General features: G+C 39.5%; 5 protein-coding genes and 2 long non-coding RNA genes across 8 annotated transcripts; 3 read left to right on the forward strand and 4 right to left on the reverse strand.

The window, feature by feature from the left end:
• Positions 1–2,562: 2,562 nt before the first annotated feature.
• On the reverse strand, positions 2,563–4,013 carry LOC121794046. The gene is made up of 2 exons (XR_006049221.1): positions 3,826–4,013; positions 2,563–3,204 (listed from the first exon to the last, which is right to left on the reverse strand). It is a non-coding gene; the product is annotated as an uncharacterized LOC121794046 (long non-coding RNA).
• Positions 4,014–35,062: 31,049 nt separating this feature from the next.
• On the reverse strand, positions 35,063–38,229 carry LOC121796906 (uncharacterized protein K02A2.6-like). Its single transcript, XM_042195673.1, has 5 exons — positions 36,867–38,229; positions 36,554–36,756; positions 36,330–36,436; positions 35,971–36,220; positions 35,063–35,425 (listed from the first exon to the last, which is right to left on the reverse strand). Exons 1-5 carry the CDS (start codon positions 38,227–38,229, stop codon positions 35,063–35,065), a joined length of 2,286 nt encoding a protein of 761 aa, XP_042051607.1.
• Positions 38,230–46,953: 8,724 nt separating this feature from the next.
• On the reverse strand, positions 46,954–52,246 carry LOC121795770. Of its 2 annotated transcripts, none has more exons than XR_006049634.1 (2): positions 51,776–52,246; positions 46,954–50,028 (listed from the first exon to the last, which is right to left on the reverse strand). It is a non-coding gene; the product is annotated as an uncharacterized LOC121795770 (long non-coding RNA). The 2 variants fall into 2 exon arrangements; XR_006049633.1 differs by having other exon boundaries at positions 46,954–51,596.
• Positions 52,247–57,103: 4,857 nt separating this feature from the next.
• Positions 57,104–57,886, forward strand: LOC121796907. The gene has a single exon (XM_042195674.1). It carries the CDS (start codon positions 57,104–57,106, stop codon positions 57,884–57,886), a length of 783 nt encoding a protein of 260 aa, XP_042051608.1.
• LOC121796419 lies at positions 57,636–58,667 on the forward strand. The gene is made up of 2 exons (XM_042195285.1): positions 57,636–57,921; positions 57,999–58,667. The coding sequence occupies exons 1-2, from the start codon at positions 57,898–57,900 to the stop codon at positions 58,536–58,538; spliced, it is 564 nt and encodes a 187-aa protein (XP_042051219.1). The 5' UTR covers positions 57,636–57,897; the 3' UTR covers positions 58,539–58,667.
• Positions 58,668–60,165: 1,498 nt separating this feature from the next.
• Positions 60,166–62,433, forward strand: LOC121793562. Its single transcript, XM_042191591.1, has 4 exons — positions 60,166–60,641; positions 60,779–60,876; positions 62,014–62,082; positions 62,156–62,433. The coding sequence occupies exons 1-3, from the start codon at positions 60,386–60,388 to the stop codon at positions 62,065–62,067; spliced, it is 408 nt and encodes a 135-aa protein (XP_042047525.1). The 5' UTR covers positions 60,166–60,385; the 3' UTR covers positions 62,068–62,082; positions 62,156–62,433.
• A 581-nt stretch (positions 62,434–63,014) lies between these two features.
• LOC121793448 (transmembrane protein 230-like) lies at positions 63,015–65,008 on the reverse strand. The gene is made up of 2 exons (XM_042191453.1): positions 64,566–65,008; positions 63,015–63,404 (listed from the first exon to the last, which is right to left on the reverse strand). The coding sequence occupies exons 1-2, from the start codon at positions 64,753–64,755 to the stop codon at positions 63,283–63,285; spliced, it is 312 nt and encodes a 103-aa protein (XP_042047387.1). The 5' UTR covers positions 64,756–65,008; the 3' UTR covers positions 63,015–63,282.
• Positions 65,009–71,346: the final 6,338 nt, after the last annotated feature.

Genomic DNA, 71,346 nt, shown 5'->3' on the forward strand with positions numbered 1-71,346 from the left:
CTAGGAAAGGGCTTATTGATACATGCACTTCCCAAGAAGCATATGTCTTCCGCAACGCTGTCTCTTAACCGTCTCATCTCTTAACTATTCATGTGTCCCACTGTACTTTTTACTTATTCATCTCTTAACTAAGAGACAACACCTGCAACCCTCCATCTCTTAACCATCTCTTAATCATCTCATCCTTTAACTATTCATTCAATTTCATTTTTTATTTTTATTTCCAACAAATTCAATTAATAAAAACACACTTCATTAAATAAAATAAAATTACAACTTAAAATTCTAAAAAAATTAAAAACCTCATTAATAAAATCCTAAAAAAATAAAAAATACATAATTTAAATAAAAAATACATATTTTTATAGTGGATTAATTTGTGGAAATGATTTGATATTTATAGAACTGATTGAAGGCTTAAAAAAATAAAAAAATTAAAAATTTGCAAAAAATGCCTATAAACGGCTAGTATATTTTTTGGGATTTGTTTTTAAATTTTTCCTGAATTTTAAAAAAAACAAAAAAAAATTCGGATAAAAACCATGCCCACTCGCGGGCCGTCGAGTGGGCGTCACGGACGAACCGGAGCTAGCCACGTCACCAACGCGCGTGGCGAGACGTTTCGCGAGCTGTACCTCCGGGACAGGCGTCTCTCCGAGACGGAATAGAGACGAAAGGCTGCAACGCCGTCTCTTATCCGTCTCGTCTCTCCGGGACGAGATAAGAGACGGCTAAGGGATGCGTTGCGGATGGCCTTATGGATTTCATGCCATCTGTGAAAGTTAGGGGAAAGTTAGGTTTGGTTTTGAGGTCATCCATGTAATGCAAATCATTGCCACTAAGAGTTAGAGTAGATCTCGTGACACGATTCAAATTTTATATACTAGCAAATATCTTCCACTGTACTTTAAAAAAAAAACCCTTTCGTTAAAAAAATAAAAGCATGAAACCAATGTGATTGTTGTGGTGGTTTAACACCTTGTTCTAAGCAATAATCTCTGCCCATGCTCACGTGAATGAAGCAAATCATTGGGTTAGTCCCCTAAACTTAATGCACTGACCGTTGGAAAAAGAGGGATTAATCCTTATTGACAAGAGGGGTACATTGAGAAAAATAAGAGTCGTGAGATGACCTTGACATCTAAAAATCTATTTTATGACATGAAGTGCCCAGTATTTCTTTCATGACTTCTTAGATATATAGACCGATTTTAAACTTGAGTTTGGTAATAATACAAGAATATCTAATTTTTTGGTTGTCAGAAATGACTTGGGGACATCCTATAAATTGGAAAATAGCAGTGGCATCTTATGTATACAGGATCCTTCACATTAGTGTTTGGGTCGAAATCTGAAGTTTTTGGGTTAAATTGAAACTAGCCCAAGTTTGGTTTAAATGCAATTGGGCATATATTTGTTATCCCACTATTTGGGTTTCATAATCACTCGCTCCACTACAATGGACACGAGCTATGTCGAACAGATTAAACAAAATTTTACTAGTATTATTAATCAGACTTGGGACTTAATTAACTAGGGATGGACAGTTTAGTTTGACCCCAAATCAAACTAAACCATAAAATACGATCTATTATTACTAAAACTGAACCAAATGAAAATATATTAGTAATATGGTTTGTGTGATTGGTTAACATGCTTCATAATTATAATAATATAATCTTATAGCTAACGTCATTAAAATAACAAAAAATATGATACCGTTCAAGAATCAACCAAATTCTTCTTTTTTGAAATAATAGTAGTAGAACTAAACAATTCAATACATGAATGCACTGAGTTATAATATCTCTGTACTACTACTACTACTATAATATTTAGTAAAAGTATTTCCAATGGGAGAGATAAATGAAGAGCTAAAGTTATATAATTATCATATTTATTTTTATTTTATGAAAAATTATTCTTCAAAGATCAATGACGGATCCAGAAATTTATATTCGTGGGGTCGAATCGAACGAACAATAAATATATTATTTAAATAATTCTTTTTAGTAAAAATATTAAAATTTAAATAGCACTACCCATAAAAATATGTGCACTTTCCACTTTTGTCTGTCCCATAAAAACATGTGCATTCTATTTTTGGAAAGTTACCTCAATTCATTACCCATATACATCAACTTATTTACAACTTATACCAACATTAAACACTACTATAATGTGGATCGCACTATCCATTAACACTACTTTAACTACCATTCTCACTATCTCTCTTACTTTACTAATTTTATCTTAATTCTGGTGCCATATCGATTGCTTATATTTTTATGGGACGGAGGGAGTATTGTGTAGAAAAGTTGACTTCAATTAGTATAAATATTCTAAAAATGACTTGAAATTATTTCATTAGAAATTATTGTTGATAATTTGGATAAATTTTATAAAATTTCTAATAGTATAGATATATTCAAATATCAATCTTTTTATGATGTATTATAGCACTTAATAATCTAGTCGATAAGATAAACAACGTGTGAGATCAATAATCAAAAGGAAAAGTAATTAAATTAGAGCAAAAAAATAGTGACTAAGAGAACAAAATAAGGAATGCTAAGTATAATAGAGTAATTATTGATTAGTCTACAAAGTGAAAAAAAGCAAATAATAATAGTCTCAATATAGAAAACTGACTAACAGATCATAATATTAATGTTGAAACTTGAAACTTGTTTTGTTCAACTTCAGTTATTATGAAGACTTAAATTAATGATGAAATCTATAATCGTGGGGAGCTTGTTTGGAAAATTTAGAGAAGTGCCACTTGGCCCATATTTGGGCGGAAAATATCATGAAATTTTGCCAGTATATTAGCTTAATTTTTATTATCTTATTGTAAAAGTCAGTTTGGTTAATGCGGATCTTATTTGTGATTAGTTTTGTATGCACTTATAATTCTCTATAAGGTTGCAGCCTATTTCTGTTATATTTGCATAGGCTTTATAAAAAAATCACTATTCTATTACAATATACTATATTTATTCCATTCTTCAAAAGCTGTCTGATTCACTCTTCAGTTTCCAATGCAAATGTTTTCACATATTAAATGCATATTTAAAACCTTTCATGATTATCAACTTAAAAATATCTATAAAATTCATGTTTTTAAGGAAAATTAAATATAATAATGTAGTTTTGTAATAATAATATTTGTGATCCATTATTTACATCCTTTGCAATGTGTCCCTGAAAAAGAATCGGTATATAGTCAAGATGTGAGAACATAATATTCAGATGCAGAAAATGACAGAAAGAAAATGACAGAGAGTGGGCACCATACTAACCTTAAAATTCCTTTCTCTAAAGAAAATGGAGAAAACAGACAGTAATTAATTGAAATCTAGCTACTTTAAATTTAAAAGAATTTCAAGTTTAGAAATGTGAAAAAATAATTGTATAATTTTTTTTCTGTACAGAGAATTGCAGAATGTGTGAATCATTATAAATTTGATATGCTAACCAGCAAAGATCAACATCTTTAAAGCAATTCTAATTGTTTGTAATATACATTATGCTTACTTTGCTGGAATAGGTTATATAAAATAAATACGTATGTGATCTAAATGATAGCAGGTGTAGTAATTAATGTGCACCCATACTTAAAATTTGAAACCTTTGATAAAATGGCTAATTTTTAAAAGTATCAGATAATTAAAGAAAATTTTGAAAAATATAGATATATATTAGAGCATTGGTAGCAAGTTTTTGAGAACTATCGTTTGAAAAATCAAGAAATAGATGATAGGAATCTTAGTAGGTATATTAATAAATCTGCACTCAATAGAGCAAATACAGAGTATTTTGTACCTTGATTTATTTATGTGTTCATATGTTGTTATGTTGTTGATATAGTAGAGTAGGTTGCAGGGAAGCCACGCCTACTATCACCCTGGTGGTTTTTGAGTAATGATTGTAGAGTGAGGAGTTAGAGACGGCTTCTTCTTCTTCTCTCTTCTTTAACTGCAGTCTGCAGACTAGAGAGTGAGAGAGGCGGCTGTTATAAGTTAGGGTTTAGATTTGTTTTTAAACTTATTTAGTTTCATATAAATAACACAAGAATAAGTTAATAAATGCATAAATTTAATGGGCCTTAACTTAAGCTATATTGATGAAAACTTTTAAATTTTAGTGGGCCGATTTTTGGACATGCTAATTTTTTTTTTAATATTTTTGTAAAATTATTATTAACTTATATATTTGTGCATATATATGATATATACGATTTAGAACCATTTATTATATTAATGTTTATATTAGTTTGTAAATATTTGTATTAATAACTAATAGTCTAATTGTATGAGTACTTTCAGTGTTCTTTTTATTATCTTATTTAATTTTCTAATATTTATTTCTGATTATTATGTGAAAGGTCTCTCATGATGATGTTTTTATGGGGAACTTGCATGGTTTCTAAACAACATGCTGAAGAAAGCGTGCTCTATAAATGCCCCTCTCCTAACACCCCCATAATCAGTTACTTCATTTCCCTCTCAACCGAAATTAGAGCACAATATTACCAGAAAAATAGTTCAGTTTCTCAACCCTTTCTTTCATCTTCCCTAATTGATATTCATATTCTCCATGATCTTTATCTTCCTATACCATATTTATCTATTCTTTTCTGAATGTTCCCTATCTTTTCTTAATCATTTCATTCCTCTTATATCATGTTATGAAGATGAACACTCTGTGCACAATTAACGAAGTGTTCTTACCTTGAATTTGTCATTCCTTCCATTAGTTTTATTCTTGAAACCTTGAATGGCTCCTGTAGTTGAGGTTTTGTACTTTTTGTCCCTGGATTTAAAATTTAGAATGAAAAATCATTAGTTTTTTGTATATCTGCATTTGTGTTATTCTTGATACCTTGCACTGCTCATGCGTTTGTTTTTTTTTCTCCCTGCATTTAAAATTTAGAATGATGATTCATTAGTTTTCTGTATTTCATGCATTTGAGCTTATGTAGAATGTATATATTGACCTCTAATTCTAGTTTTCCATGCAATATGTGTTCCTTGGCTTCCATTCTTCTTGAAATTTTTTAAGATGATTACTACTGAAAGACTTTTTTCCTCAGAAGTACTCAGAGTTCACATGAAAATTAAAACATGTATAGCTGCGCAACTTGATCAAGTCAGACAATAGATGGTTCAAGTCGGCTAACAACTACTGGTCGCTGGGTATGCGAACGGAGAGACTCAGGGCTTTCAAAACCTTAACCCACAATACTATAGACTAGTAAAGGGAAGTAAGAGTCGAATCCCATAAAGACGGAGGCGAGTTGAGTTGTGTTTGAGACATTTGGGAGGTTTGGCTGTGGCAACGCTTTTCAGTGGGTTAAGTTTAAACTAAGGAATAGGAACTGCTCAACTGACTAAACTAAACTGATCAAGCTAGACTAGACGACTCATAACTAGGGAACATGTGACTTGATCAACTAGACTAAGAACGGAAGGGTAAAAGTAACTTGGGACCACTGACACAAAATAGATGCACTACTAAAATCTATAAACAACAAAAGGTAACATAGACTGCAATTCTAACAAACTACTACCTTCTTCTTCGCTAAGCAGCTAAATAAAAACAACGAAAGCATATCTAAACAGAGCAAGAAACATAAAAACGGAAATCAAACAAATTAAACACAAATCCATATGAAATCGACGTAAATAAAGCAGATCTAAAACTTCTACTCTAATCTCATGCAAGTTGACGAACTAAAATGTAAATCTACCTATGGGAAAATCATAAACAAGGCGAAACTAAAACCAACGAAAACAATTAAAGCAAAGAACATCAGATCCAAAACAACTTGCATTAAAAACTCCATTTCATAAAAAATCTTCGATAAACGTAACTAAAACAGAATTCCAAACAAGGATTTAAAGAGCGATCAACAACAGAAATATAACTAGAGTAGCAACTAGGAGAAAGACATTAAAAGCAACTAAGCTATGGAAAAGATGAACTAAAAACAGAATGGAAATTGTTTTGACCCCTCGGGGTGTAAGAAAAACACAAACTACGTAGACTTCTAGGCAGATCCAGGTCCTCCCTTCCTTGGAGAGGATGAAGAGATGAAAGTAGAGGTGGAACCGGCGACTCCGACTGCTGCTAACTTCTTACTCCATGCTAAAATGTGAAAATGAAGTGACTGAAGGTGATGATGGTGTCGAGCTCTCTTCTTGTGTGCTCTCTCCATATTTATAGGATGGCATTGGCCCCAAATCCCTAGGGTAAGCCCATCATGTCTTGACAATTTTGCCCTTGAGATGACATCTTTTCTTCTCTCTCATATGACTCATCACCTCATGTGGTGAACTCTACTTGATCAACTTTTCGGCTAGGCAGGCTTCATTGCTTGTACGCAACTGATCAACTTATCTTCATTTCTGGCCAATTTTTCACTTATTTTCCGAGTTGATCAAGTTGTTCCTAAACTTGCCGCCTCTACCCTTTATAGCTCCTGCACACTCAGATTCATCACTTTTCGCACATTGTCAACAATGTTAGTGTAATAAACCCCTATAAAACCATGCCTGTAACGAGCCCTATCAAACTGCTCACACTTAAACCATGCTTGTCCTTAAGTATGAAAGAACAACAAGAAAAGGGCAAGTTACATGCATGGGTACCTGACCGACTCCTAAAACTAAAGAGACTCAACAGATATTCATATAACTGGCTCGAAAACGACTCTTAAGCAAATATTTACATCTCCAAGTTTGAAACTGACTCAACTTCTGGAAATATTCCCCAAAAGCTTAAGGTCATTCCAAATATTTTGCAGTCTCAAATTCTTCCATCCCCTTTTGTTCAGTCTGATCAGTCTATCAGTTCGTTAAGATAGTCCCTACTCTAGCCAACCATTAGATTCACTCGGTCACTCATTTCTCACCAGAGATGTTAGGACCATTCACTCATTATTTTGTCATACCACTGATGCTTGAGTTCCATAGGCACAAACTAGCTTCTTAAGGTCTTTTATTAGGGTTGTAATGTGGCCAGGGGTTATGATGTAAAAAGGTAAAGGTCCTATGGGTCATAAGTTCATAAAAACTTGAAGAAAACAACGAAAGACATGTGAACTCGGGAACAAAATTAGAGCAGCCTCCCTATTACAATTTTAAACTTCCCAAAGTTGGACACATCCATTGGCCATTTTGGCCTTATTCATCTAACCTCTCTATTGCAGGATCAAGTTACATCATTTTCTGCCCCGCCTAAACTATTTTTATTTTTATTTTTTATTTTTAATTTATTTTTTTTTCAGGGTCAGGTGACACTTTCTCCTGCCCTTTATTCGACTATTTCCCTTTTTTTCTGGGTCAGGTTATAAGTGCATGCCCTTTTCTTTTTCTCTCTTTCTTTCTCTTCTTTTTTTTCTACCATCTTGGCTGTAACTATTTCTTCCTATCCTTTCTAGCCCCAATTGGTTAGATGCTCCATTCTATCCCCTTACTCACATGTCATTCAGGTTTATGGTATCAAAAGAAGGGAGCAATCGAAAGTAGGCTCAATTTTGGGTTACTAGGGGGTGCCCTTACAATGAGGCGAGTTCTTCTGGTTCAAAAGAAAGAGGTCCAACTGGTTATTTCCTATTGCCTTTAGTCCTTACTAGCCTATGTCATTTCCCTCTTAGCATCAAGTGGCAACCACTCTATTTTTATATTTCAGTAGAAAGTGTTCTACTTTGGCTTCTAACTCACTTTTAGAGGGCTTCACAGTTGTCTAAAATCTGGACATTTCCATCGTTCTCACTTCATCTAGACTGACTTCAACTTACTTTTAGAAAGAGGGGTCTCATACTTCAACATGCATTTTTCTTCTTCATTCACTCTCACTAAGGGTTTTATGCCTTCTATTTTTGCTAGCTCATTCATGTTTTCCTAGCATACTTTGGACAACCACATAGACAGATTCGACATGCTTCGTTCAAATGACTCACTATCCTACCAACTGTCCTATCAACTGATCAAGTTATGATTCAACATGCTTTGCTTAGTTGACTCAGATGATTTAACAGGTACAATAGGCAAACATAGATAAGTCAAGTCATGCTTATGTCCAATTACTCCACACTACTCTCCCCTCTCACTTTATTTTAGCTTGCCCTCAAGCTAGCATGATAAAGTGAAAAAGAGTAGTAAGTGTTGCAACAAAAGACACTCTAAAAACATAGAAACCCTATTATCAAATAAAAACTTCCACACTTAGTCCGAGCATCGGGCTAAGTGGGAGAAATCAACACACTGGACATAGAAAACATACAAACAAGAAACAAACTTCTCACACTTAAACTGGGCACCAGGCTAAGTGTGAAGAAGACAAGACAGACACATATATATAAAAATTAAAAACAAAAACTAAAATTACTTGGTCAATGGGGGGGGGGTTTCATCTTCTCGGCTGATCCCTTCTGGAGTCAGCTGTTTTGGGGTGGGAATCATCACGTCCAGCCGGACTTCTGCTGCTTGCTCCTTAGGCTGGGTGCAGGGGAGCCCTTTGCCTCTGCGGGATTAACTCTCTGGCCATTAGGGACACCATCTCTCGCACCGCGTAGACCGACGTCCTAACATTCTCATTGTGTTTCATTTGAATCTCCGTCTGGGATGTTAGCAACTGTGCCTGGGCCTCGGAGCTCAAGGCTATCCTCTCAGTATTCAGAGCTATTCGCTCCATATGCCCTTCCATTCTTGCTCTCCAGTCATCCAGGTGTCCCACGAACTCCACCAGTCTAGCATGTCCAGGAGACACCGCAGGTGTAGCGGATGTAGAAGGCACATCAACTTCGGCCTGTGTTTGCAGAGCGGATGTGGCAGCTTCGGTTCGTGCTTTGTTCTCTTTCTCATTCTCAGCCACAACCAACTCCACTTGTTTCCTCTTAGTTTTCTTTTTGACAGCCCCCACCGGCTGTGAACCTGGCCTAGTCACCTCATAGAAATGAAGTATGCCACCCTTCTGTACCAAGATGCCTACATTCGTAAGGAATTGTACACAAAACAACTCTGGTTTAGGACAGTAGGCAATCCTGGGTATCCTTTCTACCACAGTCGTATCCACGCAATTCTTGAAGATGGCCCATAGCAAATGATAGCCATTCAGATTGTGGGCAACACGGCTGGAGATCGACTGACAAGTCCTAGCTATCCAGTATCCCAAATGTACCTTCCTCTTCTTCATCATACACCACATAAAGTATAGTTCGGCTTCTGTGATGGAGGCGGCAGTGTTGGCGTGACCTAGCAGATTTGTGACGGAGGATGGGATTTTGGATGCAGTCAGCTCTGGACGTTGTTAGTTGGTAAGCTTCAGTACCCCTCGGAACCATTTCTTCCCACGCGGCTTGCTCGTTGAATTCTGGGATATCATTTGGAGCACCAATGTCTCTCTCTAACCATTCAATTTCTTGGTCCACAGTGTACAAGCCATTTCTAGCCTCTGCTCGGACGTACTCCTCGCCCCATCGTTCCTTCGCTTAGATCGGCGCTCCATTCTCAACGCCTCTTCTTCCTCAATCATCTGTCTTCCTTCTTGTATCAGATGAGGCCTGTCGTGGCTTCTTTTTCACTGGGGCAGCGACAGCTGTCCTTTTTCTTTTCCGCTCTCTCATGTCCCTTTCATTGTCCTCCACCTCAGCAGGTGGGTCTGGCTGCCCAGAGCTAGGTTGTGCGTCTATAAATGTGAGGATAATATCGCCTTCTTCCTCAGGTTCTTCATCAATTAGGAGCCTCCTTCTGCGACGCGGAGGTCCTACAACACTCCTTGCTGGACTGTCTACATCCCCCCTGCTCTCTGCCCAGGGATTCCCCTTGGTTGTTCCTCTGTAGACCTCCTCCCATAGGTCTGTTCTCTAGCTAGCCTCCGCTGATAAGTAAGGACGGCAGCAGCTCTTGCTCCAGCAGTCTCATCTATGGGAGGTGCCTCCTCAGTCTCTTCTCTTTCATCTGTCACGATCACTACTTATCTATTCTCCGGTGCAGTTGTGTTTGTTACAATGCCCTTAACAAGGCTTGTTCCCACCCTCTCAGTAGGGTGCTCCTCTTCTCTTTTTTTCCGGTGTTTCATCAGTAGCTTTCTCTACTATCTCAGTAGAGTTCCATCCCGTAGTTCTATTCTCTTCCACATCCATATCAGCAGCCTCAGAATTCCTTGCCGTTAAGTTTGCTGCGACTTCTTCAGGCGTGAGTAAGGGTTGCTCGGCTTCCTCAATACGTTCATTCACTGTTGCCGTTTCCAGGGGAGTTGACTCTGCCTGAATCTCCTCTGGTATTTCAGCTATCGAGATTGGCGCCACCTCCACGCCTATTTGTCTAACAATCTCCAGAACCTCATCTTGTTGGTCGGTGGGCTCCTCTGTGATTTCTTTGTAAGGGGCAACTTTTGTTCAACCTCTTCTCCCTGCTCCACTGTCTCAACCATTCTCATCCTCTCCCCTTTTTCATACTCGTCTAAATCCTTTGTGCCCTCACTGCAAGTTTCTGGGATTTTTACATCGCTGGTCGGTGGTGGGGTAGGTATGGCTCCCATTTGAGCTCACAACAGTGTAGCATCGACATCGGGTTTCAGCGTCTGGAGAAAATTCTTTAATGACTCCAGGGAAACTATGACTGTGGTTTGATTGCTGCTTTCAGTGACTTGAAGTGCCCTGTTGGTCGGAATCGTTCCCGACCCTTCAACTCCTTGCTGCAGCGGCTTCGATCTCCTGACAGAATGGGTGCAGAGGTGTTTGATGAGGCTCGTTTCATGCATGTGTTATGTGATTAAACTACATCAAATTCTGTAACTAACATCCAGTTTTGAGCCAGGTGTGTGAAAATCCGCCATATTCAGAGAATGAGTTGATCAACTGGGCGGGCGAATGGATTAGGAGAATGAGTCAAATTTGCTGCGCAAATGGATCAAGTCGAGTCAAATGACATGCATCGGGAGCACCCAGTGAGAAGACTGATGTGTCGCACCAAAAAGTTCCTCAAGGGCAAAGGGTAAAGCAGACTTTCAAAGAAAAATGTCCTAGGGATCAAGACCTCACGCCTTCCTATAAATGGACATAGAGAAGGAGGAAAGAGGCAGCTTCCAACGGTGACGCTCATTAGTTTCAACTCTCTTCTAGAGCTGGAATTGGGAGCTCTCAACACTTCATCTTCATGTTTTCCATCACACACACACTTGGTCCTATTTTAGTTCAGTTTAGTGGTAGTTTGGTGTTGGTTTTCTGTACTTTTATCTTTCGGTTCTATTATTCCGCTTTGAGAAGAAGCGATGAAACAATTTCTTGCTTTCGTTGTTTGTTTTCAGTTTACTTTTGATGTTTTCAACTCTTTGTTGTTTTGATTAAGTAGATTTGAAGTTATGATTTCGGTTCAACTGAAATGTTCTGTTTCCATGCATGAATTTTCTGATCTGTTTTGATTTTCGTTTGATGTCGTATGTCTTGGCTCAAAATGTTTTGTTTCATGTTCTGATTTAGTTAGATCTGAGTTTTCTGTTCATGTTTCTGTCTCATTGTGAAGGAAATCTTGAATAGGATGTTTAGATCTAGTAGTTTATGTTTTATTTCTGCATGATCATGGTTTAATTTCTAGTTTACATAGATGTAGTTTAGATTTTAGGAGTAGATTTAAGTTTACAAGTTGTTACGATGTTTCGTCTTTCATAACTTTTCAGATTTGTTTTCTTTCTGCTATGTTTTTCATGTTGATTCGGTGAAGAAGATGAAGTTGTTAAAAAGTTTTTACTTTATCGTACACTTTGCAGGGGTCTGATAGTCCCCCGTTTATGCTGTTTGTCCATTTATGGAAAGTTAGTTGAGTTGATCAAGTAGTTTTAGTTTCGTCTAGTAAGTTGATCAATTTAATTAGTTTAGTTTCTCAAGTCAAGTAGTTTAACTTAACCCACCCCCTAGAAAGCGTGGCCGCAGTCATTCCCATTCTGTGTCCAACAACAAATGTCAAACACATCATCTCTATGGGATCGATCCTTACTTCCCTATACTAGTTAATAGTATTATGGGTGAAGGTTTTGAAAACACACTTTTTAGATCTTCGGTTCATCTCACTCAAGTCGAATCTAAGTCGAGTTGATCATCCTGAGTTTCTAGTGGATCCACTCACCAACATTTTGCAGGTAGAAGGCACGCATAGACCAGCTGGATCAATTTGATGTTTTAACTTGAGCAAGCCACAACAATAAATTAAGAGAATGATGAACAATGACTAAAAAGAAGTGGAGCTTTCACATGGCGCCGTTACCGGGGATGATGGAGTTTATCCTACATTTGTTGTGAGACACCTTGGGTGTAAATATTGTTGATATTTTCTTTGTTTCTTTGTTTTGATTTCAGTTAAGAGACAGCTCAGGGCAACAACAGAAAGAATCAATGTCCTTATCTATGTGGATCAAGCTTTTTCCCTGCTGGTGTGAACCAAGGGAGTTACTGGAACAAGAGAACACATAGATGGACAGAGCGTCTTAGGTTTTATTTAAGAATTTTAGTTTGAACTTTGTAAATAAACTTTTTGTTGTTTTTTGTTTTCCCCAGTTCTAAGGCACCAAGTTTAGGAAGCAAACAAAAGAAGAAGGAGTGGAGCCACAAACTGCTCAAGACGAATCACTTCCCACTCCACCAATCGACTCGGATGCCAACTGTGAAGAAAGTGAGGACATCACCTTTGTGAGTCCGCTTGAATCAATAACCACCCCAAACAAGGAGGAAATCCAGGAGGAAACCACCATGGTTTGCCAGGAAAGTGATCTGGAGATAGGTTCACTCTATGCCCACTCGGTGAATGAGCCGGCATCTGCCATCTCTATCACTTAGGGGCAGGAAGCGGTGTATGTGAACCCAGAAATACTTGCCATCTTACCTATCTTCTCGGGAACTAGTGCTGAGAGCCCGATTAATTCCTTCGTGAGTTCGACAAAATTTGCAGAGTGCAGAAAAGACCAAAGGGATCGAGTGAGGAGGATTTCAAGCTAAGAACTATTCCCCTCTATTTGAAAGGCGAAGTAGATGCTTGGTCTAGAGGATTTGAACCCAACATCATCAAGACATGGTCAGATTTCAAGAGGGAGTTCTAAACCAATTCATCCCAGCAGCATAAACAAATGCACTTCGAAGGGAAATCAGAGAGGCAACCTAAGAACCTGGTGAGAGCTTGAGCAAATATTGGCACAAGTACAGAGGTCTTCTGGATGCATGCCCGAATCACAATCTGATGGAAGTAGATGTCTACTCAAAATTCTACGATGGAATGGACGCAAAGAGCAAGGACCTAGTGAACTCATCAAGCAGAGGAAGTTTCTACAAACTCTGGTTGAGTAAGGCCAAGATTGTCATGGAAAGACTTCTAAATGCAAAGAGAGAGTATGATGATACGTCAGTGACCCCATTGCAAGATAAAGTGAAGAGTACTCCAACAGAGGACAAGGACAATCTGCTGAAGAGCCGAGTCGACAAGCTAGAGGAAACACTCCAGTCAGTGATTGAGTCAAGCCAACCTCAAGTCCTTCAAATCCAAACCCACTTCCAGACTGATCAAGTGAGTCTTCGCAATAATACATGGGAGATATGGAGTTCAAATACGAGTTGGAACCCTAGAGGTCAAGCAGAGGTATACCAACAGGAATACCCACACTGTGGAGAATGGAGCTGGGCAGATGAGTACTCACATTTCCCATACCATACAGAGCCCTATCCTATCTCCATCCAAACACCCTCTTGGCAAACGGGATATCCACACTACCAATCTTACCCTGAATTTCAAACCCATGAGTTCAGCCCACCGACATACCCACCTGACTACTTGAAGTGGCAGAATTGTGTTGTGCTATTGATATATCACAAACCCGTAGGTCCAGAGGATTCGCTAGATCAAAGGGTCTAGGAGATCGTGGAACCTTCAGAATTCGGTCGTTGGACAGACACTTTCCTGCTTCAAAACCTCAACCCACTACACTATTGGCTAGTATAGAGAAGCAAATGATCGATCCCATGAGGACGGATGAGTTAGCATGCATTTGGAGGGTTTTGGGAGGGGTTGGCTATTGCCACGCAACAAGTGGGTCGAGAATTTTAAACTACTGGACTTAGGAAATGAAAGCTAACTACTCTATCTACTGGGTCCAAGAAACGAACACGTACGACACATGCATGACTCAGAATGTAAAATTAACTTGCGAAACAAAATCAAACAAACTGGAGACTAAACTGACTTTCCTAAGGTGGCCAAACAAACTAGCACAGAATGTAGGGTCCAAATTTCACTAAGTAGCCAGGTGCTGAAAAGCTATAGAAAAGTAGAAGGACAAGGCAGAGAGAACAGACAGATTGCAGATTTGATCCTAACTACTAACAAACTTCATCTTCTTCAGGAATCCAATGGAAAACAGAATAAAACAGAGTAATAAACATCATGAAAACAGAGCATGTTCCAGATCTGAAATTAAACAAGGAATTAAAGGCTAAACTCAACAGATCTAAACTACTGGACCTAGTGGATATAAGAACGAACAGTAAACAACCATAATCATGCAGAATTTAAACAGCAAACTCCAGATCCACTACGATTCACAAAATTCCAACGTCTCCACAATCAGATCTCCAACCTCCAACATTAATCCAACAGATCCCAACTACAAACATCCAACAAACAACAAAAACAAGGTACAAAAACAACAAACAAACATCAACTCATCAAGATCCAGCAAAAACCAACAGAAACTTCCATAATATTAACAACTAAGTTCAAATCTTTTAGATCCAAGTCAGAAAAACAACTATCAAGCTCAAAACCCGCAAATACTTAAGAACGAGAAGTAATCTAAAGCAGGAAATGAAATATTGTTTCTTCGCCCACGTAGGACGGTGTTACACAACAGCAAAATGAACTAGAACCACCATGGTAGCCGGAAGTCACCCCATATCCAAGTGCGTAGTAAACTGAAGTATATTTTTGAAGTGAATGTGTGTAAATGGATGAGAGATGGATGATGGTCGAAGAGAAAAGATCCCCCCATTCTTCAATGTTGAGGTCATTATATAGGTGAGGCTCTGATCCCTAGGGCATCCTCTATGTGAATTGATGCTTGTACCCCTGAGTAGGATCTTTTAAAGCCTGCTCTTGCTCCATTCTGCTTCTGTCGCCATCTTTTTTATTCTCCTAGGTCCGAGCGACGACTACATGGTTTTCCACTTCAAAATCAACTCTTTTGCATCTTCCAGGTCAATCAGCACAAACTCCTGGGTCCGGCAGATTTCTTACACACCTGAACTTAGAAACATACATTAGATTCCAAAAAGACGGAATTTTAACCCAAAACCAATGCATGAAACGAGTCTTATCAAACTGCTCACACATAAACCATACTTGTCCTCAAGTATAAAAGATAAGAAAAAGAAATAAGGCAAGTTTCAATGCATAGTTCCCCTTTTAACCAACTATAGAGAAAAACAAACAAGACTAGACTAAGACTCAAACACATACGGACACAAAAAGTACTACTCTTAGACCCAAAAAAATACAAAGAAAAACACATCGACACATAAGTGCTTAAACTTGTTTTATTTTCTAGCATCTGTCCCCACAAGTTTAAGGTTAATCCAAGCATCTACAGCCTCAGATTCCTCCCCCTCCATTCTTCTATTTGGTCAGGTTGTCAGTTCGTCAAGATAGCCTTAGTTCTTACCATCTGTTGGATTCACTCGATCATTCATTCCTCACCAGGGATGTTAGGATCAGTCTCTCATCATTTTGCCATACCACTGATGCCTTGAGATCAGCTGTCAAAGAATAGTTCCTTAAGCTCTTTCATTAGGTTGTAATGGGGCTAGGGGATTACAGTGTATATAGGTGAGAGTCCTAGGGGTCCTAAGTTCAAGAAGTATAAATGAAAACACACTGCGGACATGTGAACTTAGGGACAAAATTAGGAAACAACCTCCCTATGTACAATTCAAACTTCCCAAAATTTGGAGATGTTCCCTGGCTAATTAGCCTTATTCACTACTCTTTTCTACCGGGTCAGATAAAACTTTTTTTCTGGCCTTTGTTTTTCTATATTTTTTTCTAATTTTTCTATATACACATATGTATTTTTTTTCTTGGGTCAGGTTACAACTTTTCCTACCCATTTTCTTTTCTGATTTTATTCTTTTTCCTATGTCAGGTGACAACTTTTCCTATCCTTTTTCTTTTCTGAATTTTTCTTTTTCTCCCCTGTTCTATCATCTTATTTCCTACCCCAAATGGTGAGCTGCTCCATCCCTGTCCCCTTGTTCACATGACATAAAGGCTAATGGTTCCAAAAAAAAAGGGAAAAATTCAGTGTAGGCCCAAAGTGTTCACTAAGGGGTGCCTTTCCAATGAGGCAAGTTCAGCAGGTTCAAAAGAATTGAGCTCAAATGGCTATCCCTATTGCCTTTAGTCCTCACTACCTGTGTCATTTTTCTCTTAGCATCAATGGTAGCCACTCTGTTTTTTTTTCAGTGTTTAGTAGAAAGTGTTCTACTCTGGGCTTCTAACTCACTTTTAGAGGGCTTCGCAGTTGGCTTAAATTAAGACTTTTTATATCGTTCTCACTTCGTCCAAACTGACTTCAATTTATTAAAGAAGAGGGTTTCAAAAATTGACATCTATTTTCTCTTCAATCACTCTCACTAAGGGGCTCTTGCTTTTTTTATTTCACCAGTTATGCATAAACATAGAACCTAAAAAAAATTCTACTGACTCCTAGACCTAGTAGACACATGCATGCTCAGACACTTATCACACTAACCCCCCCTCCTTCATTTCAGCTTTCCCTCAAGTGAATTCGATGAAGTGGAAAAGGGTGTTTAGTGTTGAACAAACACAACGACAAAAACAACACAAACTTCTCACATTCAGACCAGGCACTGAGCTAAGTGGGAGAAGACATAGAACAACAGAAACCAACATGACATGGGCAGAATGGAAATCCAAATGAGAACATCCTTGAAAAATAGAGCGTATATCTAAAACACATATACTAACAAAACACATACTAGACACACAAACTTCTCACACTTAGGCCCAGTAATGGCCTAAGTGGGAGACGGCACAGAAATATAAACAGACATAACATATATACGACTTAACTAAAAATAAAAGCTAAAACTGAAACTTAAAATTACTTGGTGTATAAGGGGGGGGGGGGTTCAATTCTGACTCTGGTCCCCAGGGGGACCAGACTTCCTGGCTACCATCTTTGTTTTCTTTGGTGGTGGTGGGGCTAGTTCATCATCCTTTCTGGCCTTCTGTCATGCTGGCCTCGGGATGTCCTTCTTCACTGGTATACTAGTTGTGGTGGTGTCCTTCCTCTTCTTGGCTGGAGTAGTTGTCGGGGAGCTGGATACTGGCTTAACTGGGGAAGCCCCTAGGGCTGGCCATTAGGGCTCTGCAGGCGCTTTAGGAATCATGCGCTGCTGTGTAGGGAGGATCTGCTACTCGACCACAACGACCATTCTCATCATCACGTCGACGGCCTGTGTCATCTTTTCTGTGTGCACCTCCATCAGTCCCTTCTGAGCCACTGCATTCTCGCCTAGCTTCAACATCATTTCCTCCATCCTGGTTTTTGACCCATTATCGGCCACCTTCGCTGTCACGTCGTCCTCTTCTCTCTCGGTCTTCATTGTCACTCCCTCCTAATTCCCGACCTCATAGAATCGGACTATGCCATCCTTAATTATGGTGAGTCCCTTGTTGAAAAGAAACGGGAGATCAAAACTCCCTGGGGCATCGCACAGGGGCAGGTGGGTGACTAAATTGGCTATCTTCATGGCCATGTTTCTCTTTATGAAGGCTACTAGGAGGTTGCAAGTGTAGAGATGGCGATCTGAGTGGGTCCTGACCAGGTGGCATGCTTGGGCCATCCATTAACCTAGATGCACTTTCACGCCCTTAAGCATGCACCACATAAAGTATAGCTCTGGAGTGGTGAGTGTTGCGCTTACTTGACCCAGCAGATTGTATCTGATGTATACTTGTGCCAGGCGGAGGACGTGGTCAGTGATATGTACTCCTTTAGAGAAACTTGTCTTGAATTTTCCCCCTTTCTTGTGGGCAATCATCCTCCAGGCCTCCTCAGCTACGAAGCCCTTTGTTTTCTTGGGTGGGCCAATCTCTCTTTCGTTCCAGGCCCCTTCCTCATCCTTTTCGGGCGTAAATAGCCCCATCCACAGGGACCACTCTCCGATACTCATCACCATCTCCTCGTTGAATAGTCGTAAAGTAATTGAGTCTGCGTCGAGATCTGTGGTGGATTTGAATTTGAAGGACGTGAAGAATTCCTTTGCCAGAGCCACCGGTACCTCTTCCATGCAGTGGTACAGAACTACTCGAACCCACTCTTTCCTGACTTAGCCACTTTCCCATTCGACACTCTTCCCTCCCATGCCATGCTCTGTTTACTATCCTCTAAGTGGACCATCGCATCCAACAGTCTTCTAGTCACAAGGACCTCCATTTTTTCGAACACACCCTCTTCCTCCTGGGGGTTCTCTGTCTTCTCTTTAGATTCCTTTTGTGCTTCTTCCTCTTCAGTCGGCGAGGCAAACAGTACTAGGATTGTCTCTGGAGTGGCCTCGTTGACCACCACAGTCTTGGAGACCTGGCGAGGTTTCTTCTTATGGGGCTTAGCTTCTTGCTTCCCCTTACGCTTCATTTCTCCTCGCACCTCTTCTCCAGGGCATCTAGAGAGACATCCTTTGCAGCGTCCGGAGTTTCCTGGGCCCAAGGGATATCGTCCCATGTTTCCTCAGAGTTGCTCATCCTCAGTTCCCTTTGCGGTTTGGTCGGTGCTGCATCTTCTAAATTCTTAGCCCGACGTGACTGTCTCCTAATCGTTCTCTCGTCTATCGGGGTTTCCTTGTCGTCCGACATTATATCGTCTATCACGACAATCTCAGCCTCAATTCCTCTCTGCATCTCGATCTCTGGTTTCCTCCTCGACAACCGGTGTTGTTTCTTTCTTCTCATCAACCTTTTCAGCCTCCACATCGCTCTTAACAGTTCCCTCATCTTCCTCACCTACCATACTCTCAACATGCTCCTCGTCCTCAACTGTCCTACTCACTTCTCCATCCTCTTGTATCTCGTTATCCTTATCTCCTTTTTCCGCTTGCTTTTCTACCCCCTCGCCCTCAGATTCAACTTCCTCGTCTCTCTCTGCATCACTGCCCTCATCACCCTCCTCGGTCAGTTTCACTTCCTCCTCATCCCCTGCCCCAGTACTTTGTTTATCTCCTCCAGCCTCACCCATTTCCTCATCTTCTTTGATTTTATCCTCCCCCTCTTTGGTGTTCTCTTCTTCTTCCACATGGGGTTCGGTAGGGTATTGGGTTTCGATATGAGGGGTTGGTACTGTGGGGGTTATTTCTTGGGCTAGGGTTTCAGTTGGAATTTGGGGATTTTCTCTGAGTGTGCATAGGGCCTAAGATGTGGGTGTCTCAATCAAAGTTTGGGGTCTGGGTGGAATCTCGAGTGGGGTTAGGGTGGAGATAGCTTCCTCCTCCTGACATACCGCCGCCATTCGAGCGAAAAGATCACTCGCCCTCACTCCACGGCTGAATTTTTGGAGAAATTCCTTCATAATCTGCTCTGGGTCGGGCCGTCGGTCGTCGTGGTGGCGGTAGGAGCGACCGTAGCGGTGAGCGCGCTCGAACTAGTTTCTGGCAGTGGAGGGGCTGCGGTCGGTGCTAGCATCGAAGTTGGAGCGGTTGCAGACACCGTGGTTTGGGCAGTCGCGGGCTCAGCTATTTCTGGTGGTGGTACAGATGGTGGTTTCTGGGTGGTAGGGTTTGAAGATGACACCTTCTTTGATGTTTCTCCGGCCGTTCCTTTCGGTGGTTGTGCATTCTTCCGGCGGGATTTGCGGGTTGTGGGTTGTTTCTCCATTTGGTGAGCATTGGTTTACGACGAGGTTATCGGACCTGCAAAGAGAAACTACTTTTTTGCAGAGAGAAATTGGGTGAGTTGTGAGAGAATAATTTGGAAGTTAATGAGTTTAGGGGAAGTTATTTTAGGAAAAGAAAAAAAAGAAAATAAGGAAAGAAAAGAAAATAAAAACAGGGGGAAGCTGAACGGTCTCGTCCTAACGCAAGCAACCGTACGCGTCCCCCAGTTTTGAAATTCAAATTTTAAAAATTTGTAAAACTCCCCATTTTTTCATTTGTTCCTCCCACCTTTTCTTTCACACGATTCCTTAGAAATTTTCCCCCATTCTCCCGGGTCATGTACTATCAACACGAAAATTTTAACTAAAGACGAAACACCGAACAACCTGGTCCAGGGGATATGAATCCAAAAATCTTTTCAATTTGAAATTACTTTCCTAGGTGTGTTTGGTATTACAAAAATATTTTTGGGTAAAAATAATTTTTTTCTTTGTTTGGTTTTTCTTTTTATCAAGATTCAAGAAACATATTCACATTATTTACAAATTGTGCTTAAGTATTCTTGCGAATATCCTGGTTCAGTCCACAGATATTTTTTTTGAAACTCATTCCTATCTACCTGACCCAAGAATCCTCGAAGAATACCTAAACTACTTGTCCTAGTTAGGCGATAGTAGGGAGCATGCGCATCAGAATTTCTTCCACCACACACAACTTTGAACTATCCCTAAACACCTTAACTCTGTGACCATTAACAAGGAAAGGGGTAGAGTTAGAAGCGTTTCCCTGAATTTCTACAACTCCGTTTGCTCTGAGGCCAACGATCGTGTAAGGTCCGATCCACTTAGACTTTAGCTTTCCGGGCATCAGCTTTAACCGTGATTGGAACAGGAGCACTTTCTGACCAACCTGCAACTCCTTGACCCGGAGGTTTTTGTCGTGCCACAACTTGGTTTTTTCTTTGTACCACATCGTAGCATCGTATGAGTCAAGCCTCAATTCCTCCAGCTCTTGCAGTTGGAGCTTCATCTCCTCCTCACATGCTTGGGCTTTCATATTCACCTCTCTGACTGCCCAGTACGCCCTATGTTCTACACCAACCGGGAGATGGCACATCTTGCCAAACACGAGCCTGTAAGGCGACATTCTAATCGGAGTTTTGAACGCAGTCCGGTAGGCCCAGAGTGCATCATCCAACCGTCTGCTCCAATCTTTCCTTGACGGGTTGACTGTTTTTTCTAGAATTCCTTTGATCTCTTAGTTGGAAATTTCTGTCTGCCCGTTGCTTTGTGGGTGGTACGGAGTAGAAAGTCGGTGGTGTACTCCGTATTTTTTCATAAGGGCCTCCACGGCTCGATTACAGAAATACGTTCCCTAGTCTGAAATGACTGTCTTTGACACTCCATATCGGCTGAAAATATTAGCCTTAAGGAACTTTGTGACCTCCTTTGCTTCAGATGTTGCAGTCGCCTTCGCATCTATCCACTTGGATACATAATCTACTGCCACCAGTATGTAAGAATTTCCATAGGAAAATGGGAATGGACCCATGAAGTCCATCCCCCAGACATTGAACACTTCACATACGATTACTAGGACCTGGGGCATCTTATCACGAGTAGAGATTCTCCTGTTTGCTGGCAGCGGCCACAATTCTAGAAGAACTCATAAGCGTTCTTGTTCAACGACGGCCAGTAAAATCCGCTATCTAAAATCTTCCGAGCAGTTTTTCTTGGGCCAAAATGGCCACACATGCCAATGTATGACAATGGTCCAGCACGTCCCTCTGTTCCCATTCCGGAATACATGTTCTAATCACCTGGTGTGAACCCATCCTCCAAAGGTATGGATCATCCCAAAAATAGTACTTGGCCTCACTCCTAATTTTCATCCTCTGGGCCCGAGAAATATCTGGTGTACTGGGCAGCTCTCCTGTGACTAAGTAGTTTGCCAGGTCTGCAAACCATGGCTCTGCATTCAGCTGATACTTCTTGTTGTCCGAATCTCCCGGACCGGTTACTGCCAACACCTTATCCCATCTAATAGGTCAAGAGGATTCCCCCATGCAATATAGATGCTCCTCTGGGAATGCATCCGGTATAGCCTCCTCTGTTTCTCTTTGAAAAATCCTGCTTAGATGATCGGCTACCTTATTCTCGGTCCCCTTCTTGTCCTTCACTTCCCAGTCAAATTCTTGTAGTAACAACACCCATCGGATTAGTCTTGGCTTAGACTCCTTCTTCGCCAACAGGTACTTAATCGCTGCGTGATCAGTGAACACTATCACCTTCGACCCAAGTAAATATGGTCGGAACTTTTCAAAGGAATACACAACGGCTAACATTTCTTTCACCGTAGTGTCGTAATTCTTCTGGGCCTGGTTAAGAGTCTTCGAGGCGTAGAAAATTACATAGCTCTTTTCATCAATTCTTTGACCTAGCACTGCTCCGACTCAGTAGTCGCTGGCATCACACATCACCTGGAAGGGGTGATTCCAGTCTCGAGCTCTGATTATAGAGGCTGATACAAGCTTGTCCTTCAAAAGTTGGAAGGCCCCTTGACATGCCTCGTTGAAGATGAAGTCCACATCATCTACAGGAGGCGGGTAAGTGGCTGTGCAATTTTTGCAAAGTCCTTGATTAACTTTCGGTAGAATCCCACGTGGCCCAAGAATCCCCTCACTTCCTTCTGATTGGTAGGATAAGGAAGCCTTGAAATCACGTCTACCTTTGCCTTCTCTAGCTGAATTCCTCTTTCCGAGATGACGTGGCCCAGGACAATTCCCTCTGGCACCATAAACTGTTCTCTGTAGTACTAGATCCAAGTTAGCTAGGCAGGTTTCGAAGGAACTCCCATAAACTGTAAAATCATCCATAAAAATTTTGATGCACTCTTCTAGAAGGTCCGAGAAGATGCTCATCATGCACCTTTGAAAGGTGCCTGGTGCATTACACAGGCCAAATGGCATCCTTCTGTATGCATACGTCACAAAGGGACACGTAAAAGTCGTCTTCTTCTGGTCTTCCGGATCTACGTATATCTGGAAATACCCACTGTACCCGTCTAAAAGCAGAACAATTGCTTGCCTGCTAGTCTCTCAAGCATCTGGTCGATAAAAGGCAACGAAAAGTGATCTTTTCGTGTAGCCTCGTTCAACTTTCGGTAGTCGATACACATCCTCTAGCCCGTCACCAGTCTTGTGGGCATAAGCTTATTCTTTTCATTCTTCACCACTTGTATCTCCGACTTCTTCGGTACCATGTGGACTGGGTTTCAAACTTCCTTCAAGACTTCCTCCCTCATGTTCAGGTTCAGTTTCCTTTTTGAATCCTGGTAGGCCTTTGTTCCTTCCTCCAAGCGAATATGATGCATACAGAGGTCGGGACTGATTCCCACTAGGTCTGAGAGAGTCCACCCTAAGCCTTTCTTGTTTCTTCTGATCACATCCAGTAACTCATTTTCCTGTTCCTAGGTCAAGTTGCTGTTGACGATTACATGGAACGTCCCGTTCTCCTCCAAATAAGCATACTTTTGACCGGATGGCAGTGTCTTTAACTCCTTCTTTGGCGAACTTGTCTCCTGGGGCAGTGGATTCTTTTCCATTTCCTTGGTGATTAACCCTTTAGGCCCTGACAATTTTTCCAAACTAGCCGCATGGGCTGATCCCCTTGACCTGGCGGATTCAGGATTCTTACAGAATTCCACGGTCGCATCTGCTAGCTCTTCATCTGTTAACTCTAGAGTGTTCATGGCCTCATACCATCCTGCTACATCTCTATCAATAGAATGACTTAACTCTGAATTGTCAATCTGTTCCTGCATTAATTCGGTCTCAAGATATTATTAGACCAAGGGTTTAATGATATCTACAACATGCAGATTTCCCACATCTTCTTCATAGCCTCATCAATGTTGAAAGAGAATTTCTCCCCATGATAATACAGACATATGGTTCCATCAAACACATCAATTATGGTCTTAGCGGTGCGTAGAAATGGTCTACCTAAAAGCACTCCGTTAGACTCAGCAGATTCATATTCACTCATCTTAATCACATGGAAATCAGCTGGATACAAGAAATCATGCACCTTAACTATCACGTTTTCCAACACACCCTCAGGACTAATGCATGACCTATCCGCTAATTGGATCACCACCTTCGTATCAACCATTCTCACTCCTTCCAATTTCTTATAGATGGAAAGCAGTAAAACATTTATTGATGCTCCTAGGTCACACATAGCATGCTCAATTCTATTGTTCCCGACTGAAATGGGAAGAGTGAACATACCTGGGTCAGTGCATTTTGACGGCATCCTCCGCTTCTTAATCACTGCTGACACAGTTTCTCCGATCACTATTTTGCCATTGGGTTTAGTCTTCCCGGCGATAAACTCCTTGATAAATTTACTGAAAATAAGCAGCTTCAAGGCCTGGAGAAATGGCAGGTTGATTTCCAGCTTACCGAAGATTTTCATGAAGTCTACCTAATCATCCTTTTTCTTCTTGGCCTCCCTTCAGTAGGGAAAGTCTACCTGATCATTCTCTAGTCTCTTTCCTCATTTCTTCAACCTCCACCTTAGTTCTTGGGTCTTGGAAGAGTAGGTTAGCCATTCGGGGTACTGGTTTCCCCAAGTCTCCGATCTAGATATCATCCTCCGTTCTAGCTTCCCTTGTTTCAGTGTCTTCCTTTTGTGGGGTAGGGTCATCCTTTTCCTTGCTCACCTCAGGAGGTGTTCCGTCATCAATCTTCATTGTCGGACCTTTATACTCTCATCCAGACCTAAGGGTGATCTGACTGATGTTCACCATGTCCGGTGGCTTGACTGTGGCAGGAATACGTCTTTCGTTTCCGCGCATCTCACTCAGGGAAGTCGCGATCTGAGATAGCTGCTTCGCCAGCATGTCCATGGCTGCACTGTGCTCCACTTGAGCGTCTTGAAGCTTATGTACCACATCATTGTTGGACTGCATATTATTCTGCATGTGTTGCTGTGAGTTGACCAAATCGTTCACCATCTCATTGAGGCTCTTCGACTGCCTGGAGTTTGGCTGACTGGTATTCGGTCCTTGATGGTGGTTTGGTCTATGTCCCTGATTTGGACGGAAATTTCCTTGACCTCTCTAATTGTTGTTGTATTGATGACTCAACCCTTGATACCCTTGGTAATTGGGCTGAGGGTTCTGGTTGTTGCCCTGGTAGTTCCTCTGGTGTGGTGGCACATAGGAGTTTGCTGGATTGTTCTGATTCCTATTGACCCAGTTAGATTGGTCGCCCTGATTCCGGTTGCCCCATTTGTTCTGCCCCTCCCGATTTCTGTTAGCCCAGTTGAGTTGCCGCTCCTGAGGGTTTGAATAGTTGGTGTTCTGCTATTGGGGTGGTAGATTTGGGTCACTATCAGACCATCTAAAGTGTGGGTGGTCCCTCCATGGGGTTTTCTTTTGCTTCCTTGGGTTCCAACTTCCATTCGGATTCGAGCTTCCTATCGAATTTACCTGAGCATGAATTTCTCCTTCTCCTTGCTGACCATAGAAATGGTATCCTTCCTCTGGGCCCGGCATTTGTTTGGACTTTTCGGCTGGGTCCAGCGGATTATTTTTTCCTAAGGCGGTCAGAATCGTCTTCTCCAGCTTATCCATCCTATCCTCATTTTGTACATTCACTGCATCCACATTTCCCCTTCTAAGGATAGTACGAGGGGATTCATACTCCTTTTTGCATAAATCAATCTTCCCAAAATTTTTCTAGCCTCGCTCACACGTTTCTTTGTGAAATTCCCACGCTCGAAGAGTTTAGTAAATCCTTGGACTCTGGATTCGCCCCTTCGTAGAAAATGTTGTAGACCTCTGCTTCGCACATTCGGTTGTTGGGACAAGAATCGAGGAATCCATTGAAACGTGACCATTACTGGCTCAAGGACTCATCATAATCCTTTCTGCAGGCTAAAATTTCCTTCTTGATGGCATTCGTCTTGTTTGAGGGAAAGAAGTAGTCCAAGAAAAACAGTCTGAAGTCTGCCCACGTGCTGTTAGAATTGGCCGGTAACCTTAATAACCATGTGTTGTCCTCACCCTTCAGCGCAAATGGGAGTGCGCGCAACCTGTAATCCTCTTCGGTCGAATTAGGGGGCCTCTTCTGAATACTGCAAAGTTTGCAGAACTCATGGAGAAATTCATATGGGCACTCAATCTTTCACCCGTAGAAATGCGGCATCACAACCAACACGTTTGTTTTTATATCAATCGCCTGCTGGGCTGGGGTAAACAATGGCTTGGGATGGTTCGCCATTCAGATGGGCATTGAGTGAGTCAATCTTGGGGTCGTTATCTGGTTCAGCCGCCATGATAACACCTTCTTTTCTTCCTAAGTCTGAAGATTACTCTACTTCTTCTTTGATTGGTAAGGTTGGGTCTTTGTCACTTTCCGAACTCAACTGGACTGGATCTCCTATTGTTAACCCTGACCTGGTGGTGACAGGGGATACTGCTTTCTTGACCTGCTAACTAGTTTGGGCGTCTCTCCAACCGGATGAGTTATTCCAGTGTCCAAACCTTGAGCCTATGCTCATAAACTGAAAAGAAATTGAAAAACAAACAAATCAAAAATATATACACCAAAACCTCTAAACACAAACATTAACAACGCCATCCATCCCCGGCAACGGCGCCATTTGAAGTGTCATAGATGTGATGTGTTATTGATATATCACAAACCCCTAGGTCTAGAGGATTCGCTAGATCACAGGGTCTAGGAGTTCGTGGAACCTTCAAAATTTATTCGTTGGACACACACTTTTCCACTTCAAAACCTCAATCCACTACACCATTGGCTAGTATAGAGAAGCAAAGGATCGATCCCACGAGGACGGATGAGTTAGCATGCATTTGGAGGGTTTTGGGAGGGGTTGGCTCCTGCCACGTAATAAGTTGGTCAATAATTTTAAAAAACTGGACTTAGGAAATGAAAGCTAACTACTCTATCTACTGGGTCCAAGAATCGAACACGTACGACACATGCATGACTCAGAATGTAAAATTAACTTGAGAAACAAAATCAAACAAACTGGAGACTAAACTGACTTTCCTAACGTGGCCAAACAAACTAGCACAGAAAGTGGGGACCAAATTTCCTTAAGTAGCCAGGTGCTGAAAAGATGCAAAAAAGTAGAAGGACAAGGCAGAGAGAATAGATAGATTGCAGCTTTGATTCTAAATACTAACAAACTTCATCTTCTTCAGGAATCCAACGGGAAAACAAAATAAAACAGAGTAATAAACGTCATGAAAGCAGAGCAAGTTCCAGATCTGAAATTAAACAAGGAATTAGAGGCTAAAGTCAACAGATCTAAACTACTGGACCTAGTGGATATAAGAACGAACAGTAAACAACCATAATCATGCAGAATTTAAACAGCAAACTCCAGATCCACTACGATTCACAAAATTCCAACGTCTCCACAATCAGATCTCCAACCTCCAACATTAATCCAACAGATCCCAACTCCAAACATCCAACAAACAACAAAAACAAGGTACAAAAACAACAAACAAACATCAACTCAGCAAGATCCAGCAAAAACCAACAGAAACTTCCATAATATTAACAACTAAGTTCAAATCTTTTAGATCCAAGTCACAAAGAACAACTATCAAGCTCAAAACCCGCAAATACTTAAGAACGAGAAGTAATCTAAAGCAGGAAATGAAATATTGTTTCTTCGCCCACGTAGGACGGTGTTACACAACAGCAAAATGAACTAGAACCACCATGGTAGCCGGAAGTCACCCCATATCCAAGTGCGTAGTAAACTAAAGTGTATTTTTGAAGTGAATGTGTGTAAATGAATGAGAGATGGATGATGGACGAAGAGAAAAGATCCCCCCATTTTTCAATGTTGAGGTCATTATATAGGTGAGGCTCTGATCCCTAGGGCATCCTCTCTGTGAATTGATGCTTGTACCCCTGAGTAGGATCTTTTAAAGCCTGTTCTTGATCCATTCTGCTTTTGTCGCCATCTTCTTGATTCCCCTAGGTCCGAGCGATGACCACATGGTTTTCTACTTCAAAATCAACTCTTTTGCATCTGCCAGGTCAATCAACACAAACTCCTGGGTCCGGCAGATTTCTTACTCACCTGAACTTAGAAACATACATTAGATTTCAAAAAGCCAGAATTTTAACCCAAAACCAATGCATGAAATGAGCTTTATCACTACTCTAGTCATTACACTTCATTCCCAAGTCATCCTCATCAGACCTACCCTCCCGAGACAGGGAATCACTTTTCGACATGGTCAAATGAGGACTGGCAAACTCAAGATGCTCATCACTAACAAGACCAAACTTGTCCTGATCAACATCGATATCCACCTCCACCTCGACAGAGTTTTGAACCATCCTTGAATGAGAATCAATGTGCAGAACCTGCAAGGGAAATGAGCGAGGGGTGGTACGCTTCACAGCAGAGCATGAGGAGCTGCACGAGGTCAAATGATGAATTGGTAATGGAAATGCAGTGCACTTATGATGAGCAGAAATCCAACGTAGATGAAATGATAAAGCAGGTCACTCTACTAACTGAGCTGATGAAGGGGATACAAGAGGACAGAGCAAGGTCTGAGGTGAATGAGAACAAGAGGAGAAAGGAAGAAGTTGTGAGTGAAGCCGAGGAAAAAGAACCACCAGAAGCGGGGGAAAAGTCAGAAGGATTACCGGAGAAACAAGGGGGGGTAGGAGATGTTGAGATAGAATTAGCAGAAAATGAGTCCCAAGCTAAAAAAGAGTCGATCACCACACCTCCTGAGGACAAAGCGTCACAGGACATTCCAGAGGAACCAAAAGATGAACCTCGAGAGAAAGAAGATGGGGTCATCCAGTGTAGTGTGGAAGTCGACAATACACTATTCTATCTCCAGTTAAAAACAGTGCATGTGCTTGGTGAGAAGGTGTGAGACTCTACAACTGCGGTGGAAGGAGAGAATACACCAGCAAAGACACCACCTCTAGTGATTGACAAGTCTGAAGGGTATTGCTATGGAGAAGTGAACCAGAGCTGAAGAAGGGGGGAACTAAAAGAAAGGCTGTAGGGTTTACCTGCTGGGTGCAGCTACAACCGTGGCCAGAACCGGTTAGGATGGAAAAACCTCCTAACCCTGGACTGGGTCCCAAGGAGAATAAGAAGGTTCAGGGGACGCACAAGAATCTCAAGAAAAAGCGGGGTACCATGGTGGTGATGTACCCTCAGAAAAATCAGTGGATAGAAAAGAGAAGAGTTAATCCTGGATCTCCAATCGAAGATTATTCCCATAATGGTTTCCCGACTTCTAAGCTGATCAAGTTGAAAAAGAAATCAAAACCACTTGATCCAGTCATTTGCAAATGTAGCAACGGGAACCCGAAGAAGGATGACTATGAGGAGGAAAGGAAACTGCCAAACCAAAGGCACCATGGTGCAGAAATTATCAATTGGGCATAATGTACTACTTGTCAAGTTTTGGTGGAAGTCGAAGCAAGTCAGATTCAGAAGAGCAAGTGCCCACTTGCAGCTCAACCGATCCACCACATCCTGAGGATTACAAAGTTTCAGGGAGTATCCTGCTTTATAACTTTCTCTTTGTCAATCCATCTGAAAAGAAAAGAAAGAAATAAGTCAGCAGTATGTGTAGTTGGAGAAATCCCACTATGCACACTCAGCTTGATCAAATGAATAAATGGTCGCGAAGCAATTCTCGGGTGTTCACTTGCTCAACTCAATTCACATACATGTGAACCTGATCAAGAGGACTCTGAGAATTACCTACGACCTGGAATAAATGTTTTTATTTTATCCCTTATTTTATTCTAAGAAAAATGCTCAAAAATCTAATTTTTAGAAAACAACAAAAATATTTTTAAAATTTTTGTACGTAGCAGGTTGGGATTTAAATGAAACTCAATCTTGAAGATTTTCTACCAGAGTTTCACAAAACCTTTCAATTTTACCTTATTTTTAAGCACAGTTTTAGCAATTAAGTGAAAAAGAAAGTTACTGTGCAACTTTTGCCTTTTAACCGGGAAAAGCTAAAAAAGGAAAAAATAAAAGGAATAATATAAATCCTCGATTTTTGAATTTTGGCGTAGGAAGGCGAGCGGGCTTTGACGTCACGAAGATCGTTTCACCTTGCTCCGTAGATATCTAAACGTACTTCACCCCCCATCTTTTCATATCTCAGCCAAAGTTAGACCGCCTATTCTCAAAGAAAAGAATAAACCCCGAACCCTAATCCCCTCGCTCTCACCTTCTGCAAAGCACCTTTTCAGCCAAAAATGGACAACCCCTCTACCTCCGGTCCACCACAGATACCTTCCGCCGGACGTCGAGTTCGGTTGATCCCTGAACTCATAGGCCAGAGGGCATAGCTCTTCCTACATCGCAATCGGAGACGTCTAACGGCAATTATTACTCTAGGATCATGGAGGAGGCGATGGCGCTCAATCGTGAAGGAGTCAATGAGGGCGAGATAAACTCTAACGAGAGTTCAACCGAAGTTGTAACCCCATTGGGCACCCAGATGAGCCCTACATCGTCGTCCTCTCTCAGATTCAGCACAGACGACGAAGAAGAGGCGGAGGAAAGCCAGGGGAGGAAGAGAACAGATCGAACTTTCGAAGAAATTGCGTCTAAAGTAATTAGGGAGATGCGCGAAGCTGAAGAGAGGAAGGAGAAAAAGTCAAAAGAAAAGCAAGGAGCTGGGGAGCCACTCCAAATTCCTATATAAGCGACCAACATGGAACCCAAGAGAATCCCATTAGAGAGATTCACGACCTGACAGAAACAGATAATGAGGGGGTAGCTGCGTCTGATGACTGGAGGAGTCAAATGGAGGACACAGTGAACTTACTGATACTAGAGAATGCGGAGCAAAATGCTATGCTGAAGGCTCATAGGGAGCAAATGACCATGACGGTCAACCTGGTGGATAGATTAATCTCTTGGATGAATAGGGAGACTCAATCATCCAACCAACCCTCGCCGGCAGTCTCAGCAGCAGGACGGAATGCACCTCAACAGAATGTCCCAGATACCAACCTTGCAGGAACTTCGAGGAAAAGGTAGCCAACCACCACCACCAGCCAACCACCCTATGCAGATCCTAGCAGATCCTAGTAAACTTTAGTTTTTGGTTCATTTTTACCTTTTTCAGCTTGAGCATGCTAATTTCTGCCTGTGTATATATGCCGGTTAAAGAATTTTGTGTTCTCTCCCACTTAGACCACTGTTTGGTCTAAGTGTGAGAAGTTTCTGTATGATCAATGGTGGCCTATGCCTCATGAGATAATTTCTGCTTATGGTCGTGCTAAAATGTTCGCATGTTCCTGCCTGTGTATATGTATTCTTCTCCTACTTAGCCCAGTGTCTGGTCTAAGTATGAGAAGTTTACCTGTTTTACTTGCCATTATGGTTATGTATGTATGTGTCCTTCCCACACTTAGCCAATTGCATGGTCTAAGTATGAGAAGTTTTTGTTAAAGATATGTATGTGTAATCTGGTTGTCTGTCTGTTCTTCTTACACTTCTTAGCCCACTTCTTGGTCTAAGTGTGAGAAGTTTCTCTATTTTTTTCTGTGATAATTGTTCATGTTTCAAATTTGACATGTTTTTATCTTCTCCCACTTAGCCCATTGCTTGGTCTAAGTATGAGAAGTTTGTTTCTCTCCTTTTGACACCAACCACTCTGTTTTTCCACTTCAAGTCACTTGAGGACAAGCTGTAATGAAGTGGGAGGGGGGAAACAGTTGGTGTATTTAATGTCAAGGTTATGTGTTTTGTTTAGCTAGGAATCTTCTGTTAGTATTTTGCTTTATGTGTTTTCAGACAAGAACTTGTTTAAGAAAATAAAGACAAGATTCCCTTAGTAAGAGTGAATGAAGAGAGGATACATGTTGATTTGTGAGTTTCCCTTCTTTAATGAACCAAAATCAGCTTGGAAGATGTTAGAAAGATAGAAGTAGCTTTAATATAATCCCTCTGTGAAGCCCTCTAAAATGTGAGTTAAAAGTCAGAGTATAACACTTTCTACTGAAATAAAAAAATAGAGAGGCTGACATTGATGCTTAGAGGGAAATGACATAGGCTAGCAAGGACTAAAGGCAATAAGATCAACCAGTTGAGCCTAATTCTTTCAAACCAGATGAACCTGCCTCATTGTAAAGGCACCCCCTAGTTACACCTTTTAAGCCTTAAATATGATCATCCCTTCTTTGGAAACCCTAAGCCTTCATATCATGTGAACAAGGGAATAGACTTAAATAGGACTCTCACCTTTATACACTACAACCCTTGCCCCCATTACAACCTAAATAAAGACCTCAAGGAGTTAGCTCCTGTCAATAGAACTCTAGCATCAACGGTATGGCAAAATGAGTGAGAGAATGATCCTAATAATTCTGGTGATGATTGAGTGACCGGGTGAATCCAACAGTTGAGAAGATAGAAGCTATCTTGACAAACAGGTAGAAGATGGGAGGAAAAGGAATCTGAGACTATAGACGATTGGATTGACCTTAAGCTTGTGGGGACGATTGCCAAACAACATAAAACCATTCCTATCCTTTTTGTCTTTTATCTTTATTTCTCAATATGTTTAGTTTACTTATGTGTTTTTCCTTTCTAGGTCTTTTACATATTTGTGTTATTTTTAAGTTGTTTTAAATAAGAACCATGCGTTGAAACTTGCCTCTTTTCTTTTTCTTTTCTTTCATACTTGAGGACAAGTATGGGTTAAGTGTGAGCAGTTTGATAAGGCTCGTTTGCATGTGTTATGTCGTAAAACTACATCAAATTCTGTAACTAACGTCCAGTTTTGAGCCAGGTATGTGTGAAAATCCGCCATATTCAGAAAATGAGTTGATCAACTGGGCGGACGAATGGATCAGGAGAAGGAGTCAAATTTGTTGCGTAAATGGATCAAGTTTAGTCAAATGACATGCAGCAGGAGCACCCAATGAGAAGACTGATGTGTCGCACAAGAAAGATCCTCAAGGGTAAAGCAGACTTTTCAAAGAACAACTGCCCTAGGGATCAAGACCTCATGCCTTCCTATAAACAGACATAGAGAAGGAGGAAGGAGGTAGCTTCCAACGGTGACGCTCATTAGTTTTCAGCTCTCTTCTAGAGCTGGAATTGAGAGCTCTCAATACTTCATATTCCTGATTTCCATCGCGCACACACTTGTTCCTGTTTTAGTTTAGTTAAGTTTAGTGGTAGTTTGGTGTTGGTTTTCCGCACTTTTATCTTTCGGTTCTGTTATTTCGCTTCGAGAAGATGCGATGAAACAATTTCCTACTTTCGTTTATTTGTTTTCAATTTACTTTCAATGTTGTCGACTCTTAGATGTTTTGATTCAGTAGATTTGAAGTTATGATTTCGGTTCAGTTGAAATGTTCTATTTCCATGCATGAATTTTCTGATCTGTTTTGATTTTCGTTTGATGTCGCATGTCTTGGCTCAAAATGTTTTGTTTCGTGTTCTGCTTTAGTTAGATCTGAGTTTTCTGTTCAAGTTTATGTCTCATTGTGAAGGAAATCATGAATAGGATGTTTTGATCGAGTAGTTTATGTTTTATTTCTGCATGATCATGGTTTAGTTTCTAGTTTACGTAGATGTAGTTTATATTTTAGGAGTAGATTTAAGTTTACAAGTTGTTACGATGTTTCGTCTTTCATAACTTTTTAGATCTGTTTTCTTTCTGCTCCGTTTTTCATGTTGATTCGGTGAAGAAGATGAAGTTGTTAAAAAAAATTACCTTATTGTACACTTTGCAGGGGACTGATAGTCCCCTGTTTATGTTGTTTGTCCATTTATGGAAAGTTAGTTGAGTTGATCAAGTAGTTTTAGTTTCGTCTAGTAAGTTGATCAGTTTAATTAGTTTAGTTGCTCAAGTCAAGTAGTTTAACTTAACCTACCCCCTAGAAAGCCTGGCCACAGCCATTCCCATTCCATGTCCAACAACAAATGTCAAACACATCATCTCTGTGGGATCGATCTTTACTTCCATATATTAGTTAATAGTATTATGGGTTAAGTGGGTTAAAGTTTTGAAAACAAAATTTTTAGATTTTGGTTCATCTCACTCAAGTCAAATCTAAGTCGAGTTGATCAGCCTGAGTTTCCAGTGGATCCACTCACCGGCATTTTGCAGGTAGAAGGCACGCATAGACCAGCTGGATCAGTTTGATAATTTAACTTGAGCAAGCCACAACGATAAATTAAGAGAATGAAGAACAGAGAATAAAAAAAAGTGGAGCTTTCAGTATTTCTTGAATCGTTCTGCGACTTTCCTTTCATTTTTCTTGGTGGATTGTGGTGGATTCGAGAGCTAGGGTTTGCTTTCACCGAAATCTGCAGATAAAATCGTGGTGAGAAATTTTTGGTGTAGTTGGGGGAGTAGAGTATGGAGGTTTCAAATAAGCCTATTCTATTCGCGACCTTTCGGTTTCCTTCCAAAAATCTCCATTTTCCCCATTTTTTCCCTACATGTGCCGGTCATTCCCTCCTTTTTAACACTTAGCGAAAATTGAAAATTTTATCTAAAACTTGGGAATTCAGACCAGTTCGATCAAGTAAGATTTTAAACTTTTCAAAGGGTGCAGCTTGATCCACCTGATCTGAATCCCCGAAAATATTTTTTCCATTTTTTAAACTTTTACTTTGTTTGGATTTTCATTTTAGAAACTAAAGAAGACACTATTCAAAACTATGTACAAGTCTTGTAAATATTCTAGAGATTCACTTGATCCATTTATGATTCGACATGCTTCGGCCAACTGATCAAGTGGATCACCTAGAACGTTTGCAAGCTGAACAACTTAGGCGAGAACATCGGTTGTGCACAGTGGAATTTCTTCCACTGTAGACGCTTCCGAGTTGTCCCTAAATGGCTTCACCCGGCGACGATGGTATATGGTCCCTTACACTTAGATTTCATCTTTCCCGGCATCAGCTTAAGTCTTGACTGGAACAATAGAACTTTATGTCCCACTTGCAGCTCTTTCATCCTCAGATTCTTGTCATGCCACAGCTTGGTTTTCTTCTTAAACCACATGGATGCATCATAGGACTCCAGTCTGAGTTCTTCCAACTCTTGCAGTTAGAGCTTCCTTTCTTTAGCACACCCTTCAGGTTGCATGTTCACTTCCTTGACTGGCCAATACGCCTTGTGCTCAATACCCACAGGATGATGAGCCTCCACCCACTTAGATACATAGTCAACTACGACTAAAATGTAAGAATTCCCATAGGATGAATGAAAAGGGCCCATAAAATCCATTCCACATACATCAAATATCTCACAAACCACGATGGGTACTTGCGGCATCTCATCTTTGGCAGAAATCCCTTCTGTCAACTGACATCGACTACACCTCTTGCAGAATTCATAGGCATCCTTGTGTAGATCCGGCCAATAGAAACCACTATCCAGGACTTTCCTGGCTGTCTTTTTCGGACCAAACTAACCACCGCAGGCGAGAGAGTGACAATGAACCAATATATCTTCTTGATCCGACTCAGGGATGCACCTTCTGATGACTTGATCAACTCTCATTTTCCATAGGTAAGGGTCATCCCAGAAGTAGTACTTGGCTTCACTCTTAATCTTTAACCTTTGAGCTCTAGTCACCACTGGTGTAGAACGCAGTTCTCCAGTCACCAAATAATTCGCCAGATCAGCGAACCACGGTTCAGCTTGACTTCTGCTTACTCCATTCAAAAAGGCTACTAGATCAGTTGCGTCGAGCATATTCTTCCAACTGATCAAGACATTTGACCCCTGGGAAAAATACAGATGCTTTCCGGAAAAGCATCGTGGACATCTTATTTATCCTCTCATTGATTTATTCTGTTCAAGTGGTCAGCCACTCTCTTCTCTGTCCCAGCTTTATCCTTTGCCTCCTAATAGAATTCTTGCAGTAGCAACTCCCAAGGGATCAGTTTGGGTTTGGACTCTTTTTTCACCAAAAGGTATTTGATTGCTGCATGGTCAGTATAAACAATAACCTTGGACCCAAGTAAATAAGGGCGAAAATTTTCAAAAGAGTACACTATAGCCAGCATCTCTTTCTCCATAGTATCATAATTCTTCTGAGCTTGGTTGAGAGTTTTAGAAGCATAGAAGATGACATAACTTTTCCCATTTATTTTCTGTCCAAGGGCTGCTCCCACTGCAAAGTTGTTGGCGTTGCACTTCACCTCAAAAGGATGATTCCAGACAGGAGCTGCTGATGATTGGGGCTGAGACAAGTCGATCCTTCAAGACTTGGAACGCCTTCTGACATGGTTCATCTAAAACAAATTCTACATCATTTTTTGGAAGGTAGGTTAATGGCTGAGCGATTTTTGCAAAGTCCCTGATGAACCTCCTATAAAACCCAGCATGTCCCAGAAATGCCCGTATCTCTTTCTGATTGGTAGGGAACGACAATTTGTTTATCACCTCCACCTTCGCCTTATCAACTTGTATCCCCTTCTTTGACACGATATGACCCAGAACAATTCATTCAGGGACCATGAAATGGCACTTCTCGAAATTTAACACTCGATCCAGATTACCAAGGCACGACTCAAAAGAATTCCAATAGACTGTGAAATCGTCCATGAAGATCTCAATGCAGTCTTCGAGCAAGTCGGAGAAAATACTCATCATGAACATTTGAAATGTCCCTGGTGCATTACCGAGGCCAAATGACATCCTCCTATACGCATATGTCCCAAATGGGCATGTGAAAGTTTTCTTTTTCTGATCTTCGGGGTCCACATAAATCTGAAAATACCCGTTGTAGCCATCTAAAAAGCAAAAATACTGCTTACCGGCTAATCTCTCGAGCATCTTATCAATGAAGGTAGTGGAAAATGATCTTTCCTCGTAGCATCATTCAATTTCTGATAATCAATACACATCCTCCACCCTGTAACCAATCTTGTGGGCACCAGCTCGTTCTTATCATTTTTAACCACCTGAATTCCAGACTTCTTTGGTACCATATGTATAGGACTGACCCATTTGCTATTAGAAATGGAGTAAATAATCCCCAACGCTAGTAGCTTCAGCACTTCTTTTAGAACCTCTTCTCTCATGTTGGGGTTCAGCTTCCTTTGTTGCTCTCTGTGAGCCTTCGCACCATCTTCAAGGTGTATGTGATGCATACAGAGGTCAGGACTGATGCCGACCAAGTCCGACAAGGTCCATCCGATGGCCTTCTGGTTTCTCCTCAATACTTCCAATAACTCTTCCTCTTGCTTCTCAGTTAAGTGGCTGTTGATGATTATTGGAAAGGTTTCTTCATCTCCGAGGTAGACATACTTTAATCCCGGGGGTAACGTCTTCAACTCTTTCTTAGGTGTGACCGCCTCCTGGGGTAATGGATTTTTCTCCATATCCTTTGCTGCTAATTCCTCAAAATCGGACACCTTTTCCAGACTGCTCAGTTGAGCAGAACCAGTTGATCTAGTAGAAGTCGGCTTCTGGCAGAATCCTATGATTGCATCATTAATCTCTTCATCGGTCATGTTCTGAGTCAAAAGTGTTTCACACCATCCGGAAACCTCTTCTTCAATTGAGTCATTCATTTCAGCAGCTGCAAGCTGCTCCTGTAGAAGTTTAGTCTCTTGAAATTCTTGGACTAATGGGTATATCACATCCAAAGAATGTAGATTTTCAGTATCCAATGGTTTTTTCATTGCTTCGTCAATATTGAAAGTGAATTTCCCCACATGATAATCTAAGCAAATTCTACTGTCACTCACATCAATTATAGTTTTGGCCGTTCGCAGGAATGGCCTCCCCAACAATACTCCACTGGATTCACCAGCTTCAGACTCATTCATACGGATCACGTGAAAATCAGCAGGGTATAGGAAATCATGTACCCTCACGATCACATTTTCCAGTACTCCTCCAAGACTAATGCATGATCTATCCGCGAGCTGGATAACCACCTTTATATCTACTAGGCTGACTCTAGTCAATCTCTTGTAAACTGAGAAAGGCAACACATTAATAGAGGCCCCCAAATCACACATAGCATGCTGAATCTTAACATCACCAATAATGATGGGTATAGTAAATATCCCAGGGTCAGTTCTCTTGGAATGAAGTCTCTTCTTCTGGATTACAGCAGACACACTTTCTCCAATCACAATCTTCCCATCGGCCTTATCTTTTCCAGCTATGAAGTCCTTGATAAACCTGCTGAACGGAGGTAGTTTCAATGCTTGTAGAACCAGCAGGTTGATCTCAAGCTTGCCAAAAATCTCCATGAAATATGTCGGGTCCTCCTTCTGCCTTTTGGGCTCTCCCCTGTATGGGTAAGGTTTCAGGCGCTTGACTGCATTGCTCGTTCCTTCATACGGGGTCATCCCCCTCATGCTTCTTAACTTCCTCAATCAACTCTTCTGGTTCTGGATCAAGAGGTTGTGGTTCGACAAACTGAGGAGATGGTTCTATTGCCTCCTTTAAGAGGGTGTCCTCACTGTTATCTTTTCCATCTTCCTCCTCTGTTCTGCCCAAGGGTTCGTCATAGTCTTTACCCGACCTCGGAGTGATTTTGCTAATGTTAGCTTTGTCTGGCATCTTGACAGTAGCAGGAATCCGACCATCATGTCCACGTATTTCATTCAACGTCGTGGCCATCTGGGATAGTTGTTTAGTCAGCATATGCATAGCCGCTTTCTGTTCTTGCTGGGCATCCTGTATCTTATGCACCAAATCATTATTGGCTTGCATGTTTCCTTGAATGTGTTGCTGAGAATTCAGCAAATCCCCCACTACATCATCAATGTGCCTCGGTACTTTAGAATTTGGCTGGCTTGAATTCACTCGGAACGGTTGATTTGACGAAGACCCATGTCCTTGGTGGAAGTTCCCATGTGGCCCTTGATTGCCATGTTGTTGCGACTGAGTGTTCTGGTTGTTGTCCTGGTATCCTCTCTGATGTGGTGGAACATAGGAAACCATTTGATTGTTTTGATTCCGGTTTTGCCAACTAGGTTAGTTCATTTGCCCTCTATTATTATTTCAATTGTTCTTCCCATCTTGGCTACAGTTCTGCCAATGGGGTTGCCCTTCTGACTGTGGTGGATAACTGTAGCTGGTGGCTGCTGATAACTCACTGCTGGAAGTTGTTGATAGGTGATAAGGCTCATTTCATACATCGGTTTAAGGGTGAAATACATGCTACTTGATCGGTTTATCGCGCAGAACAAGTGTTAAATGTGCAGAAATACCACTTAACCAAGGCAGCAAGGCCGAACTAATCAAGCAAGTACAAAAGGCGAAAAAAAGGCCAAGAATCGGGGGAGTTGATCAAGGGGGAGCGATCAAGCAGTTAGGAGGGGACCGCTGGCTTCTAGAAGAAGAACACGTGAGGAAATGAGCTGGATATAGCGCACCATTCTGTTATCAAGGACGACGTTCTAGAAGGGGACACGTGCTGGAATATGACACGCAAGGACGGAGCTGAGTCAGGAATCTGTTACCAAAAAGCGTCGTCATTCTAGAAGAACAACACGTAGCAATCAATGAGTCGCTCACTCTCAGAATGAGTGAATATTCCCTGTCAAGATCGTTATCCAGTTGGCGGCCGAATCGAGCTTATAAATAGAGAGTGTGCCACCACAAGAAGGCATCTGAGACTTTACTTTCCGTCTAGTTTAGCTTAGCTTAGTTATTTAGTTTAGTTCAGCTCTCTAGCTTAGTTTAGTTCAGTTCTCTAGCTTAGTTAGATAGCATAGTTTAAAGGGCGACCGAAAGGGAGCGCTGCAGAATACTCATTTCTGTTAGCGTTATCTTAAGTTTCCCGCTGAGATTTTTCTCAGTTTTTACCGCTTTCTTAGATTCCAAAGTGTTAGCTTAGTTTAAATTTCACGTTGTACTCAGCTTTTAGTTTAATCAAGGTTATCTTCGCTTTTAATCCGCGCATTTACTTTTCTGCTATTACCTGCAATTCACTTGATCCAGTAGTTAAATTTCCATTGATCAAGCTAGCTAGTTTAATTCTATCTAGATTAAAACCAGTAGTTAAAAACTCCCAAGTTAAAGCGTGGCAGCAGCCAACCCCCCTGTTCACTACTCACACACTCGACACACCAACTTCTCTGTGGGATCGACCCCGAACTTGCCGCTTTACTGTTAAAGTTGTGCAAAATTGGGAGTTATAAATTACTTTGGCAAGACGGAAAGGGCGAGAGCTAGATTGCATTGATTAAGTGGCAATGACATTTGCTAACTGATCCAATCGGTTCGGTTATCATTCCATATAACTTGATCGCCAAAAAAGCCACAGGGCAGAGAGAGCATACAAACAGTAAACGCTATCAGCCCTCGGAAATAGGAGTATTCGAAAAAGGAATCCTTCAAAGAGCCATCCTTTGGTTACACTGAAGATGAACAGCTGAAGAGAGAGGCAGCAGAATGGTTTGATACGACAGTGACTGAGGAAATGGATGATGAAGCCACTGAAAAGACAATTAAGGAATTCTGCCAGCCATCACAACCAGCCAAGTCAAGAGAGATCACTCAACCGGATCGGAATGAAAAACCACCTGACCATACTGCCCCACTGAGAGGGGTGTGGGAGGAAATTCCCACGCCAACAAAGCAACTACCTGAGTCACCAAGTACCATCAAGGACCTGCCCGACCGGACGTATCACAAACCGGTTGAACCAAATCTGCATGAACAAGAAGGACAATCAAGAAAAAAACTGAGGCTGGGTAAAGAAGGCGTCAAGTGGAAAACAGCAGACCTGATGGAAATGAATCCAAATCTGTACGTGTACCCAGCCACGGGAAAAAAGGGGGCGACCAATATCTCCTCGAGAAAGGAGAACCCATCCATGAACAGAAAGAGCTGTCATTCCAGCGTCAAATCAAACTGATGACCAGAAAGCGGAATTCAGAATGGGCAGATCTTGAAACCCTCAAGGCAAACACACACCAAGGAGACACCCCCAATTGGATCTTTTTCAATGTGAAGGGTCATCGGGTTGAGCCCTACAGGGACAAGACCAAAGCAGGAGTGGTGGAAGAAATTCCACTAACCTTTTCCAATCTCAACCAGTGACCAGGTAGAAGGAGGTACTCCTGGATAGTCTGCTTAATCAAACAACTAATTTTAAATCCATTAAATTAATCAAGTGACAACCTAGGGAAACCCAGTCAAGTCCTCATAGTTAGTGTAAATAGTTTTTCTTGTGTTAATTTTCTATTTCTTAGAAAGTTAAAGGACGGAAATAGAGGCGAGAAACTGATCAAGTGGAATTATTGAGTTTTCATCTGGATATAATTGACCACTTGATCAGTGCAACGAGGGCTAACCAATGGCCACAGTGATTCAATTAATCAGGGACAGGTGGTGATAGGGCATATGCAGTCATTGGAAAGGTGTCAGGCTGCGCCAACTGTCTCAATAAAAGGACGTTTCAGGGAGAAGGAGAAAGCGTATCAGAGAAGCTAAGCCAACTGGCACTCTGAAAAGGTGCGCTCGTATGTGAACAGTCGCAGGGATCTCGACAGTCAGAAATCCCAACAGTCGTAGCATCAGTACAATAGGCAGATTCCAGAGCCTAGTTTCACGTTCAACCAAAAGAGTCGGACGCCACGTCTTTTGCCCTAGTCCTGAAATGTTTGACCTTGATTTCTTTGTTAGAATTCAGGTTTTAGAAAAGACTAAGGGAGGGAATTTTCAGCTTTATGCAGTAGGCCGGCGGGAGCAGCAAAGAAGCCAGCCCCAGAGGAGAAGAAGGCTAGAGGAGGCCTCAGCAAACCTTGCCGATGGAGAAAAAGAAGATACACACCAGGCGCCCACTCCAAGGATGGAGCAAGAGGAGGCTGCAAGCACTGACAATGCATGGAAGCTCCAAGTGGAGCAGACATTGATGCAGCTGGTGGAGAATTCAAATGCTCAACTAGTTCTGCTGGCCAGGATGGTGGGAAATACCCAAGACCAGACCCCTGCCAAACGACCACCACCTCCCTCAACAAGCTCTCCTCCATCTCAGTGCCCGTTTTCCTTCAAGCACACCTCAGCCTCTCCCAGTAATCCTCCCGGAAAGCATTGAGTACAAGCCCCATCTCAGCTTACGTTAATTTCAAAACAATTTTAGTTTTAATTTGTTTATGGTATGTATAACTGTCATTCTATTCCGTATCACACTTAGATCTGTGTTGGGTCTAAGTGTGAGAAGCATGCATGCCATTTTTTTTTCTTTGTTTACCTGTCTTATTTGTATGTTTTTTTTATTTGTTAGCATGCGTTGATCGCTGGCAATGTCTCACACTTAGCCCAGTGTTTGGTCTAAGTGTGAGAAGTTTCCCTTGTTTGTTGTGCCATTGCCTGTGCCTAACCCTTTTTTTCCACTGCATCCAGTCCCTCGAGGACGAGTTCATATGCAGTGGGGAGGGGGGACGGGTTAGTTACAGTAGAAACATACATGCTAAAATTTTTCAAAAATAACAAATTTTAGATCATAATAAAATAGGCAATATGCATGAAATTGAATAAATGGAAGACTTGATTACCTTTTGGGAGAGTTAGAAAAAGGATTCAGTATGCTCACATGTAAAACTTGATTGCAAAAACTTGATCAATTTGAATGACGCAAGTATGATTGAAACGCTCAATTTCTAAACCAACTGTGAAGCCTCTCTGTATGTGAGTTATAAGCCAAAAGTAGAACACTTTCTACTATTTTTACAAAAGAAAAAAAATTACGAGAGGCTGACTTTTAATATTGAGATGAAAATAGCACAAGTAGTAATGACTAAAGGCATTAGGACTTAACCATTTGAGCTGTGTTCTTCTTTCGTTCCACAAACCCGCCTCATTAGTCAAGGCACCCCCTAGTAGCCAATTCGAGCCCATACACTCTTTCCCTTTCTTTGAAGCCTTAAAACCAAATTCAAAGTCTCATATCACATGAGGAAAGATGGTCAAAGAAATGAAGTTTGTCAAGGGAAACAAAAGGGGTATAGCAATAAGAATGGTCGGAATAAAGGGTAGCCGGGTTGATCAAGTTAGAAAATCAGGTTGATCATATGAAAAGAATTAAAAAAAAGGGGGGGGCAGGAAATAGTTGTAACCTGACCCAGGAAATTAAAAGTAAAAATAATAATAAGCCAAAGGTTATGAGACTAAAGGTCGAAATCTGACCAAGAGGGAGCACGAAGAAATAAATATTCAAATTCTAATCCAGTAAGTTTAGTCAAATCTTTGGTCTTTCGACTCATGTGATTTTTCTTTAAAAATTTTATATTTAAGCTTAGAACCCCTAGGACCCTAACCTAACACGTTACTACCCTTGAGCCCCGTTACAACCCAAAACAAAGACCTTAAGGAACAATCTTGTGTAGTCCGATTCAAAGTATTAAATTTCTGGCATCACCGAGTGAACAGTCCTAACATCTCTGGTGAGAAAGGAGTGACTGAATGAATCCAACAGTGGTTTTTAAAATGAGCAATCTTGACAAGCTGACACCTTGATCAAGCAAAGACGAAAGAGAAGGAACACAAGCTACTGACAAATTGATTGACCTCGACCTCGGGTATGATTGTTGGAAAATTATTCGGTCTAATGCATACATGTGAATACTTGTTTTTATCTTAAAGTTTTATTTTTCTTTTCGTTTTCCTTTACTAGTGAAATAAGTAAACCATGCTTGAAATCTGCCTTATCTTTTTCTTTTATTTTTCTTTATACTTGAGGACAAGTATATTTTAAGTGTGAGCAGTTTGATAATGCTCATTTCATGCATCGGTTTAAGGGTGAAATACATGCTACTTGATAGGTTTATCGCGCAAAACAAGTGTTAAATGTGCAGAAATACCACTTAACCAAGGCAGCAAGGCCGAACTGATCAAGCAAGTACAAAAGGCGAAAAAAAGGCCAAGAATCGGGGGAGTTGATCAAGGGGGAGCGATCAAGCAGTTAGGAGGGGACCGCTGGCTTCTAGAAGAAGAACACGTGAGGAAATGAGCTTGATATAGCGCACCATTTGTTATCAAGGACGACGTTCTAGAAGGGGACACGTGCTGGAATATGAGACGCAAGGACGGAGCTGAGTCACGAATCTGTTACCAAAAAGCGTCGTCATTCTAGAAGAACAACACGTAGCAATCAATGAGTCACTCAATCTCAGAATGAGCGAATATTCCCTGTCAAGATTGTTATCCAGCTGGCGGCCGAATCGAGCATATAAATAGAGGATGTGCCACCACAAGAAGGCATCCGAGACTTTACTTTCCGTCTAGTTTAACTTAGCTTAGTTATTTAGTTTAGTTCAGCTCTCTAGCTTAGTTTAGTTCAGCTCTCTAGCTTAGTTTAGTTCAGTACTCTAGCTTAGTTAGATAGCTTAGTTTAAAGGGCGGCCGATAGGGAGCGCTGCAGAATACTCATTTCTGTTAGTGTTATCTTAAGTTTCCCGCTGAGATTTTTCTCAGTTTTTACCGATTTCTTAGATTCCAAAGTGTTAGCTTAGTTTAAATTTCACGTTGTACTCAGCTTTTAGTTTAATCAAGGTTATCTTCGCTTTTAATCCGCGCATTTACTTTTCTGTTATTACCTGCAATTCACTTGATCCAGTAGTTAAATTTTCATTGATCAAGCTAGCTAGTTTAATTCTGTCTAGATTAAAACCAGTAGTTAAAACTCCCAAGTTAAAGCGTGGCAGCAGCCAACCCCCCTCTTCACTACTCACACACTCGACACACCAACTTCTTTGTGGGATCGACCCCGAACTTGCCGCTTTACTGTTAAAGTTGTGCAAAATTGGGAGTTATAAATTACTTTGGCAAGGCGGAAAGGGCGAGAGCTAGATTGCATTGATTAAGTGGCAACGACATTTGCTAACTAATCCAATCGGTTCAGTTATCATTCCATATAACTTGATCCGCATTCTATTCGTGTTTTCAACCTCTTTCCAAGACCTTCCAATAGGTAATCGTCGGTGGTGGTTGTTGGGTTGTGTTCGGATCTGACCACCTGAAATTGAGGTGATCCCTCCTTGGGGCATCCTTGATCTTCCATGGATTCCAATCAGTGTTCTGATTCCAATTCCCAGCTGCATTCGCCTGCGCTTGGAAATCTTGTTCTCCTGAAGGCCCATAATTAGGATACACCTCCTCTTGACTCAATGCAACCTTCACCTTCTCCACAGGAACAGATTGTGTACTTTTATCCATGGTAGACAGTATAGCTTTCTCCAACCGATCCATTCGAGCATCCATCCTATCTTCAGTAGTTTCCACAATTGAGTTTGCTGCCACTCGTCTCATTATCAGGGCTCTTGGAGAATCGTAAGCCTTCTTGGCATTTACCAGCCTATCCAGCACCCTCTTTGCTTCGCTTACATTTAGTTTCGAGAAATCACCACCACTTGAAGAGTTCATTAGATCCTTGCTTTCGGGTGACATCCCTTTATAGAAATTGTTGAAGATTTTCACCTCCATCATGTGGTTGTTTGGGTAGGCGTCCAACATTCCCTTGAACCTATTCCAATACTGACTCAGAGGCTCATCACAATCTTGATGGGCTCCTTGAATCTCCTTCTTCAGTGCATTAGTCTTTGTGGAAGGGAAAAAGTAATCCAGAAACTGAGATCTAAAATCAGCCCACGTCTTCATAGAGTTGGGCGGTAGCCTCATGAACCAAGTATCGGCTTCTACATTTAAAGCGAAAGGGATTACCCTGAGCCTGTAGTCGTCCTCGGTTGATCCAGCTGGACGTTTTTTAATCCCACAAATCTTGCAAAAATCATGTAAGAATTCATATGGGCTCTCGATTGGTCTCCCATAATATTGGGGCAAGACGGCCAGTATGATGTTCTTCACATCTATATTCGTTTGCCCTGGAGTCACCACTATTGTCTGAACTAGTTCTCTAGGCAAGTGAGCGTTGAGAGACCCGATCTTGGGATCGTTATCTACTAGTGCAGCCATCCTGACCGGTTCTTCTTCTATAACAGTCTCCTCCTGCAACTCAGCAAACGAGTTATGATCTTCCTCCCCTTCTGAGCTTGTATTAGATGGCCCCCCGTGTTCAATCCAGATCTAGTGACGACCAGGTTGGCTGCTTCTCTGATTCGCCAGTTGGACTCCGTATCTCTCCAATTGGTCGTGTTGTTCCAGTGCCTAAAGTTCAGGCCTCTGTTCATGAACTGAAAAAGGAAATCAAAGGATTAAAAATATGTATACCAAGTATCTCAAACACAAGCACATATAACGCTATCCATCCCCGGCAACGGCGCCATTTGAAAGACTTTTTTCCTCAAAAGTACTCAGAGTTCACATAAAAATTAAAACATGTAGAGCTGCGCAACTTGATCAAGTCAAACAATTGATGGTTCAAGTCGGCTAACAACTACAGGTCGCTGGATATGCGAACAGAGAGACTCAGGGCTTTCAAGACCTTAACCCACAATACTATAGACTAGTAAAGGGAAGTAAGGGTCGAGTCCCACAGAGACGGAGGCGAGTTGAGTTGTGTTCGAGACATTTGGGAGGTTTGGCTGTGGCCACGCTTTTCAGTGGGTTAGGTTTAAACTGAGGAATAAGAACTGCTCACTAAACTAAACTGATCAAGCTAGACTAGACGACTCATAACTAGGGAACATGTGACTTGATCAACTAAACTAAGAATGGAAGTGTAAAAGTAACTTAGGATCATTTACACAAAATAGACGCACTACTAAAAGCTGTAAACAACGAAAAGGTGACAGAGACTGCAATTCTAACAAACTATATTACCTTCTTCTTCGCTAAGCAGCTAAATAAAAATAACGAAAGCAGATCTAAACAGAGCAACAAACATAAAAACGAAAATCAAACAAATTAAACACAGATCCATGTGAAATCGATGTAAAGAAAGCTAATCTAAAACTTCTACTCTAATCTCATGCAAGTTGACGAACTAAAATGTAAATCTACCTATGGGAAAATCATAAACAAGGTGAAACTAAAACTAACGAAAGCAATTAAAGCAGAGAACATCAGGTCCAAAACAACTTGCATTAAAAACTCCATTTCATAAACAATCTTCGATAAACGTAACTAAACCAGAATTTCAAATAAGGATTTAAAGAGCGATCAACAACAGAAATATAACTAGAGTGACAACTAGGAGCAAAACATTAAAAGCAACTAAGCTATGGAAAAGATGAACTAAAAACAGAATGGAAATTGTTTTGACCCCTCGGGGTGTAAGAAAGACACAAACTACGAAGACTTCTAGGCAGATCCAGGTCCCTCCTTCCTTGGCGAGGAAGAAGAGATGAAAGTAGAGGTGGAACCAACGACTCCGATTGTTGCTAACACTTCTTACTCCATGCTAAAATATGAAAATGAAGTGACTGAAGGTGATGATGGTGTCGAGCTCTCTTCTTATGTGCACTCTCTCCATATTTATAGGATGGCATTGGGCCCATTTGATCAACTTGTCGGCTAGGCAGGCTTCACTGTTTGTACGCAACTGATCAACTTATCTTCATTTCTGGCCATTTTTTCACTTCTTTTCCGAGTTGATCAAGTTGTTCTTGCACTTGCCGCTTCTACACTTTATAGCTCCTGCACACTCAGATTCACCACTTTTTCACACATTGTCAACCATGTTAGTGTAATAAACCCCTATAAAACCATGCCCGTAACAAGCCCTATCAACTGCAAATAAATGTTGGTGAATTCATTGACTAGAATAGTAAAGCTGTAATTTTTCAATATCTCTTTTTACTGCAGAAAGTTCAACCGAAGAATGACACCTTTAATTACCTTGGTTAATAATCTTCTGCCTAAAGTGCCTACCTCTGTCATCAAGGTCCGTTGTGTCCGGCTTTATGAGAACAATTCTAGAGATAAGAATGATAAGACCTTGGAAGTTGTCTTCCATGATCGTGTGGTATGTTTTCTGACTTCTTCACATTTTGAAATTGAAATTATAATTAAAAAAGATATCACTTATAATGGAGATAAAAAATATAAGAAAAAAAGACTATTGATTACTTTCAGTTTTTTAACATATATATTGTCATTCTCTAAATTATGGTCATTTTTATTAATAGGGCACCAGGATTCAAGCATCATTTCCAGGGTTTTCATGCCAGAATATGGCTGCTAAACCAAGGAGGGATATTTTGCATTAGGAATTTTCTTGTGAGACCAAACAATCTCAAGAACAAGACCACCAGTCACCAATTTAGGCTCACCATGGTTGCCAAAACTGAAGTGTTTGAAGTCACAGATTCTAAATTCTAGTATTTTAGGTTTGCATTTAAAAATTTTGATGAGATAACAAGGCTTGACAGAGCTGCTGAAGAAACATTTTTTGGTATTATGTTTGCATATTTTTGGGTATTTTGTTACTTTAAATTTTTCCAGATATTTACTTTTCAGTTTTGCAGATGTAATAGGAGTGATTGTTGCACCTGGGAGAGTTCTATGTCAGCCTAAATGTAGACTTATTGAGGTTGACATTGCAGATGAGAAGTAAGTTTGAAAACAATGTGAAAATATCTAATCAAGGTTTCTAATCTTATTAATCTTGTTTTTCCCTTTTATTGCAGTCATAACAGGATCTTTTGCACAATTTGGGATGCAAACGTTGATTCTTATCTTCAACAGTTGGAGAAAAGTAAAGGAACATTGCCTATTATAATTGTTCAATTTTGTCGGCCAAATATGTTTAAAGGTAATATGTTTAACTAATAGTATTTATTTTTCTGTTTGTTTTTAGATATTTTTGTGTTTCCATTAGTTTTTTAATTTGTTTTGATTTCTATTAGTTTTTTTAATCATTATCTCAATAACTATATTTTTTTAGGTGAGATGCATGTGTCTACACATTTTAATTCCTCCCAAGTTTTTATCAATGCTGAAATAAGTGAGGTTAAGAAGTTTAGAAGCAGGTATGACACTAGCAATGTTTCACTTCTGCTTTGGGATAGAGAGGGTTTTCAGCTATTGGATAGGAAAGTTGATGATATTGTTGATGCAGATGGGTATATCTAATAAGAAACAATGCTATAGTTTTTATAATTTGTATATTTTTTATATCTTTTAATTTTTTTTTACAGATTCATTTAACTGATTCCATTCTTAGGAGGATAGAGGACAAGCTTTATGGACAGAATTTTCTGTTTAAAGTCCAACTGAATGATCATTTTGATTATCCAGTTAGCTATCCATTTACTGTGAATAAAGTCCGTAAAACTCTTGAAATTGTTGAAAAATATATCCCTAAAGGTTTTGTTTCAGAACCTGTTAGTTCTCAGGTGAAGTTGTCTGATCTATTGCTTGGATATGGAGTTTGATGCATGTGAAGATGACACTAATTTTGAGGCTCTTAAAAGGCAGAAAGTGAATGGTGGAGAGTAGATCCTTATAAAGACATTTGGCTTGTGTTTTGAAGTTATGACAATGTTTAAGTTTTATTTTTTGGGATCATCTTTTTAGCTTATTATTAAGCTTTTAAGCTTATGACTTATGATTTAATGTTATGTTTTATTCTTCCTTAATATTCTATTTAAGTTTTTTTTTACAGTAGTTCATTATACCAGTTTTATTTTATGTTTTTATAGGACTGTTTAGATATTTTTAATCTCTTTTCTCTTAAGTTTACAGAGTATGCTTTACATATTAAGAAATTTTTAGTGTACTTTCACTGTCAGCTTCATTTGTTAGACAAAAGCGTGTTCAATCTGAGTATACTTAAATGATCTTTTTAATAAACTGCATGTGATAGAGATTATCCCTATCAGTCACGAGAACCCTACAAGAGCATTTTCCAGTTCGTAATCACTAAATGTTAGAGGGCGCAGGGGTTCACTCAAGGCGATTAAGGCACTTGGTGGATAGCTGATGCTTTCAAGAATAAGTATACTCGTTTTATACTTACTTAAGTTTATATAACAGAGTCCAAGTTCATACAAAGCAGAATGTAAGATGGTAACTAACACGTTGGAAAACAATCTGTAATTTTGAAGAGTTTTCCACTAAGTATCAATATATACTTTTGAGTTCAAGTAAGTAATATATCTGCTATATTTTTGTAAATGCTTCTTCCTTTTGATTTCCTGCCAGTATCAGATTTGTTTTAGTAAAGGTGTTTAACATATATATGAATTTAAATATGAATGTATGATGCGAAGCATATTTTCTATATTTTTCCCCTAAATGCTACACATTTTTATGTAGATTATGACTCATCAAATTATTGTTTTCATCGAGTTTAGGATGTAAGAAACTTATTGGAGCTCAAACATTCCATCAAACACTTCACCAAACAGTTGGCGTGCACTGCGTAATAGTTCCAAATTCAGCACAGCAGCAGCCATCGCACTGCCCGCCCAGGACACTTCTTCAAAGTGTGGAGATTCCAGCGTATTATACCCGTCCGGGTCAATCCAGCACCGTTTGAACACCCGCCCGGGTCAGTTACAGAATGCATTGAAAGTCCAGAAGTATTTCGCCCGGTCGGGCGATTTTTACTATCATTCTGCCCGGTCGGGCGTAGGAACTCTAACTGCAAATCAGCAGTTTCTTGCGGCGGTTTCCTTTCCCACAGTTAAAGTGCAAAATTTGTATACAAAGGAGGGAGAAGGCACGTTTTGGCGAAAAGAAACAGAGACAAGAAATTGGAGAAAGAAGAAAGAAAAGAGAAGAGGAAGGAAAGATCCAAACCTTCACTCCGGAGATCATCCATCATCTAGAGTTGGAGAACACCATGGAGTTCACGGTTCACGGTTCTTTTGGTGTAATTCATTTTAGTATGTTTGGCTAGATCTTCTTTGTTGCTCTGAATATGTTGTAGGGTGAATTGTTGGATACTTTGATGACTTTTATGGTTTAATTTATGTGTGATTCTTGTTTATGAATTGTTTAATTATTCTACTAATCTTGAGACGTCTACATAGGTAGAATTTTGTAGCCATTATTCTATTGCCTCTTTAGCATAGATTTTGGTCATTACTCATATGCAAGGAACTCGAGATTTGATACTTGTTCAGAGAGATAGTCTCGAGTGGATCGATAGTTTTTATCTGTAAATTTGGTTTGGTGTCTGTTGCGCTTCCGTGTGGGCATTAAGTTAATATATGATTTAATTATCGTGTTTGACAATTGAAGAAACTAATCTAAAGCTTACTACGCGACCTAGTAGTGGTGATAGGTTAGTGAGTAGAACTTTGGAGACGTGTTCAGCTTATCCTAGGTATACAGTTCCCTTGAAGTGTTCAACGGATAGGGAGCGTAAAACAAACTTAATCCTCTTAAGCATAGTCTTGATCGTAGTAATCCATCGAAGTATCCCAATTCATATGCCCGAGACATATAGGAGCAATGCTTTCTTCTTATCCTATTTTCTAAATTTTGTGTTTTGTTTATCTTTGTGTGTTTTATCATCTCTTTATCAAATTTTATTTTATCAATCTCAAATTAAAGAACCTACGTCTCTCTGTGGTTCGACACTCTTTTACTACAACTACATCTGTACTCTTGTAGAAAGGTTGTAATTTTAGAGCTATTTGATATACTTGTGTGTTATTAGTTCATTGATATAAAAGCTCGAAAAATACACATCAATGTAGTTTAGGGCATAGACTGAGGCTTACAATTTTGTTTAATATACCTGTCATTTTATGGCCTGCGAACCATGAATGTGTTTCAGATGTGAATAGAGTAGGGATTCAATTTATTTAGAGCCAAATAAAGTAAAAAATTTAACTCTGTTTTTTAGCAAACAAATCTGCTCTACCTTAATTAGTAAAAAATTGAAACATGCTATGAAAGAAGATGTTGATACTCAAGGGAAGAACTTTCTACCTTTTTCTGGTGATGGATAGGATTTTGTCTCCGTTTGCGTCTTCTGCTTGTCCATGTTCATCGGTGCAGGCGGTTAGATACTTAGGATTTGTGCTTATATCGCTGGATCAGTGTTTGAGGCTGTTAAGTTAGCAGCGGTGGAGGAAAATAATGCCGTAGACGGCTTCCACGGCTTCGATTTCTCTGATTCTTGTCAAGCGGTGAGATTCGGAGGATTTAGGTTTCATCGCTGATTCTGTCTTTGAGGCGCTGAAGTTCTGAGAAGTGGAGGAAAATAACTCCATAAACGGCTTCTGTTTCTCCGATTTTATCGATTGAGGCGTAAAAGGTGGAGAACGATTTAGGAAAATTTCGATTTGGTGATGGTTATGGAATTTTCTCCTTCCTTTTTTTTTTATCAAAATTGGGTATTGGACCTGTTTCAGATAAATGGAAATATTTGGGTTCTAATTTGTTTTTGGGTGATGATTTAGAGACATAATGTCTCCAAGACATAATACCCCTATGTCAATTTGACATAAACCAAATTATTATATAGACTAACATACCCTTATTTTGAATTAAATAATAATTGAATAAATAAATATATATCAATTAATCATTAAAGGAAAGGCAATTCATATCAAATTACTATCTTTTATCTAAATATACATCAATAAAATTATTATCAAAAGTCAACTCATATCAAATTACACTCTTTAACTAAATAGTAAGTCATTTGCATCAAATTATTTTATTAGTATTAAATAATTATTAAAATTCTATGTCATAAAAATGACTACATGCATATACATACTTAATTTCTTAGTGTTATCGTCCAACGAAATAGTAATAGTCATTCTCATAAAATTATTTTATTAGTAGTATTAAATAATTGTTAAAATTCCAAGTCATTAAAATGACTGCATGCATATACATACTTAATTTCTTAGTGTTATCGTCCAACGAAATAGTAATCGTCATTCTCATCAAATTATTTTATTAGTAATATTAAATAATTGTTAAAATTCTAAGTCATTAAAATGACTACATGCATATACATATTTAATTTCTTAGTGTTATCGTCCAACGAAATAGTAATCGTCATTCGCATCAAATTATTTATTAGTATTAAATAATTATTAAAATTCTAAGTCATAAAAATAATTACATGTATATATGCACTTAATTTCTAATTGTTATTATCCAACAAAATAGTAATAGTCATTCTCATCAAATTATTTTATTAGTATTAAATAATTATTAAAATTCTGAATCGTAAAAATGATTAGATGCATATACATACTTAATTTGTTAGTGTTGTCGTCCAACAAAATAATAATAGTCATTCACATACAATAATTTTTTTCTATAAATAATGTGTAAAATTCTAAATTGTAAAATAGTAGTAGTATAAATATGTTATAGACTTAATTTCTACTAGTTATCATCTAGTGAAATGATAATAGTCATTTGCATCAAATTGTTTTATTAATTATTATTAAAATTTGAAGTCATAAAATGACTACATGTATATATACTTAAATTCTTAGTGTTATTACCCAGCGAAATAGGAATATTCATTCGCATCCAAGTATTTTGTTATTAAATAATCATTAAAGTTCTAAATTGTAAAAGACTAGTATAACGAAATAGTAATAGTCATTCTCATCAAATTATTTTATTAGTATTAAATAATTATTTAAATTCTGAATCATAAAAATGACTACATGCATATACATACTTAGTTTTTTAGTGTTATCATCCAACGAAATAGTAATAGTTATTAACGTCCAATTTTTTTGTTATTAATAATGTTTAAAATTCTAAATTTAAAATACTTTTAGTAAATAGATGTATGTATATATACTTAATTTTTTACTTGTTATAATCTCATGAAAGAAAGGGTTGTGTATAAAAATGAAAAAATTTAATTGTGAAATATGACTATTAAATTTATATAGCTAAATTATTTTAGCTTTAGAAATTATTACTTAATTAAATTATTTTGACACCATCTGACAATTTAATTCTAGTATACATATTTAAATTGTTGTTCCCTAACATTTTGTCCATTAATAAATTAAAACATGTATAAATTTCAAATCTTAATTTTGATGCTCTAAGAACTCAAGCAATTAAATTGATTTATTAATTTTATACATATAAATTATAGATTCAATAATGTTTTGTAATGATAAAATTAAGATTGAGTATTAAATTTATTAAGTACATATAAGTTTAGAATTTTAAAAATATAATTGTATAATGTACTATTTAAATAAAGTTTAAATTCATTATTTAAAATTATATTTTAAAATAAAATTCGTGACTTAGCATCATAGGAGTATTTAATACACTTCATACAATTTGAGTATAATTTGCTTAAATCAAGCCATCCAAATAAATACACACAACTTTCCTAATCAAGTAATTGTTATATATAAATAAATGTTTTTATATGCATAAGGGTAGTATGGTATATATACAAAACATTTATTTAAATAAAAATATAAAACAAGCTAAAATGACTACTTTAACCTCATTATGTCTTAGACATTATGTCTCCAAAACATTTTCCTTTGTTTTTTGTGTGGTCTTTTTCTTAAGAATTTAATTAGGCTGTTTTTAATATGATGATATTGTTTGCCCATAAGTTCAACTTTTATTTGGATCATTATTATTGTAACTCTCTACCATTATAATTATAGTTGATAGGATTTTCTAATGTTTTCAACACAATTTCTTAATCTATGTGACCAAAAGTTTTGTACTAACTTAGTTGGGACAGAGGGAGTATAATTTTTCTTTGTATAGTTGAGTTGGGTATCCGTTCAGTGTCCTATAATTATAAGTGATAGTGTTACTACTCATCTAGGTGTATTTTTATTCAGTGAGAATAAACACCATTGTTATTCTCTTTAGTTTTATCTTATTTTCCTTATTGTTCAATATATGTTTCGAAAATAGTTTGGCCCGTGCATAGCACGGGTGTTAACACTAGTTTATACTCCCTCCGTCCCGCTTTAGGAGTCCCGGTTAATCAATTTCGGGCGTCCCGCTTTAGGGGTCCCGGTTGGGATAAACTAATAAAAAAATGTCTACAAAGTAAGTAAAAAAATGTTAAAAGTGGGTCTCTACATTTATTTATTACACACTCAATTAAAAAGTGGGTCCTAACATCCATTACAATATTTATTTATTACACACTCAAACACTATCTTAAAACATGTGCCCGACTCAACTGGGACTCCTAAAACGGGACAGAGGGAATATTAAAATACAATCTGAAAAATGAGTTAGGCTGTAACTTATTCACAAATAAAAAGAGATGGTCCAGTTTTAAAAGTTCAACCAATAGAAAATCAACAGGAAATTAAACTTCAGTTCACTGCAAAAAGCAGGTCGTCGTCGGATGGATATTGAGGATGGGGCGAAGGTGCGAGACTATGGGGTCGGCGGCTGATGGAGGGAATTTCCCGGTGATTCTTCGCGGCTGGCGGTGGGGTCGCCCGACCCCGCCCGACCCCACCTAGATCCGCTGCTGCCAAAGATAGAAGTATTTGAGAAGGTATTATATTTTTTTACCATTTTTAAGAGGTATCTTTAACTCTCCTTCAATAAACAGGTAAAATCTTATAACTAATACCATATTTATCTTCTTTTCATGAAAAAACCATTCTCCAAGAGGGAAGGTATTTGAGAAGATATTACACTTTATTTTTTTAATGCATTTTGTGTTTTTTAATGAATTTTGTACTATTATTTTATTTTTAATAATAATTTACCTTTCTATCAACCATTTTCTTTTGGAATTTATTACTTTTTGAAAGGGTATATTTCAATTTTTGAGAAGGTAAATACGTGATATACCTCTTTCATTTACCTTTCGTTCTTGGAGATGTTCTAAAGTACTTCTTTCATCCTACTCAAGATCACCTTTCCGTTTTAGTTTGTTCAACTTAAGATGTCCACCTTCCATATTTAGAAACAAATTAATTTAAAACACTCAACTACCTTTCATCTCTCTATTATATTACGCTAAATAATTTTTCTTAAAATTCCGTGCCACTCAAAATTATGGTCATCTTGCGCGGAACGTAGATAGTAGCATTCTCTTGTATCATGTATTCCTCCCGTCCCCATTTTATAATTTTTGTCGGTTTCACAAAGTTTGTCTCACTTAGAATCTTACCAAAACTTGACATTAAATACACATCTCAATTACCATTTAATAAAGTCAAACAATTTTTAAAATAATCTTACTATAAACTTAGTAGGATGGAGGTGAGGATGATGTACTCCCTCCGTCCCATAATAGATGTCACACATTTTTCTTTTTAGTTTGTCCCACATGTCACATTTCCATTTTTAAAAAAAAATTCTTTCTCACATGAATATAAAAATTATATTTTCTTTCTCCATTTAACACACAAAAACAAAATCTCCTAAAATCACGTGTCTTCCCACAAGTGTGTCATCTTTTGTGGACGGATACATGAGTAGTCTCAGACCAATTAATAAACCAATAGACTCAAAACATATCGGTTTTATAGTCTTATTTTTATTAATTATTTTTAGGAAATGTTCTTTAATCTTTGCTCTGAAAGAGACAAAGATCCACGCGAACATGGGGCACTGTGCATTATAACATGAATTCTCGTAAAGGCCCTCCTTTGAAAAGCCATTTCATTTTCAATATTTGTCTTCTTTACACAATAAAAAAGGGAACAATAAAGGTTAAGATATACTCCCTCCGTCCGGCAATAGGAGTCCCATTCACAAGTGGCGCGGGTTTTAAGAAAGAGTTTGAGTGTGTATTAAATGTAGTGTGATAGTGGAATTGGGGTCCCACTTAAATTGTTGGTTGAATACAAAATTAGATCTATATGACCAAATGTTAATAATTTGAGTGTGGAATAAAGATTTTACTGTGTTAAATTTAAATTTAATTGGATTTTAGTATTCCAATTTTAGTATTCCTAGTTTAGTATACCAATTTAAATTTAATTGGATTTTAATATTCCTGGTTTAAAATTAAAAAAAATCAAAAATGCATAAATAAAATTGGCAATTTTCATCACAGACCCACAAACATGCCTTCCATACCTGAATTGACAGAAATATGTTCACACAGTACAAGAGGTGACAAAAAAATTTGAGCTTTCCCTCTTAAACATTTTAGAGGGAACACTTGAACACAAATTTGCACTTAAATTTCCCTCTTAAAGTAGCCTCCTATAAATACATTCACAAGCTACATTTACACCTCCACCAACCTCCCAAAAAAACAAAAAATCCAACTAGAGGAAAAATTACATACTCCCTCAGAAAAAGTTCATCATTGGGATGGAGGAGGGGTCAAGAACAACAATGTTCTTAAGCAGCTGTAGGAAGAACTTGGTGGTGCAGTTCCTACTGAAGCACAACATCGATGGAGTGCTCACAAGAGGGGCAGTTATGGAGGCAGCAGAGGAGTACGGCATTAGCAGGAAGACAGTTTATAGGCTTTGGAACAAAGCAAAACAGCATATGCAAAGGGGGGAACCTGCAATCATGGAAGGCAAGGTTAAAGGCTATCATCATTCTGATAAGTTAATTCTAGATGAAGAAAAGGTAAGAGCTTTATCCACACTTGAAAGGTCTGCAATTAGAAAAATGGCCCACAAATTGTCTGTTAGCAAAAGCACATTAGGTCAGTGGATTAAGGAGGACAAATTAAGGCCACATACAAATGCTATCAAACCTGCCTTAACTGATGCAAATAAGTTAGCTAGGTTGAAGTGGTCCCTTAGTAAACTTGAGCCACATATAAATGCAGGTAGAGTTCAGTTTGAAAGCATGCACAATGTTGTGCATATTGATGAAAAATGGTTCTATATGACCAAGACATCAGACAGGTATTACCTCTTGCCTGATGAGGTTGAGCCATATAGGGCATGCAAGTCAAAGAGGTTCATCACCAAAGTGATGTTCATGTGTGCTGTAAGTAGGCCTATTTTGGCTTGGATGGCCAAACCAAATTTGATGAAAAGTTGGGTATTTTCCCTTTTACTGAATTGGTTGCAGCACAAAGGAAATCCAAGAATAGGGCAAAAGGCACACTTGAGACTAAACCAATTTCTTCAGTGAACAAGAGTGTGATGAGGGACTGCATTATCAACAGGGTAAGCCTTTTTCCCAACCTATCAGATCATTCTTTTTACAAACATCATCATTTAGGTTTTTTTTTTGTAATTTACAGATTGTACCAGCAATTAAGGCCAATTGGCCTGAGTGGGCAAGCAAAGAGATCTATATCCAGCAAGACAACGCCACACCCCACATAAATGGTGTGGATGCTGAATTTGAGGCAGTTGCCAAATCAGATGGATTTAAAATCCAGCTGATTTGTCAACCACCCAATTCACCTGACACCAATATTTTAGACCTAGGGTTTTTCAGAGCCATTCAGACATTGCAACATGAGAAACCATGCAATAATGTTGACACATTGTTGGAGAATGTGTGTAGCTCTTATGAAGAGCTGTCACCACAAACCCTAAACAGAGTATTCCTCTCATTGCAGGCTTGCCTCACAGAGATCATGGTATTTAGGGGTGGGAACAATTACAAGGTCCCTCACATTAACAAGGACAGGTTGGAAAGAACTGTGGGACTGCCCAATGCACTGGATGTAGATGAAGATCTTGTGAGAGATGTGTTGGAGTACTTACAGCAACCAGAGAACAATGCTGGTTGTGGATATGACATTATGGCTTTGGCTACTGCTTTTGGCTTCTAGATAGATAGTTGAAGTATTTTAGTAGTAAGACCTTCATGTTTTTGGTCAGTAAGGTCTGATATTTTGTGTTTTGTATGTAGAACTAGTGCAAAGAACATGTACTAATGCACATATTTAGTGAAGTTTACTTCAAAGCCCTCAGAAAAATATCATCATAGGGCTGTCTATACTCAGCCTCCAAACCTCTAAAGGGGTGGCTGAACTTAAATTAACCCTAGGCAGAGACAAACCAAGAAACACCAACATAATAGCAACATCATCAGGACCAATCAGAACATCAATCCACAACATAGCAGAATGCATTCACCAAATACAGAACCCCAATTACCCTCAGCAAAATATTATCATAGGACAGTGTATAATCAGCCTCCAAACCCAACATTAGGGGTGGTTAAACTAACCAATACAGGGACAAAGCCGTTCCTCACAAAGAATTCATCACAGAGCAGCCTCCTAACCCAACATTGGGGGTGGCTACACCGTTCATCATAGAGCCAGATATCCCCAACCCCCTCGGAATCCCATAAATCGCCAACCCTATGAACCTCCAAACCCTAAGAATGTAGGGGGTGGTTCTAAGGGAAAATTGAAAGAAAGACTCACAGATTTAGAGTACATCCTTCATGCCTGGCAAGAGTATCACCAACATTTCCTTGTACTATTCCTCCTCCTCAATCGGGCGTTTTCTCGGTCGCCTGACCAGCGGCGTTTGAGGGACAAAAGGAGTGTCCCACTCAAACTCAGTGAACGAAGTCTCAAGGAGTAGGGATTCGTCCATCAGCGTCTCAGGGACAACAGTGGTGGTGCAATCAAACTCAGGCGACGCAAACACCGGAGTTTCAGGGAGTAGGTCTTCGCCCATCGGAGTCTCAGGAACTACAGTTGCATACATGTAGGCGGTGTTCTCCCAAGAATATGTTGGGATTGGAGAGTAGTGGGTCGCGATTGGGGTCGGAATCGACGCCTCTGAGGGGTCGAATACCCATTCCTGGGAGTGAGGCGAGGCGGCGCCGATTAGGGTTTGAGGAGGAGGAAATGGAAGGGGGTTAGGGGTCTCTGAGAGAGAGATTGGTGATACTGGTTCGGAATCGGAGTACATTTCACCAATCTAGGCGGTGACGATTAGGTTTTGAGGAGGAGGGGTAAGGCGGCGATTAGGGTTCGACGAAGTGAATGGATGGAGAGAGTGAGAGGATAGACAAAGTGAGAATAAGAGTAAGAATTAAAAACAAGACAGGTGTTGGGGTTTGAGGGGTGGATGGTATATTAAATTGCAATTTCCAAATATGGTAAGTGAACCGGGACTCCTAATCGCGGACGTCCCGAAATGGAAAAACGGGACTTCTATTGCCGGACGGAGGGAGTATAAATAAAAGGGAAAGAAAAAACTAATACTCCCTAGAAATAAAAATACATAGGCAATCAATACAAATTAATGGTGTTCCCTTGAAAAAATTTTAAACCTCATATTTCAAGGCTGCTTCTTCTTCAACCATTAATATCCAATCCTATAATAATTCTTACTCAATTACTAATACGCATCGATTCTTTATTAACACATTAGATTATGTGTTTATATCGTTAAAGAACAAATTCGAATCAATAATTTGAAAACATAACTGTAAAAATGCTTTAAAGGCAAGTGGCAAATTTATAAACACCGTTGTAACACACACACTCCACAGACCAGATTCCACTTCCAATCCTCACTAAACTACTCTCATTTCGCTTCTGCGCTTTGTCTGAAAAGGGCAAAAGAAAAAGCCGGCGGAAGAAAGAATTCACCTCTACTTTGCTCCCAACTTTGCCAACCTCCGCCAATTTCACTATCAATTAGTGAATTGCAAATGCCAATCAAGACTGAATCAGCTACTCCGCCGCCGAGGATCGGAAAGATCGGGCCTTACACGGTGTTCGTGACGCCTCCCTCCACGCCGAATGATGGACCCAGGCGCGAATCTCCAGCTCCGGTTAAGTTCCAAGCGCCGGCGCCGGTTCAGGCTCCTTCGCCGCCGCCGGTGATGGCCCCACCTGCGCAATTTTACAAAGAAAAGCCTTCTTCTTTTGCTTTCTTCTGGGACGCTGTAGCCAGGGTTCAAAATGGTATCTTTTCCACCTTCCCTTTTTGAGCCTTATTTCTAATTTAATTTTGCAATTAATCATATGCATTGGTAATTTTGAGAGGGAAAGATTTGGGCTTTGAGTTTTATTATATAGTTTGATTTGATTTATTTTTGCAGCTCATGCGAGTTTGGATGAGCATGTGGCACACTGGTTTGGCTTGAATCAGTCAAAATATCAGTGGGCATTGGATGATTACTATGAAAGTAATGGAAAGGTAACTTTTTTTTGCTTGTGTGAGGGTTTCATGGAATTTTTTTTTACCATAGTGAGATGAGATTTGCGTTTTGTGTTGGACATTTTGTTGCTTTTTGGATTTGTTGGGTGTTTTCCCAGCAACTAGATGCCTCTATATAAGTTTTTTGCTTAATCAAAAGCGGAAAGTTTTGGTTTTTATTCTTGTGGATGGATGAAAGCTTATTTCTTTAGAATAATGGGGTTGGATTGAGTTGATTGGATAAGCAGGCTATATTATCAGGCACTTGACTAAAAGATTAGAGAGGGAAACTCGAAATGTTCGGATAAAGGTGGAAAAAGAGTACACTTTAAGATCATTCATACCATAGGAAAACGTAGCTTATTTGCAAAACCGGGTGAATAGTAGTAGTATATTTTACAAGCTAAAGCATAAAAGATTAAGAGGGTGTGGGTGTAGAGCATAGGTTATGACAAATCATGTGCCTGATTGTCATTCTTGTAAATAATAATCAACTTATTCTGGAGGGATAAACTGTTTAGTGATGTTCACATTTGCAATACTGTCTGAGTAAGATGTTGCTCAGACTGTATGTGTTGCTTCTTGTATAAATTTTGCTCTCATTTTGCCTGACTCAAATCTATTTTGGATATGAACGTTCTTCTTTTCCCTTTTCCAGCTCTTCCTTTTCTAGTTTTGGTTGGCTTTTTTTTTGTAGGGTATACATTCAATCTCTTACTGCCACTCGTGGTTATACTATCGTCTATACACTTAAACATATAGGCCAAGGATTACCTAAACATATTGACCAGTTCCCTAGTATCTTGTTAGGTAAAATAATTTATGGTGATAAAAGAAAAGGAGATTGGAATGAATTTTGATTTTTTAGGTTTACAACGTCGTGTCAATATTTGGTCTATGTTGTGTAACTGAGTAAAGTCGCTTTCTAAAGAGTGCGGGTGGAGGATCATATGCGATCCTCTCTACTGCTCGAGCATATATTCCTGCCCCTATTTTGTTGGCTCACTCATATCCTGTGTTCACACAATACCAAAGTTGATGTTTCAAAGATTCAACTCCAGCTCTAACATGAACATATATTTGTTGTGTTGTAACTGCATCTAAAAATTCTCACCTTTCGTCAAATGTCAATTGCAGAATCAGAACGAAGCAAAACCACAGGTTAAACCGAGCAAAATTCAGAATGTGTGATGCGCTAACAAGCATGTAATATTTCCATTACTTTTCTGCTTGAGGTTCTACTAAACTTGCTCCTGATATTCGAATTAAATTGTTACAGCGAAGGACAGATTTCATTTCAAGATTAATCATAATTTGGGATACCAAATAGCAGATTGGTCGGTGTGGGGAAATTCTTGCAATGTGTACTACTAGTCTACAATATGGCCGCTATGCTCATGATCTAGCTAACCTATCTACGCGATAATGTGGCGTTTACAGCGGAAGCAAAACTGTTATAGCTTGTTTGTACTATTAATCTGTGTTGTAAAACAAATACTACTAAAATTTGGCAATTTTTAGTACCAGAAGGGGTATCAAGTGCCTGCTTTTTTTTCACTTTGTACCTTTCATTTCTTCAGAGAGTTTTTTTGTATGCATATTTATGTCTGTTGTACTCTCTTCGTTTTACACATAATTTGCGTGAAAATCAATCTGTCTAACGCTCAATATTAATTTTAAAGTTTTGACTCATAATAGGCACCACGCTTCAAGGGTTTCGTCTTTCGATATTTTTCGTTCTCGGAAAATATCAAAGCGCGGCTAAAGTTTTAGGAGTAGTACTTTTGTAAACTGCACTTTTATCATTTTGAATTTAATGACTTCTTTTGAAGAATATTTTGTTAGATATCCACACAACCATGTCTCTTCCATTAACTATTAGTGGTCTCTTTCCAAGCCAACCAAACCTAAGTTTGTTTTTGTCTCTCCTTCTCTAGAAATTCATGAATCAGAAAAAAAAAATACTCTTCAACCAGCATTTCCATTTGAGTATTTCATTGAGGTATATTTTTGTAACAAAAACTGTTTCGAACCACAAATTTAGAAACTATGTTTCACTATGCCACATACATAAAGTCTTTGGCATGGAGAAATCACTATGATTCTACACAAATTTATTAACCTGTGTTGACAGCTCATTGCACATATAGAAAATAAATTTCAAAGTTAAGCAGTCATGTACTGACAAATCTTGAACTCTAACAAACTGTAATACCCACAGACATACATCACAATGGAACAGCCAAGATGATTCACACTTGCTGTGTCCGTCTATTGAGGCACGAAATTAGATTATTCATGTGCCACGATGTACAGATCTAGAAACATAATGAATACAAAAGAGACGAGTGCAGCAGCAGAGAACTAAGAGGTATCTGTACATTGTTTGAGAGTTACCAAACATAGCTAGACCGCAGGTATGTTGGCAAAGGAGAAACCTTTGTAGCCTTTGTATGCATAGTAAGCGATCCGTGTATAGTAGAATCCAGGAAGGAATAAAATTCCACCCAGTATGGCAAAAAATGTCCCTGCAAATACAGCATAGTGCCAAAAAGAGGTTACTAACGAGCCAATGGCAAAGTATTCATCGTACAATGGAGTACAAAGAACAAAATGCAACGATATAATGCAACAAACAGATCAGATAGTCACTCCATCAGCCAACATAAAGTAGGAAGCAAAAGGATTATAGCATAGGATAGAGAACAATCAAGGCAGCTACACCAATCGTCACTTGATTGCAATGGAGATAGACATGGTTTTTGCTCAATATTTTGATATTAACCATAATACAAGCATAAGCAGTTTCTGGTCTTATGATGCAATGCCCAATCAACGATCTACAGATCTCTCACCTCTTGTCTAACCAATGTTTCAAGAATAGCCCCGAACAGTAGATCAAACCTAGACAAGTTTCAAGATTCTATAGTTGACAGCTTGACATATCCACAATAAGGACGAGCTCAAAATATCACTCTGAACTTAACGAATCATGTCTCTAAACCTCTTCCACGGGGAAATACTAATAATTAGCTGATCTATCAGTAATCTACGGAAAAGTTTTCCATATTGCAATCTATTCATAATGAGATAGACATGATTTTAGCTCGATAGTTAGATACTAATCATAATAAAAACATAAGCAGTTTCTAATCTTATGATGCAATGCCCAATCAACAATCTACAGATCTCTCACCTTTTGTCTTATCAATGTTTTGAGAATAGCTCCGTACAGAAGATCAAACAGAGAGAGGTTTCAAGATTCTATTGTTGACAGACATATCCAAAAAAAAGAAGAGAGCAAAATATCACTATGAACTTATAGAACCATGCCTTTAAATCTCACACTAATAATGAGGTGATCTATCAGTAGAGTTTTCCATATTGCAATCTATTCAACTCACATTCTTTTCTGTTTGCTCAAATCAGCCTGCTTAACTGAACAAGAGCAAATTTTGATCATACGTAACAAAACTGAACTAATCCACTCCACGCTCCAACAATAAATTATACTATGAAAATAATAAAACCCTAAACAATTTCTGAATCAACCTAGTAAAAACCCAATTGATAAAAAATCCCTAGATTCTCCAATTGCCAGCTCAAAAAAAGGGGGGACACGAAAAGAAAGACAGTTTAGCTAAGAGAAGCGTGGGCAAATAGATTGAGAGGCGGTGGGGCGAGATTACCGTGAGCGCGGTCTCCGCCGACTTTATTGACGGCCATTACGGCGCCGAGGACGATTCCGAGCACGCCGAAGACGAGGAGGGAGAGGGCAAGTGCGATCTCCTTGATGGGGGGCTTGTTGTTCACACTGTATGAGGTTCCCATCATTATGTCCTCGTCGGAAATCGAGAATGCGTGGTCCACATATGCCATCGTTAGTTTCTACAGATTTCTTCAAAATGTTCTCTTTTTCTTTCCCTTTTCTCCAGTAACTAGATTGGATTCCAAGAAACGGGAAAAACTGACGAAAATAAGAAGATACTAAGCTTAATTAAAAAGGGGAGCTGTGAAAATGGTGACCTTAGGATTAACAGTGGGCGATCGATACCGTGCGTGGAGAAGAAGGGATTTTGGGGTTTTAATGAATCCTTTCAATTGGACTTTTCCAATATTTTGATTTTTCTCCAAACATCGGCAATTAGTTTTGAGTTTTTAATTAGCTCAAGTAATTGACCTTCTGGAAGTAATGGGTAAATATTAATTAAAAAAGTAATGGGTAAATATTAAAGTCATTTCACGTACTTCAAGAAAATCAAAATACTACTAGCTCATTCTTTGAAAATTTATCACACGTTTCTATTTCCGTCTATCCAACAAAATTTGTCATATTGCATTTTTTTATCATTTTTTTATATAGAACTCATATTTTACTAACTTATTCTCACTCATATTTTATTATAGAAATATTTAAAAGTATAACTTACGTTACATTAACTTTTCCAACTCACTTTCCATAACATGTCTTAAATCTCGCACCCGATCAAAATATAACAAAATTTAAGGGATAGATAGAGTAGCACCTAAAATGGATTTTTCTTTTTTGTTTTTGGGGAGATTTCATATTTATTTTTTGAGTGAACTACGCAAATGGTTCTTGAACTATGCGTTTCGCACGCAAACAGTTGATAAACTTTAAAAATATCATGGGTATTCCCTGTACTAAGGTATAATCACATTCATGTTACTTTTTCATTATTTATCATAATTTTACACTAAAAATGCCCTAAGAATAATCACATTCATGGTACTTTTTCACTAATAATCATAATTCATCATACTTTTTTCAAGTTTAATGATTAAAAATACTCGCCTCGTTTCTAATAAAAAGTCATTTTGCAATTTAGTTTGCACTTTCTATTTTTAGAAACAATTTCATCGAATAATTATATTACTAATAAAATATGTTCCATTATTCATTAATAATATTTAATATTTTATCTATTTCTCGTTTATACTATTAATTTTGCATTAAAAATTACAATTGGCGATAAAAGGGAGTATAAAAATCAAGTCCATCATGATAATTATAAAATGTAAATAGCAAGTACTTAGTTACATGCAATCATCCGTAATCATAAATTATCATTTATGGAAGGTTCTTCTATTTTAAGAATTTTTAACAAAGTTGTAAATTGTGCGGATTGGATTTTTATTGAGTCAATCGTAACAACTCAATTTAATAAGGTCTAATATTAATTATTTTTTATTGAGTCAATCATAACAACTCAATTTAATAAGGTCTAATATTAACTGATATATTAAGTGTAACTGTTATTGGATCAACCTGATAATAATCTCACCCAATAAGATCTAGCACGAATCCAACATACTAAGGAAATTTTCGGTCTAAATACAAACTTGACCTGCTACCTTCAAATCCAAACACAACTAGCACCACAATAACATTATGATAATGACCAAAATCAGATTTATATGATTACAACTGATATTATGTGATTAAACATGATTTACACTGTTAAACCAAATTTTAAACTTAATTTAAACAATAAAATCCAATTTACATGATTTAAACTTGATTCACATTAACCTAATTAAAGAATGCAATTAAAGTATAACTTTTAATAAAAAAATAATTAAATAATCATACTCATTCCCGTCACAAAAAGTAATCTCACATTTCCATAATTCGATTCGTTCACAAAAACTAGTCTAATGCCAAAAATAGAAAGTTTCTCCCAATTATTACCACCTTTAGACCATCCACTACGCGTCCCGCGCGGGGCTCGTGTTCCGTCCCGGAGGGACGGTTCCACCGCGTCCCCAGCCCGTCCCGTAGCCCGTCACTGCGGGACTCGAGACGCGACGTCCCGCCACGCGCCCGGGCGACGTGTCGAGCGCTCGACGCACGCGTGACGCCCACTCGCTGGCCCGCGAGTGGGCGTCGTCACTGATGACGCAATAATTATTTTATTTTTAAAAAAAATCGAATTAAAAAAAATTCAAACGGTAATATTACTGTTTTGTTTTTTATTTTCAATTTTTTTATTTATTTACTCTATAAATAATCCTATTTCATACTCATTTCACACACAAATACACATTTATTCATCTCAAATCCTCTCTATATCCACTCCAATTTTCATCTTAAATCAACTCAAATAAATGGATCCTTTTGAGCAAATGCGTCAAATAATGGAACAATCGCTTGAAGAAGATCGACGCCGAGAGGCGGAGGAAGCCGCGCCGCACCCACGACGCTCCCGGACGTACATCCATCGTAACCGGGAGGAAGCCTCCATAAGGTTAGTACGCGACTACTTCTGCGATAACCCGATTTGGGGAGAAACCTACTTCAGTCGCCGTTTCCTCATGAGTAAACCACTATTTCTCCACATTGCGAATACTTTGGCTGCCCGGGAAGAGTTCTTCCGAGAAGGGTTCGACGCGGTCGGGCGTCCCAGAATCCCCCGGAAGCTCAACCGCAAGTAGTCCGCCGTGAAGTGGAGCGCATCCGTCAATACAAGAACGATTGTCTATTCGGGCAAGGACACGCGACTCTAGCGCCCACGCCCAATTCCAAGATGATCTAATTGAGCACATTTGGGAAAACTTTGGATGAGAAAATTAAATTATGTCATTTTAATTTTTTTAGGATTTTAATTATGTCTTTTTTCTATTTTTTTGAATTTTAATGTTGTTTTAATTTCAATGAAGTTTGTTTTTTTAATTGAATTTAGAGCATCAAATTATACAAAGTTAAATTATGTCTTTTTTTATTTATTTATTTTGGCACGAATTTAATTATGTGTTTTTTTAGGATTTTAAGTTGTAATTTTATTTTATTTAATGAAGTTTATTTTTTTAATTGAATTTGTTGAAAAAAAAAATAAAAAACTGTAATTGAATGAATAGTAATTTAAGCGACGGTTAAGGGACGGAGCGTTGGAGGTTTCGTCCCTTAGTTAAGGGATGGAGGAATAAAGTACAGTGGGGCCCTCAAATAGTAGTTTAAGGGACGGTGGGGGGGACAGCGTAGTGGATGCCCTTATTCACTAGTAACCACTTTTTATCTTTCCATCTCCTATTTTTATCTATTTTTTATTTTTTTTTTCTTTCTTATTCTATCCATTTTATCTATTTTTTTCTTTATTTATCAAATTTTGTAGTAGTAAAATTGTAACAATTGGTTGATGCTATTACTTTTTCATCCCCAGTTTCCTTTACTGTAAAAGTAAAGTTAATGCTCTGAAGTGGTAGGCCGGAAGTTCGAGTCAATAACACGCTAAATAAAGAACTATTTCCATCGTTACATAAAAATATAATTTTGTAGATGACACGGATTTTAGTATGAAACTGATAAAGTACGAGGGAGGTAAAAAGAGAAAAAATGATTAGAATATTGTTTGTGGAAAATGAGGCTAAAGAAAAATTTACAAAAATAAAAGTGAATTAGTGATTTTATGTGACTGCAAAAAAATACTAAAAAAATGAAGACTATTTTTGTGGGATAGGATAAAGTATTAACATAAAAAAATAATTTTAATAAAATAAGTATACAAATAAATACGAAACCATTAATTAAACTAACTCAATCGGCAAACATAAGTAGAGATTGCGACAGAAAAATTATTGCTTAGAGCGTTACAGTTGTTTCATCTACCAGCATTGAACTGGTGTTCATATATTGCTCTATTTTTCAATGTATTTGTTTTATACACTCTGTTGCCAGCCGAGAAGCGCTGTCTCTTTTAAATACAAGCTTAATTGTTTCAATAATTCCACGCATTCCAAATTTCGATTATACCCATGTTTTCATAACTTTGTAGAAACATTGCAAACAAGAATCGGAGATAAATAAATAAACAAAAAAGATGAAGATTGAATTTTTGTTGTAGTGTCGGCTGCATGCAAAGAGAGGGGGGGGGGGGGGGGGGGGTTGATGAGAACTGGTGGGGTGCGTACTAAACAAGCCCAACAGCAATGACGGCCCATCAGCCCAAAGCCCAAGGAAGAGTATGAGTTCGGTATTACCAAGGAGTTCGGCCTCAGCCTACAGCTCGGTAAAAGCCAACCAATCAAGCTCTGCTCTCAGGTCGGCATCAAGCTAGAGTTCGGCCTCAGCCTACTGCTCGGTAAAAGCCAACCAATCAAGCTCTGCTCTCAGGTCGGCATCAAGCTCTACTCTCAGATCGGCAACCAAAGCAGTTCGGTCTCAGCATTCGACCGAACAAGGAGTTATTGGACCCATACTGGATTTCCACAACTTCCAACACACCCACTACCACGTGGTGTCAACTCAGGCCACGATCGTAGGCCATGACCTACACTACATCCACGATCTTAGGCCATGACCTACACGACATCCACGACTTAGTGGTGATGCAAGCCACGATCTTAGTTCAATGTATAAATAGAACTTAGATCAGATAGAAAAAGGTTAAGCTCTCTAGAGATAAGATACCATATAGCAAGTCTGTGTTGTAAGCTGTAATCCCAGATCAAGCAATACAATCTTGCCCTCCCTTCTTCCCGTGGACGTAGATTTACTTCAGTAAATCGAACCACGTAAATTCTTTGTGTCGTAGTTTTCATTCTCTACCAGCATTTACTAACATCAGAAATTCGCGGATTCATCACTGGCGCCGTCTGTGGGAAACGAAGAACAAAATTTGTGATAAAGCGAATTTTTGATCCATTTTTTCCACCCAAAAAATGCATACCAGATCGCAGAGTACCCGTATTCCTGCCCGTGAGAACCAGGAGGAAGCCAATCCATCCCATAGGTCTGGAAAACAGCCTAGGGATAAATCCACCACCAGTTCTCATGGCGAAGGAACAAGCCGCTCCAAAAATCGTCCCACTGGGTCTTCCCAGCAGCCTGATTTGAATGAGGCTGTCAAGCTGTTCTTGGCTGAGAAGCAGGATGAGTTCTTAGCCTTCCTGCAAAAGAGCCAAGAGCCGAAGACGAAAACGGAGGATTCTCCTTCCTCATCCAGACATGAAAGTCACTACCGCAGTAGTGCCGTGTCTTCCAGGAAGAAGAATCCTCAACCCCGACATATTCCTGTTCCTCCTCGGTACCGGAATCACAGGAGAACTCAATCTCCTCCATACCGACGAGATATCGGATTCGCCGTGTACGGAGCACTGAAGACTCCGTTCTCGGACGACATCACCCGAACTCCCCTACCACAGAACTACCGAACTCCGTCGATGACTTACGACGGGCTCGTGGACCCTCACGATTTCTTGGGGCGCTATCAATATAACATGGCGAACCAGGGTCTCAACGAGGTCCACATGTGCAAGCTGTTTCCCGAGCTGCTCATCGGGAACGCGAGAAGGTGGTTCGATAGCCTCCCCCAGGGCAGCATCAGATCTTACCGAGATCTAATGGATGCCTTCCACAGGAGGTTCTTTCAGAAAGCGGAAGCCCGAATCACTTCGGCTCAGCTGCTTTCCATTCGTCAAGGTCGCGACGAAAAAATCAGCGACTTTATGACAAGATTCCACAAGGAATGCCTGCAAGTAGACGATCTCAACGATCTGCTTGTCATCTCGGCATTCCAAAATGGAATCCTGCCCGGAGCTCTCTACAGGAAGCTCGTTGAGTGCGGTCCGCAGACAGCTCAGGAAATGTGGGACATTGCGGACCAGTTCTCCCGTGCCGATGAGGCTGACCGTTGCAAACGGTCTTTAGACAGCTCATCCCGAGGAGACAGGAGGAAGCCCGATCATAGCGATCAGGGACATCCTCGCCGAACTCCTTTTGGCGATCAGGGACATCCTCGCCGAACTCCTTTTGAAAGGATTCAAAGGACTCCGGTGCAAGACAGATTGGGACCCCGTCTCAATCCCGAGAAGCCGCCCGCTCAGTTCGTACCGCTGAACAAGCCGAGAGCGGAAATTTTCGAACTGCACTCTTACCTGTTCGAAAAGCCAAAGCGGATGACGAAATCAGCCGCGCGCCGACCCCAGGATAACTACTGCTCCTACCATCAAGACCACGGTCACGATACCGAGGAGTGCAGAAACTTGGCTGCAGGTATCGATGTTCTTGTGAGGGCAGGGACATTGAAAAAATACCAAAGCAAGCAGTCAAAGAAGAATAAGAAGCAGAGAGGTGCGAACTGCGCTCCTCAGGATCCGAAAAGGCAGCCGGATCCCGAAGACGATGACGAGCCGCAATATGATGGAGTAATCCTGACTATTGACGCTCTCCCTGCTGGGAAGACCAAGTCGTCCCTGAAGTCAGAGCGCAGAGGCTCCAATCGAGAGGAGCCAACGCATAAAAGGCTGAAGCAGGACGAAGTGATTACGTTCTCGGATGCCGATCCCGTCCCGGCCATCTCTCCTCACCAAGACGCCATTGTCATCCAAGCCGGAGTGGCAAACAAACTGATCCACAGGGTGTTTGTGGATACAGGAGCGTCAGTCAGCATTCTTTTTAAAGAGTGCTTCGACAAACTAGAAGTGGACCCAGCTCGGCTCAGTCCGGCTCCG

Source organism: Salvia splendens, chromosome 3 (assembly GCF_004379255.2).
Source record: "Salvia splendens isolate huo1 chromosome 3, SspV2, whole genome shotgun sequence".
Lineage (NCBI taxonomy): Eukaryota > Viridiplantae > Streptophyta > Magnoliopsida > Lamiales > Lamiaceae > Salvia > Salvia splendens.

What these genes read in the sequence shown, in the direction of transcription:
- LOC121796906 (XM_042195673.1), bottom strand. Translation starts at nt 38,229, where the DNA reads ATGGAGATTTTTGGCAAGCTTGAGATCAACCTGCTGGTTCTACAAGCA. An exon ending in CATGCTGGGTTTTATAGGAG is followed by an intron (nt 36,221 to 36,329) that starts GTTCATCAGGGA and finishes CAAGTCTTGAAG; the next exon opens with GATCGACTTGTCTCAGCCCC. An exon ending in CTTATTTACTTGGGTCCAAG is followed by an intron (nt 35,426 to 35,970) that starts GTTATTGTTTAT and finishes TGCGGTGGTTAG; the next exon opens with TTTGGTCCGAAAAAGACAGC.
- LOC121796907 (XM_042195674.1), top strand. Translation starts at nt 57,104, where the DNA reads ATGGAGGAGGGGTCAAGAACAACAATGTTCTTAAGCAGCTGTAGGAAG.
- LOC121796419 (XM_042195285.1), top strand. Translation starts at nt 57,898, where the DNA reads ATGAGGGACTGCATTATCAACAGG. An exon ending in GGGACTGCATTATCAACAGG is followed by an intron (nt 57,922 to 57,998) that starts GTAAGCCTTTTT and finishes TGTAATTTACAG; the next exon opens with ATTGTACCAGCAATTAAGGC.
- LOC121793562 (XM_042191591.1), top strand. Translation starts at nt 60,386, where the DNA reads ATGCCAATCAAGACTGAATCAGCTACTCCGCCGCCGAGGATCGGAAAG. An exon ending in TGTAGCCAGGGTTCAAAATG is followed by an intron (nt 60,642 to 60,778) that starts GTATCTTTTCCA and finishes TTATTTTTGCAG; the next exon opens with CTCATGCGAGTTTGGATGAG. An exon ending in ACTATGAAAGTAATGGAAAG is followed by an intron (nt 60,877 to 62,013) that starts GTAACTTTTTTT and finishes TGTCAATTGCAG; the next exon opens with AATCAGAACGAAGCAAAACC.
- LOC121793448 (XM_042191453.1), bottom strand. Translation starts at nt 64,755, where the DNA reads ATGGCATATGTGGACCACGCATTCTCGATTTCCGACGAGGACATAATG. An exon ending in CGGCGGAGACCGCGCTCACG is followed by an intron (nt 63,405 to 64,565) that starts GTAATCTCGCCC and finishes CTGTATTTGCAG; the next exon opens with GGACATTTTTTGCCATACTG.